The sequence below is a fragment of the Xiphias gladius genome, chromosome 7 (genome assembly GCF_016859285.1).
Source record: "Xiphias gladius isolate SHS-SW01 ecotype Sanya breed wild chromosome 7, ASM1685928v1, whole genome shotgun sequence".
NCBI lineage: Eukaryota > Metazoa > Chordata > Actinopteri > Istiophoriformes > Xiphiidae > Xiphias > Xiphias gladius.
In genome coordinates, this window is record NC_053406.1 from 25348936 (window position 1) to 25402457 (window position 53522).

Here is a 53522-nt window from a genome sequence, read left to right on the forward strand (position 1 = left end):
GGCCAGAAGGAAAGGAGAAAGAACTGAACAAGGGAAGAAAATTCTAGTTTAATATATAATTTTAATCTATAAACAAATTTGTAGAGAAAACTTCAGTTACGTAATTCAAAACTGAACTCTTTTCGTAAATTGTTATTTTCCACCTCTTGAGGCATGTTTCAGGTGTGGACCCGTATGGGAGGTGGACGCTCTTACAACGCAGCCCTACACACAGAGAAACTCCTCAGGTATCTTTTCTGATCAGAGTTCCCCTTAAAGGTGCTATATGTAAGTATTTGCAATCGCTACGTAGCCATCGTTAGCGTTAACAGCCGTTCACTTGCCAGTCTTGGAGAGACGTTGCGAGTTCAGCATCGACCTCATTCCTTTACTCGCCCAGAGCTGTCTGTAGCGGTGGAAAGCAACACCAATGTCACCTCTTGTTTTTATCAATTCTTTTTCTCTGCCAAAGTTAGCACGCTAACCAGCTGACCCTGGCCCAGCCGGCCTGTCCCGTCACTTTCTGATAGCGAGTCACTGTAGCGTCCAGGCTGTCCTGAAGATGTAGCTCTGCTCAGAGGGCGTATTATAACCTCTTACATTAAACGCAACGACGGCTGAAGCTCTTGGCAAGCGGCCATTATCACCACCATCACCTTCACCCGCTTCCGTCAGGAAACCACGTTCGGCTTCAGAGAAAACTTACATATAGCACCTTTAAAGTTCCCCTGTACTGTGTGTAACTGCCCTGAAACCACTGGGAGATTTGGTTTGTCTGCTTTGCCTCTCTCCCTCTTCTGGCCTTTCTGACAGCAGGGGTTGTGTTGTCATGAAAATAGACAATTCGTGGCTCAAAACAAATTATTCATGTGCCTGAGCGTTGGGAAAGTAGAGGAGTGCTGTCGACGAAATTTTTAAGCCTGGAGGTCTGAGCTGTGAGTGGGCATCAGGAGGAGAAAACCTGTGTGATCCCTGTGAGTCACTTTCTGTTAACCCCACAGGATTCTCAGGGCTTTAGCTCTGTGTGTGTGTGTGTGTGTGTGTGTGTGTGTGTGTGTGTGTGTGTGTGTGTGCGTGCGCGTGCGCGTGCGCGTGTGTGTACGCTGGCTCCGTCCTCGATGAGTCAGCTCTCAACTACTCTGCACTTTGTAGGGATTAACTGAGGCATGTGGCAGACAAACATTGCTTCTAATGAGAACAGAAACTACATTAATCACCCAGATGAAGCGTCACACTTTCTCTCTTCTCACTTTTAAAAATGATCAGTGGCACAAATTAAATTCAGATTCTGGTGCTTTTGAGGGAAATGCATTAGAAAAATCAGCTGTTAAAAAAAAAAAAGTTTGCCGAGAGATAAACACATTGACAGCCATTGAATCGACTGGGATGAAATAACCAACAACTAACAAGTTTGGCGAGCCGCTGATTTTTCATCTAGCACCACCACCAGGTCAAAACACCTGTAAAACCAAGGGCAAAATTCTAATCAGCCTCAAGTGTGCTTTTAAATTAATTTAGCGTGCTAACGTGGCTTTCGGATCACATTCAATGTTGACACTTCAAAACACTCAATGCCCATCATTAATTGTTCCTGAAAATGTTTGTACACGGGTCGTCTCTGTCCGAGTATCCCTGGGACTTATGTCCTTATGGGACACCTTACGATTTACGTCCATTGTCAGCATTCAGTGCCATCTTTATTGATAAGGGTGTGGAGGTTGGCATGGAGGACTTAACCGTACTGCAGTTGCCGTAAACATGTATTTTAGGAAGCAAGAATTTTTGAAACAATGGCATTGGACATCGTCATTCTTGTGTGGCAATAGGGTTGCTGAAAAAATACTATGGAACTACACCATCCCCGGGTCAGGTCTTGCTAAGGTCTCCACTCTTTATGTCAAAAAAATACTAAATTGACAATGGCCCCTAAGGACAGAGTACATACAAGAATGAAAGCACATACACTACGGGAAACGTGCTACAAATCCACAAATGCAGCAAATACCGAAACGCAGACAAATTGGGAAACATAAGCAAGAAGAACTGCCACACCAGAAGTGCTCCAGGACGCTGGGGGGAGTGATGGGCTCCATTTAGATATGCAGCAACGTTACAGATAGACTTATGTCTAAACAGAATGTTTTTTGGGGGAAAAAAAAAATCCAGTTGACAGTGAGTGTGGTGAAAGATACACCAGTTATCCAATCTGTAATATATATTAAAAAATCATGCGAATTTATTTTTCTTGAATTATGGTGACAGAAGTCCACAGATTGCAGTGCTGTTGGTAAAATTGACCAATAAGACATGTATTTATTATGTATTCAGCTCAACCTTCAGACACACTGGCAGCAACAAATATTATATTTCAACTCTGACAATTATATGAAATTTCAAAATGCTACAGACAACAGAGCCAAAGGTAAATTATTGGGGCTTGCCAAAATAAGACTGTTCTCCGTGGGACGACGGCGCACATTCACAGCTCCAAAAACGTTGGAACAAATTTCCAAACAGACATTATTTGGATAAACTGACCACATATTAGAAACATAAATAATTACGTTCCTGAAAATATATCAGAATTCAATAAAAAGCTACTTCATGTTAGGTACATAAGCAAAAGTATCCAAATCGAGCCCGTCCCTTCCCCTGGTGTCCTAACATTGATTTTAAGTTTCTGGCATGTAAATTCCCACTGCAAGCTCCAAACTCCTACTTTTTGTTACACAACATTGGCAATGGACATGAATCATGCGTGGCAGAACTGTCCAATATGAAAGCAATTCCACTTTATACTGGGCTGAACATACAGCACAGCCGTCAGTAGCTGGGTAAATACACAACACCTGCAAAACATACAGCACAAACTAACGGGTCTTTGCATGAAATGGAACTGTGCAACACCATTTAATTATTATATGATTACATTTATGTAGAAATGATCCTGACCGTACAGGGAACAAATGACTCCCTGGTTCTGTGCTCACGCTCTTCAGCTCAGGATGCAGCATCAACATGAATCCCCGGATGAGCCGGGCTACGTGACAGGGCTGCCGCTGAAGAGATGAAGAGGGCTCAGGCTGAGGGCAGTTCTTCCATCTGATTAGACTGAGGTCGGAGTCAGAGGTATTGACTTGGCCTGGAAACAGTGTTGGACTAACAGGCTCCACAGATGAGGAGTCATCACAGACAAACCCGTGGCATCAGTCTCACAGGTCAGATCAACAGATTTAACAGATAATAAATAATAATAAAGATGAATAAATAAATAAATCTGGGGGAATCAACTGTTGATCCAATAACTTGTCAGCAAATACTAGATTTAACAACATATTCTCACAACTGTCCACATAATATCCTATCAAAACCAATGCAGCTCACATATTTTTAGTAACACAACTACAAATCTCATGAGGTTTACTATAATTTTGCAGCAACAGCTGCTTGTTTATGTTTTTAATTGTTCCATTTTTTTCATCAAGGTTCAGTTAAATGACTTTAATTAATGTTATATTATTTTGGGTACAGTTATTGTATTGTTTTGTTTATGGTTTTGTTTTGTTGATTGTCATAGTTCACAGCATCAGCATTTGAGTTGTATACATCCTCCAGTCCGAAGATGTGCCTGTAGAAAAGTGTGATTTTTGCAGTTAGATCAGGCTCCTATGAATGATGTACCTCTCACAACTCGCTTCTGATTGGTCAGCGGGGCCGCCCATCCTACTCATTATCATGCCTGCTTCCAAGCATCATGTTTTGTTTTTGTTTTTTCTTACCAAAGCTAACTAATGAATGGTATAATTTAAACTTTATTTGTAATTAAAATTCATTGATAACAACAAAATCCAACAGGATGTATTTACATAAAACAGTTTAAAAAGAGATTTCAATTGTTTTAGCAACCTTTCCGGTTTTTGAAAACTTTAGAAAATTTAAATAAATAATTCCACTTTGGATAACACTGAATTATATTTATCTTGTATTTTATATTTTTCTTATTGTCAAAAAATCCCATGAAAACACCAAAGGTAACAATAAATGCATCCCAATAACAAGTATTGTGCGTGTATGCAACGCCTGATATAGATTATTCCTCGGTGCTATAGAGCTCCATTGTTGTCCAAAAACACATCACTGACCCACACTGTTGCACTGGGTGACATGTTCCTTCATTACCATAAACACGCACGTTTATTTTGACTCAGTCCTACATACGCTGCCCTACTGCCAGAACTAATCAATTGAACAACAAATGTGGATTTATCAACCCCAAAAAATAGTCCCCAAGCTATGTACCCTTCCCTCCTGTTGCTTCAATCTAAAGTGCCCAGTGGTTTTAGAAAATCACTGAACCTTTTTTAAAAAAAATTGAAACAATATATTAGTGAATCGTTTGTAAATCTTTCCGTCTTATAAGAACCGTTGGTCTTAGAACTGAGTGCCACAGACAGGGTATGGAAGCTGGAAAGTACTGAAAGACAGATGAATTGTTGCTTTTGGTCTTTTCAGATTTGTTGAAAATAAGAAAGGCACAAAATAACACCAGCCTCAACCTTTAAATTAATTTTCTGATCACTCGGTTGTAAACTGCCACAAGCAGAGGCTGTGTTTCCCCATTTGAGGTGTGGTTGTGTCTGACTGGTATCCAGTGTCCAGCCCCCCTAAGCCCAGTAACAAGGCCCCGCTGGGCCACAGCTAAAGCCTGCAGCACCACAAACAATGGAGCGGGGCTTTACAGAGGGTCAGAGCAAACTGCTGACTGTCCACTAGTGTTAATACACCCCTATTCTGTCCTGTCTCGTTACTGTCGCCTCTCCCTCACACACATACACACACATACACACACACACACACACACTCACACGTACTCAGTGTCTCCCACTCTGGTGGTCTGCAGAAGAAAAAGAAAGTTCAGTGGTCCATATGTTGATACGTACACACACTGATGAGACAGGCCCTCTCTTCTTCTGTTATTTTGTCTCTCTTTCTGTCAATCCATCCACCTCTCCTCCCATTGCTCTCCATCTCTCTTTGTCCCTCCATCCATCCATCCATCCCTCTCTCTCCCAACCCTGGGACCCCTCCACCCTCTCTCTCTCTCTCTCTCTCTCTCTCTCTCTCTCTCTCTCTCTTGCTTTCTTTCCATTTGTGATCCACACTGACAGTGTAGCTCGGTCTCCCGTGGGCCCAAACAGTCAAACCGACCCCCGGATCGCCTCCGACACCCACCTGCCTCCCCCAGCTCTGCTGCCTAGCTCTCCCAGTTCCACGGCCTGTGTGTGGGCTCCTTCATCAGTGTGTTTCCTCCATCGGCTCTCTGCTGCGGACCATGTGTGAGTGTCTGCGTGGAATATTCAGAGTCACCTGGACACCCTCCTCAAATGCAGGTCAGGATGAATAAATGTCTTACTCTTCTGTATGTGTGGAGCAACACGACCTCCCTAAAAGTAACATTTCTGTATAAAAACGGTAGCACATTTTTAGTCAACAAAAACTGGAAGAGATATATACTCATGGGATTATATGGCAAAAACATTCCCAGTTTTTCCTTATTGTCATATAGAAAGATTATCTACTGTAGTGGTTGAGCTTTGGGAACTTCTTTGGTTAAGATCAGGGTTAGATTTAAGTTACTCTGATTAATGTTAGACAGATAATGTATGGTTTAGTTCAGAATTAAATAACTAACTCTTTCTGTTTGACATGAGTGGATGTCCACATCCATCATCCACCACGATACCAGCACCTTTTCTTTTGACAGTTTCAGCCTCAAACTACTGCTATATTTGTTCCCACTCGTGGCTCCTTCATGTCATACGTTTGTGGTGAGAAAATGTTGGATCTTTACTTATTTTAAAATACGCCCACTGAATTATCTTTCGATGGACCACATTTGTTCGGATGTAGAGTAGCATTTATCTACAAGGTCTTTAGCTGATGCTAATACCCGGAGTGACTTACAGTGAGGAAGCAGGTAGAGACTAAGTCACATGAAACAAGACACGTCAGATGTGGTCCAACGCCCACCTGTTGGTAAAGCATATACCGTCTATACGCTCTAGTAGTTGCTCTTATGATACAGTTGGTTAGTGGTTACCAAAATATTGTGACGCCACTTCAGTTCTTACAATATTTTGGGTGGATTGCAAACTTTGATAATCCAGGGACTGAAGCTCAATCTACAGTTGATCCCGCACAGTCAGTGTAACACACTCCACACGCACACACACACACATATTGTATGAAAAAGAACAGCTTCAGTCTCCTCCCGTGTCTCCCAGAAATTCTGTTTTGTAGGACACATAATTAAGATCAGATTACTTTTTCTATCAGTGTAATGAGGATATGTTGTTAATTCATGTGTCTGTAGGTCCCAAACATGTTGATACTGAATGCATCAGTAACATGTTCACGGACAATGTATTTGTTTTCCACCAAGATTTCTGATTTTGCAGTAAAATATACACTTCTTTTTTGGTTATGTTTAGACTCTCACAGCACTTAGTTAAGCTTTGGGAAAGATTGTCTGATTTAATACAGAAAAAGTTCACAGTGACATCACACACAACATGTTCATTGACATTTAACAAAAACTACTTTCCCAAACCTTAACCAAGGTCTTGTTGCCTAAACTACAGACTGGACTCTGATTGAGAAGCCCCGATCTCATGAGCTGTGGACATCTTCCATCCACCCCAATCCTGGCAACTCTACTGCGATTAATAAATACAACACTTCATTTGTTCAAAAACCTTGTTGCCTCTGAACATAATCCATCGAGCGATGACGTTCCCTACAAAACGTATTTGCTGTTGCAGTCTAGTTGTATACAAACATAATTTCTTGGGGACAGGGTTTCCTTTGTGTGCACTGAATGTGCCGACTGATATTTTTTGGTTGGTAGGATCGGATGGTCATTTGTCACGTCCGCTGTCCTAGTATACAGAATGTCGAGTATTTGCTGACACTGTGGCTAATGCTTCGTCGCATCTGAATCTGCGCTACATCTTATTGTAAGCCCTAACGATAATAATGAAAATGATGTCGCTTGTGATAAGGTGCTCACATCAAAGTTTGATGAGGTTTGCCTAAAAAATCTAACTGAAAGGTTCGGTGACTGGCCAAGTCACTTGCAAACGCAAAATCCTGCTTCATGTAATTCTCTTTCAGGATTGCAACTCACGCTGCATCTCTTCTTTGCTCATTGTTACGCTAGAACATTGTTGTACAAATTGGATGAGTTGACACTGTTGACACGAGTAAGGGACGCCTCCACGTTGAGTTTCTCTCAGAGATCTACCTGGTAAAGCAGCCTTTCATTTAACCAGCTGCGGAAAGTCACACCTCACCGCTACACATGAACTCAACACTACCGATCATCAGATTTTTGATAAAGGTGGAGAATGATGCATCTCATTACTGCGTTTCCAAAATGAGACTTTTTGGAAGTGAAGTCTTGTCTTGTCTTTTCTTGTTTATGTCTGGTTTTTGTCTTGCTGTCTTCTATGTCTTGTTTTTTTAGCAACCTCTCAACCCCTGGTTTAAATGTATTTCCCAAGGGTGAATGATATATTAATCATATAAAAATAAGTGGCAAAAATTACAAAAATTACAAAATTTAAATATTTTTTAAAAGAAACTTCATAATAAACTAATTTGACTGGCTAAAGCCACACCAGGACACTTAAACATTTAGGACACCCAGTTAGCAAGAAAGAGATGCTTCATTGTTATACAATAACCAATATAAAATAAATAAGACAGTTGAACTGAGTGAAAATATAATTTACCATAAGTGACTTCTGAACTCCAACAAACTGGTTGTATACACGTCCACTGGACATACAGCAACGTGAGCATCACACCAGAACCACTGTCCTTTTAGCGTAGCGTCCACTCAGTGTGTCGGAGGTGAAAGAGGCTAAAAGCTGCAGAGTTTCTTCATCATTTCCAGTGACTTCAGCAGTATAGGCAACCAACAGCCCTTCCACGTTACACTTGATTCAGTGTTAATATCAAAAATTCGACTCACTGCAGGTATATATACCCAGAAAACATTTTCCGGTCTACAGTCAATCATGTTGTCCTTAAGCCCGTTACTGTTCTTTAGTTGCCATCAAGTAGAGAGATTAGCAGCACATTAAACCACAGTTTATGTTCCTGGGCCTCATGGACAACTGCTGTTCAATTAGAAATTTTCATACCTTTTTACTGTAAAGCAAGCCTATGTAACTTTTGCTGAGCCGCGCCAACAGCGGCTTCTGCAGCCACAAGTGGTTATTACAGGACAGTGGCGCATTAAATTCTGTTGGGCTCCGAATCCGAGCGGTTAAGGGTGCAGGAAGCACCTTACCCCTAGAAGCTAACAGCTAATGTACAGAAAACTAAACCCATCAATCCCTCAGGCAACAAACACAAAATCTTCATCTCAGTACGACCCTGGCAACCACGCTGTCCACTCACGCCACGTCAGCATTCGGCTGATCTGACTGACCGAACACATGCAAAAACCCACCGCGGCTGCGTGCTTAAACGTGAGAATACGGAGCTAGCTTTCTTTCTTATAGCCTGCTGAAGACCCATAGTTGGCGGGTGTGTGACGTAGTGCCGAAAAGCCTCACGCACTTTGTACCAGCACAACCCAGGTTACATAGCGCAGCAACAGGCGTTCGGGCCGCGGAGTGGGAATGAAGCGCCGTTCTCCCTATGAAAAGTCAGTGCACCATCAAAATGATTTTGAAGCTGTGGGTAAAATAGTTGCATAATGCTGCTTGAAGTTGCCCCCTCTCTACTGGAACATTTTATTCCAGACACCATGATTGACACTTGAGGCTAATTTTAACAAACAACACAAATCAACATTATCTCAAGTAGTGCAGATAAAACTGTTCTGTGTCACAGCCCCACTGCATTAACATGTAATAATCTTTGTTCAGTAAACCACAGGTATTCAAAAGACATTTGGAAAAGGGAACTACTTACATTCATCTCTATTAATACCCAGAGGTCAGGTCAGCACACAGAAAGGTCGTCAGATGCAGGTCAAGGCAAAGCCGAGGGAGGAAGAGAGCACTGTGTCACTGAAAACTGTTTTTAGTTACTGTTTAGTTTATCTGCTCAATGAGTTTGTGTGTGTGTGTGTGTGTGTGTGTGTGTGTGTGTGTGTGTGTGTGTGTGTGTGTGTGTGTGTGTGTGTGTGTGTGTGTGTGTGTGTGTGTGTGTGTGTGTGTGTGTGTGTGTGTGTGTGTGTGTGTGTAGTTTGTGACAGAGCTTAGAAGAGGCCATTAAGGCAGACGGCCTCTTCTGTGTCTGTGCGTGTGTTTGTACTTGCATCGGGGAAACGTGTGCAGGGCTCCATATACGGATACACACTCACACAAAGACAACATAAACTAACAAGTGCACAGCAACATTACTTGTATCTATATATTTATCTGTCAATAATTAATAATATTAATATAATAATAATAAATAAAACACTTGGTGGAGAACGTTTTTCACCTCTGCCTTAAGCCTTGAGAAGTTTTCGTGCAGTCGGTTTCTTCAGTTACCTTCAGTGCAATGGTTCTGCCAACCTGGGTCGTAATTATCTTGTTAAGCACAAGAGTTCCCCTGAACAACCAACTGATCTGGTAGTCATGACTTTGTAAATGGAAATTTACATAAAGATAAAGAGTTCATAAGCTGTGGTGCACTCCATTTGGACATTTCTTCAAAATGTCAGAGGCCATGGAGGTCACTCTCTAAATTTCTTTTTTTATTACATCTTTATTACATCTGTCGATGACCCTCTTCATGTTCCTAGTATAATGTTGAAATGCAGAAAACAAAAAAATCACTAACCCTTTTCTGAAAAGTGAACAAGGTAAATTTCGGTCACCCACCAAGAGTGTTTTCGTGACTTAATCTACATCAACGGCAAGTATATCTTAAGCTGCCATATTAGTCATATGTTTATATTTTTTATCTTTTTCTTAAGGATATATACGTGTCTACTTTTAACCTACTGGCTTGTGCATAAGAATCATATCTTAATTTATCTTTGTTCAGTGTTGTTGTCCTTGTTTTTGCTGCATGTCCATGTGTATCTCCCCGGACATTGTCATTGGTGCTTCGTTTAACTAGAAACCAGAATCAAAATTCCTTGCGTGAAGAAACGTACTCGGCCAATAAAGCTGATTCTGATTCTGACTTCGCAGAATCTTAGATTCTTTGAAGCTCTATTTGAAAGCAACACAATATAATGTATTCTGTGGTCTAGCTCAATATATTGGTGGTTAAACTGCATGTTGACATGTGGACTGTCCTGTTATATAATCAGAAACAAGTATTTTCCGTGCTGACAAGTAAAGAGATTATTTGAAGTTAATTGAACTTAATAACCTCTGGAGAACTGGTAGCTATCCTCCCTCTCTCAGAACAGAGTTGTTTTTCACTGTAACACACACACACTCGCACACACAGCCTGCTCCAGTTTCCTGGCCCATTTAAGCGCTGACGTGGGCATAGCTGTGAACTGGTGGGATCTTGTGCCCGATGCCAACCGAGCTGCACATCCTCCCTCAACGCTCGTCACCCATTTACACCCTCCACCCTCTACAACGCGCCCTTCCTCAGTCCTCCCTTTACAGTCCTCAGTCGTCCCCTGATCCGTCTAGGCTGGCTACCCTCACTCCCAAAAACACATTTTCCAAAAAATCATTTACAAATCTCTGCGTGTCTGCCCAGATTACAGTATCACAGAAGCAGCCAGGTGAAAACCTTGTACTTCTAAAATGTGTCTTTGAAAAGAAGTCTTGATTTTAGCTTGATTGTACTTTCTGGTTTTCATAACAGAGTGTGTAATCCTTCAGTCCAGGTGAAAACATGAAAATGGCCATTCCCCTCTCTCACCCTCCATCCCTCCCCTGTCTGGCCCAACCCCGGTTTCAGGGTCCCAGGCCTGCCCCATATCTAAATCCTGGCTTTGTGTGGGAGCTGGAATGCAACAATGACCATGTTAGCTGACACAGTGCTGGCTGCCGGGATCTGCGCCGACAGCATCTCTCCCCTGCCACCCCACCGCTGCCCGACGCACTGGCAAGGGACACATCCGTCGCTCATCTGTGGGGCTGTGGGCTGGACGGTGCTTTACTGGGTCTATGGGGAGGGGCGGGATTATGGATGGGGTGGCAGGGGCAGTGGTCTGCATTTGAATGTAGACCCTTTGCACTCATGCAGGTGTTTTCATTTATTGTGGCTAATCAGACCTCTGCTCAGGTTGCAGTTTGGTGGAGCTATGATGATGGGAAATATGTGAAGACACCAAACTTCATGAACTAATAAGAATGACAAGGTTGTCCATCCCTAACAGGGGCAACAAACTTAACAGGAGCGAGGGAGATGTCAGCCGAGTGCAGTTTGTGTGGACCCACAGTCCAGGGAAGTGCAATAAGGCAAAAATAAGTGACTCTACACCGGTGTAGGTGTAGACTGGGTGTGCAGGGGCTGCAATGTTCAAACTACAACGTGAACTTGAATCAGTCCAAACAATTATGATCATGATAGGTCATATTTTTCTACAGTCACAACCATTTTTATTTCACACTCAACGTCATCCCTCAGTGATTTCTTTTTAAATTAAATTTTTAAGCGTTTGCGCTATAAAATGTCCAAAAAGACCCTTTTAAATGCTTACTGCAAGTTCCCAGAGTCAAGCTGACATTAATTTGCTTATTTCGTCTTAACAGCAGTTTTATAAAGTAATTTAGTTCACACGAAATATATTAGAGAAGTTGCAAATTTTCACATTTGGGAAGTTCAAACCAGCTGACATTTGGCAAATTTTAATTTTAATTTATTTTGTTTTAGTTCATTTTAGTGCATAAACCTCTTCTCAGGCCTGTGCAGGTGTGTACAGGGATGTGATCGACAGACAGTTCCTGTTGCACCTGTCAGGCCCGGACAACTGACACCTTTATCAGTTTGATTACCATCATTATTCTTATCATCATTGTCCATCAATGTTGCTGCTTACTTGCCAGGTTGAATTCAAAAGAGGCAGGTCAAATTAAGACCCAAGGGGAATGGGGAGTGAAATCCGGTGCGCCTGTACCTTGAGCAGAGATGAACATCTTCTTCGGAGAGTTTAACTGCAGTCAGTAATAGTCTACAGAAAACATGTAAGAGACATTTTTCCCGCTGTCAACAACCGTTGAGGGGTAGAATCTGCAGGCTGCCAGGCCTGATGCAGTTGTGTTTGGGATTTACTTCACAGTGTCAGTTAAACTCCTGTTATCCCGCTAAATTACTTCCACTGGAGTGAGCGCCTCTCCACTTCATTTCACCTCGGTGAGCGTGAAGTTGTGCCAGTCTTGCTTTGTTGGCGTTAGTTTTCTCTGGATGGCAGGTGCTGAATATGAGCCTGGATACATGTATATAGGTCTAAAACCTGAGGATTAGCCCCCTCGTGTTGTCCAGCAGCCCCCCTGCTGAAGTGTCTTGAGCCAGATACTGAATCCCAACCATTTCATTGCGTGACCGCTGACCTCACTGTAGAGGAAAAGAGAATTTAGCTGCAGGTATAACCAAATTAATATTAGTGATATAAGTAGTAAGTAATGTTTTGGTTTGCAGGTGGAATTAGAGAGGACCCTGGCTCGCTGTCTGGCACGTCGAAACCTTCTCATATGTACTTTAGCTCTGCAGCCAGCTGGTTTATTACAAATCATCTGTAAATACCAGGAGGGAAACAAACAGAGACATGCACAGATATACAGACAGATACACACTGACATACAGAAAAGCAGACAGTAATACACAGAGACAAGTAGACAAACAAACACACACACACACACACACACACACATCGTTCAGCCCACGACAGCAGCTGCTTCCCTGAAAGGAAGAGTCAAACCTTCTTTAAAACCAGATCCAAGGCCTGCTGTTCCTATTTTCAGCCCATTGGGATAAAAATAATTTCCCAGCAACATCACTTGTTGGAAAGTTCATCCAGGCATTTAAAGACAGTCGGGATTTTATTGGAGTCTGTTTTCTGGTTTATTTTGGCTTCCAGGTTTGAAGTGAGCTCACTCAGCTGGGACATAGAGATATAAACGACCAACGGCTGATAACTTACTGGACAGAAAAACCCGTATATCTAACATCACACAACGTGTACCGGCTCATTTTTAATCACCGTGGACTGAGTGCACATAACATTTTTGGAAACTGTCCCATTGGCCAACCTGCATATTAAAGTCACGACAACTTAATAGCAGATCAATCACTCTGGCCCATCATGAAAACTCAGCAGTATACAGTCAGATAGTAGATAAGGAAGAGCATTATCCGAAGCAGAAAGACTGACCTCTGAGCTTTTATAGCCGGTAATCGATGCTGTAGAAATGATATATCATTAACTCAATATTGCTAATGGAGCCAAGTTTATTTGTAGAACTGTTTCATTACTACATCACTTTAAATTGCTACAGCAGACAGGGACAGGAGTCGTCATATTTCTTTTCCTGATCACTGTGCTGATCTCTTGTGTCAAATTAAAACCTTGGCCTCGGATAATTTAAGATCAATGTACCATTTAGTTTTAAAGCCCTAACACAGTCTCATTTTTTAGCTTTCGGATAGTACAAGTCGCCTGCTGGCATGGCTCCGTTTTGGTGTCTGTAGTGTCAAATTGAAAATCTCCTTTTGACACTGATGAAGATGGAGTTCATGAAACAAGTTTGACACAGTGCGAGAACGCTGCAGGAATCTGAGAGAGACAGAGAGAGAAACAGTCAGTAGCCCTGCAACTCAGACAGAGAGTCTACTATGTCACAAACTTTGTTATCTTCTTCTCCTCCCTCCTTTATCATAGTCATGCAGCACCACCCCTTGTTGCCCTAATATGGGGCATCTCTCTGCCCTCCGGCCAATCAGGCGGCTGGATGCATCCCTTCTGGAGATGCCATGGGCCCGGGCCAGGCCTGAGGTTTCAGTGAGGGGAGCAACAGGCTGGCTGGTGGCAAGGGGCAAAGGCTTTAGACAGAAACGAGGGAGGAAGACATTGAAAAAAAAAAATACCAACAACAAGAACAACAAGTGAAGGGAGAGCAGCTGACCACAGACAGCGGGTGAATGTGAGAGAGAGGGAGCCATAGGAGGATAAGAGAAGAGATAGAGGCTGAGATTGAAACTCTGCTGCTGCAGGTGGAGGTCTGTCACCTTTGAACCGCTGGAAGAGACGCGCTGAGGCTGAGAGTAGAGGTAGGCTGGATGGATGTGGTTTAATAAAGTCTCTGTGCTGATGATACACTGCGGTCTGCTGATACCTGAGGGCTTTCTGCTCTGGCTTTTGGAAAATGCACTGCCATAGGTTTATGGTTTATGGCTGGTAGGTGCAGAGAGGAAAGCAGGTGTTAGAAGTCACAGTTGACGGGGGGCTGACACCTCACTTTCTGGAGTGGCAGCAGTATGCGTGTCAGCAACCATAACTGGTATTTGTGTAATTCAGTTCTAAATCAGCCTGAAACTTGGTTTATGTCCTGAAAATGGCTTAAACGTTTGGCAGCTCAGGAGCTGCAGTGAGCTGTGCAGGATAGTTTATGTGGCAGCCTGCAGGCTCCACATTGCAAGTAACTGAGAGCATAACAATAGCACGCTGTTTAAATCCAAAGACAGTTTTAGTAAGACAGCTGCCGCTTGTATTTATTCCAGCATGCCAGTTGGTAGTTACAAGCACTTGAGTATTCAGAGGTATATGTTAACTATTTGCAGCGTGGCAAGTCACTGTGAATCCAAGTTTATGAGTGTTTTGTAATCAGACCTGGGTCAAATAACACTTGAAAATTACTCGTAACATATATTTAAGCCTTTAGGAGTGCCAGATGGGTGGGGCCTCCAACACTGGACAACACCATGGCTGCAACAGCGTTTCTCTAAACTCGAATTTTTCAAAATTATAGTCCCCTTAAATATGTATAAAAATAATTCTTAATCTCACTGTAATCCATATTAATTGAGTTTGCTACATGGAACAACACAGTGCGCACTTCAGAGTGGTTTTAAACAACTGTCAGTAAATATACCCATGTGATCCAATCAACAAACAACAACAATTTTTTATTTTTTATTTTTATTTTGGTCTGGTTGTAATGACATGGCTTTATGCCGCAGAGCAGAGCTGTCCGAGCCGGTGGTGGTAGTATGTCGTCATTTCAAATAGCCCCTGTCTTAATGTTACACACCAGCGACAGCTGCAGGGTGATGGTCACAGGATCTGTTTGCCCCCCCAAGTCCAGCTCCACCTCTGAGCTCGCCCACCAGCGTGGTATGTACGTTGGCCCAAAGTGGGTGCTGCTGGCACCAAAACACACCCGCACTGTGGTAGAGGACCACCAACACATGTGCGGCAGTGGGTTGCATAATGCATGTACGGGGTAATTTTGGGCAACAGATATTGGTGTTGATATTGGTTTTACCTTATATTAGCCTTTTTGACTTGATAACAATACCTAACTTAAATAAAGGCAGATTGTACTTTCCAGCAAATTTGGTCAAGAGCATTACTAGTTGGGTGTTTTTCTTGGCTTCGTTATCAAAATATATTCCCATTTAGCTCCATGAAACAGATTTCTCCACCACTTTAGGTGGAGAGGTTTGGACTGATTTACTGTTTTCAGCTGATTGTTTAGAGTCTAGCTGTTTCCAAGAGAGGGCACGGACAGGCTTCTTATACTTGTGTGAAATCACCGAGCCTAAGTTCAAACTTGAATTCAGTCTTTTGCATCGTCACTGAGGTAGAGCTGAAACTCCGGTGCACATGACAGCAACAGCACAGACAGTCAACAGGCACCAGTGAGCTCCATGGTCATAATCCGTTCAGATGGCAACAACATGGAATAAATACTATAAAACTATTCCAAGGCAACTCTGTGTGAGCAGTCAGATTCCACATGAAATTGGTCCAAAACAATTTTTTGCCTGACTCAAGATTTACAGCTGTAATATCTCGATTAATAATAAAGTGAAAGCGATGCATCTTACACGCAGGCCCTGGGGTCAAAGGTCAAGCATTCATTTGCTTAAAATCTTCTGATACAGTATTGTTATAGTTCATTTAACAACTATCATGATCTGTATCTTGAATGTACCTTTTATGTGACTTTAATGTATGTATGCACAGAAGCTTGGCTGCAGATATCATTTGCAGACTTTTCTAATCTTTCTGAGCTTTCACCATATTAGAGCATGTTTTAATATGTTTGACCATATTGTTTGTCAGCTGGACTTCATTAAATGTAACTGGACTCTCCTCTTATTCTGTTGGAACAGACTGTCACCGGGATCATAGGTCTGAGTCTGATGCTACAAATAAAGTCTTAGGTGTCAAACTCTTGTCAAACTCGGACGCTATAAGAAATCATAATCGGTGTTATTTTTAAGGTAACATGTTGCTCTGGAAGATGTGAGGAAAATAAAAAAGCAGCAGGTGTAATATGTGTGTGTATCCGTGAGCTGAGAGTAAATGGCGTCAGGAATGAAATGATGGATGATGATAGCCGTTTCCTGGCGACAGAGTTTGGGTGGTGTTTGTTGTGGGTGGGGTTAATTTTAGATCAGGAAGCAGGGTCAAGAGTTGATTGGGTGGTTCAGGGGGGAGACCTCATGAGGAAACACTGCTTGACGTACGTACCAGGGTGAACTTCCCGCAGCGTAGACAGAGAGCGGAGAGGATTTCACAGGAAAGAAGACTCATGTAAACAAATGACCTGGGAGCACATGTCATTTGATATTTGAGATACTGTTAAAATATATTTTTTCCCTAAACTGTAAAATACAGTTCTTAGCCTGTGGCAGAATTTTTATCCTGAAATGACCAGAGCTGTGTGTGTCTCTCACCATGTGCCAAGTATATCGGTCAAAAACATCTCTGTTTCCTGTTTACACGAAGACCTTTCCTGTCCAAAGGCTCATGCCTGCGGGTGTGTCTTGTTTTTGTCGATTTGATGTCTCAAATGGCCGGGAGACACGATGGGATCTATCTCACTAATCTTGAATGGTTTGGACATTATGCCCACAGCGACGACGCTACCTAACTTTTCAGCTCGGACGGCCCCAACGGGAGTCCAAACCTCTGGCAGTGTCAGTGCCCTGCTGTAGTGGTAGTTGTGGCGTCAATAACACTTTATAATACAGCCTACAATTTACAGTGTAAATCTGTTGTATGACTCAGGTACAAATAAAATACTGGCCAGCACCTACTGGTACTTAAATAAAGGTTCAGTGGAAGAAAACGTGACTATGGGGAGCAAATGAGTAACAGCAGGAGAAATAAATCATACCATATATTTTTGTAAATACTGGGTACATTGTGGGATACAAAACTTTATTCTTACTGTGTAATTAGTCAATACATTTTATTACAGCATCACATACTACAGCCACAATTTGGGATTTATAACCATGTCATGCACTTCATTTGTGATTTGGAATAAGGACCAGACAGGAATTTGCTCCTAGCAGGCATGATCGTCCAGCGCCGCAGCAGCTCATAAGATGTAGGCTGGAGTGGAAAAGAAACGTACCTTTGTCAGGTGCACGGCTATGGAAGGCTTCTGTTGTCACCCAAGGAGGGTAAAACTATAACAGAGTTTAATGTTTGAGGGGGAACACGTTAATTATTATTTAAATTCTTTTAAGAAAAGGGTATGCAGGCTATACTGTAATATAATGTGTGAATGCTCTCCTCTTTAAGAACAAGGTTGTGGACACCATTCTCCCCAAACCTCAGTCTTGTTTTCCAGTGCTGTGCCTTGTAGGTACCCAGTAATAACAAAAATACTTAGTGTATAATTTATTTCTCCTTTCCTCTAAAATGCCCAGCTGTTACTCCCTTGTTCCCCATAGTCTTGTTTTTTTCCCCACTGTACCTACATTTAAGTACCAGTAGGTGCTGGTCAGTATTTTATTGGTACCTGATTCATACAACAAAATTACACTGTAAATCGTAGGCTGTATTATAAACTGTTACTATATATCTAAACCTTTTTGCATTTACACTGTTGCTCTAGTCAGGGTCCAGACATGGGTAATCAATGTTTTTACTGATAATTCACTATTGTCATGTTTGAGAAAATTCAGTTTCTTTGGATTCAAACACAACATCCCAACACAAAGAGATGAACTTTAATGTTTTCTTTGGACCCCTGCCAGACCTGAATGATTTTTTGAATTTTTTTTTCACTGAGGATGGAGTGTGTAACCGCTAACAGCTCAATCAGTGAATAGAGAGAAACAGTGAGATCACGTTGGTTTTGGCTCTTGATCACAGTGACCTCAGTAGAGTAAGTTTGGATAATACACAGACCTCACTGTAAACAGTTCAATGTGTATAATTCTGCAGCAACTAACAAAAAGGCCCTTTAAACAAAAAGTGTTGATAGAGATTCATTACATTACATTACATTTACTCATTTGGCTGACGCCTTTATCCAAGGCGACTTACAAGAGAGGGACAGCAAAGCTTCAGTACAGTAGAAGACCTTGAAGTAAGTGGTAAGTGTTAAATGTATTCAAAAGATAAAGTGCAAGGAGATCAGGTAAAGAAATGCACCGAAAGTACTCAGGAAGTGCTCAGTAGGCATAATGGGGTGTTAGAGGTGAGGAGGTGCTCTCAGAAGAGATGAGTTTTCAAGAGATTTTTGAATATAGAGAGGGAAACCCCTGCTCTGATAACATTTGGTAGCTCGTTCCACAATCCGGGGAACCACCAACCAGAACAGTCTGGACTGTCATTGCCTTGTGTGCAGCGATGGCAATGCCAGAGGACGTTCCTTGGAGAAAAGCAGTGGCCGATAAGGAGCATAAGCCTGTATGACTGAGGTCAAATAGATGGGTGCAGACCCAGAAGTTTCACTGGAGGCAAGCACTGGCGACTTGGATTTGATTCGAGCTGCCATGGGTAGCCAGTGGAGGCCAGTGAGCAGTGGGATGACACCTTTTAGGCTGATCTAAAACCGGACATGCCGTTGCATTCTGGACCATTTCTAAGGGTTTCACTGTGCATGAGGGGAGGCCCACAAGAAGGGAAGCGCAATAGTTGAGGTCTGTACCAATAGTTGGGTGGAGTCAGGTAAGGCCTGTTTTTTCAGAAACAGATGCAACCTGGTCAGAGAAGGATAGCTGGTCGTCAAACATGACACCCAGATTTCTCACGACCTTGGCTGGGGTGAGACCCGAAGAGGCTATTTTGATGCCGATATTGTGATTGATATCGTAGATTGATCGACCAGGATGACTAATTGTTCAGTCTTAGAGAGATTTAGTTGAAGGTGGCATTCCCTCATCCATGCGGATATGTCTGAGAGGCAGGCTGAGATCCATGCCGAGACCATGGGGTCATCTGGTGGTAATGACAGGTATAGTTGAGTGTCGTCTGCATAGCAGTGATATGCAAAGCCATGCCTGAGGAGAATTGGACCTAAGGAGATGGTGTATATTGGAAAGAAGAGCGGCATCAGCACCGAGCCTTAGGGCACCCCTGTGGGGAGGGGATGGGGTAAGGACGTATGTGCAAAAACCTCAGAATTTCTGCAAATAAAACCACAACTATCAACGTGTCTTGGTACTGAAAATGGTTAAATGGGAAAGTGGGAAAAGATGTTGATTTTTATCGCAATTTGGGTGAACTGACCCTTTAACTGTAATCTCTCTTTGATATTGTACATTGATTATTCACTGTTCACTGCATACATGTTTGATATTTATTTATGTTGGAGTTCCCATGGAGACATTGTGACGATGCAATGACAACCAATCGACGGTGCCTCATTTGTCTCTGTGAAAAATGACAGAGAAAATCAGTGAAAGAGAAAGAGAGAAAAAGAGGAAGTCTCCCAGTAGTTTGAATCTTCGATGTTTTAAATCTACAAATTACATCCCTATACCTTTCAATCATATCCTTTTCAGGCTCTTTTTTTGTCACATTTTGCCTTTATTCCTTAGTTGGTGAATTTTTGCTGTTCCTTCTTCTTTTTTGTCACTTCTGCTTTCCCCACATTGTCCCACGAGTTCCTCTCATTTACAAATTCTTACATCATCATACCAATCCAATGGTCTTTGTGTCTGCTTTCCTAGAACCAATCGGTTGCCAGATGCTGCTCTTTAGGCGACTTAAAGCTCATGGTGATGCTGTCATTCTGTCTTTCAGACAGACAATACATATTGACGTGCATTTCCAATAAGCTTTTTTCTTAATGATTTTATTCTATAGGTATGTGTATGTGACTCCATGTTTCCGAGTGTTTGTGCTACAGTATGTTTGTTCAGCTTTGAATATTAATATGCATTAGTATGCATTAATTAATGCATTAGACCCACTGAAATTATCATATTCGTTAGACGCAGGTCAGTCCAAATGGCATGAACAGATTGTGTTCTGGCCACTTCTATACAATACACAAAATAAATGTACAAATAAATGCATAAACAGTTGTGTGGGAAAAACAACTTATGGTAAAGAGCAATATGCAGCTGTTTCATTTAGATACAGTATGTGTCCATGCATGTCTGGCCTACCAGAAACTTATGGTGCTGACTTCTAAATTTCAGTGGGTTTTTAAATTCTGTATTTGTTGTCAGTCTGGTGTCTGGAATAGAAACAGTTTCCCTCCTCTGGTCTTGTGATTGTCCTAAAATTAGATGCAATAATGTTTGTGTTCTGTACTCCGGCTGCCACCAATTGTGAAAAAGTGTTGCGGTATTTCCTGTGTGTGTGTGTGCTCTTATGTAGGTGTGTGAGGAGAGAGCCTATTTTTGTCGATATCTGGCCTCTGCTGATAAAACCTCCATCCATAAAAAAAACACAACCTCACATCCTCAGCTGTCTCTCATGTGCTGCATCACCGCTGCAGTGTTATGTCAAATAAATGTTATCAGCTTTTCACAGGGCAGATTGGCGGCTGTTTTCTTTGGGCAGATGCCTGATGCTCGAGTCCTGACATTACTGAGCCGACTACATCATCATTAACTTGTCCATCTCTCATAGGCTCCGAGCAGCCCCCTGAAAAGGATTAGAGCTGCAGGGTCAGTTTCACAAGTCTACTGCTGTTAAGTTAGAGCAGGATGACAAAAACTATTCAGCTCACATCACACCATCACATTCACTGACAGATGCCTGGACCAGTGCGAGGGATCACAGTTACCAGTCATGCTTTCAAAGGGACTGTCCTCACCCGAAAAAGGACGTTGGTTACGATCATTTTTTTCCTTTTGTGCGAATGATGACAAAGTAATGTACCAATTTTGCAGTGCCAGAAAAACAGATCAGATGGTTGTGTGGACAAAGTGTGGCCTCGCACACACAAAGCTTTTGGGTAACACCTGCAGTTTGGTTGATTTGGTCCTTGCCCATGAAAAAATTATGCATCGTTGCAATTTAGTTCTGGCCTGGTTTTTGTTCACACTGACTTTTTACAAACAAGAGGCGTAAACATGAAGTGAAACTGACTGACAGGTAACTCGTTGATTAGACAGCTTTGGTGATGTCGAAGCACTGACTGACAGCAGGTTATGCAGCACTTTAATATCTCTCATGTTGTTCGACTGTAAATAGACCACATGAAAAAAAAAGAGGAGTCCTGTACAGTGATATAACGGGAAGTATTACTGTCGGAAGGCTAGGGCCAGTCTTTTTAATGGACTTTACTAGCTGGCAGAGTGAACAGAATAGGACACAAGCATAGCAGACTACAGTTGTAACTGCTTTCGAGTCAGGTGATCGAGGAAAATCCCCACACTCACATGTTGCCAATGGTTAAAAATGATTTACAGAAATATGTACATCACTTTTACAAATTGATTATAGGACCACCTCCTACACAGTTCATAATCAGCAGATGATTTATCAGCAATTCAACTTCCGAAATCATATTGAAATGACTATAATTACAATTACTACTAAGAATCCTGTGATTGGTCCATTTACTTCCAAATCATTGACAAACTACAGCAGACCGAGGCCCTCCTTTTAAAGCTGCCTCGGTCCGGTTGTTCGGTCCACAACAAGTTTTTATTGACTGCCTTAACCATACCAACGCACCTGGGTTTGTTGTAACCAAACCAAACAGCTTAGGAGTGAGAGCACCCTCAGTGTAATTTATTACAACAGTGCACATTTCAGTTTGGTGGTGTGGCTCTGCTCACGTGACGCTCTGGAAGAAATGCGAGCTAGCAGAACACAGACTGTCCCTGAGATCACAAACCTGCGATACATTTGAACGTTTAAATAAACACACAATAAAGAAAAAATTAAAAAATGAAAGAACCACTACATAGGAGGAGAAAGCGGGCAGCAGTGTTTGGAGAAACACCGGGGGATCGTGCCGTTAGTGCAGCATGGTAGACAGTGAACACGTCCCTGTTCAGGGAAGGTTTCTGCAGTTTGACACCTACATACACTCCGGTGTTGGAAACCTTTAACAAGGCATCCAGCTCCTGATATCTGGACCGGCACTGCTCAGTAACCTACGCCAAGAGAGAGAAGTTACAGCGAACAAGCTTCTTATTGTGAGAATGTGAATTTACTCAATTCCAGCACACTTTCATTAAAAAAAAAAAAAAAATCACAGAATGATTAAACTGGCAAAGAAGCTTTTTGCACAAACTCAGTGCATAAACTGTCTTTTTCCACTCAATGAACTCAGTAACCCCCCCTCAAATCTACTCGAGACAACTGAATCCAGCCCCTGTTAGACAAACTGCAGAGTGGCCGACAGCACCAATACTCTCTTTAGCTTTCTGGTTTGTCCACTTGTCTTCAAATTCAGAGCTCGGTGTGAGAGCAGTCAGGCAGCAAGAACACAGAATAAGCTGCCTTGGATCATATTAGCAGGGTGCTCTGCCTTCCGCCCTGTACATTATTAGGAATTTCAACTTTTTGAAATAATTGGACAGATGATTATTCATTTACTTTTGTGAAAAGAATCTCTAGGAAATACTGTGATTGAATTTGTTTGAAAGCGGTCTAAGGGCATGTAGCGTTCCAGACTGGAAGCAGACATACATTTGCTTGTTTGTGCCTTTTTGATTTGGGCCCCCTGGATATTTTTTCCTGTCATTCTGGCTCAGTACAAAGCACTCTGATCACATTTGAGGTATGTGCGTTCAGTCATCAGCGCTGGCACAGTCTGTGGTTGGGTCTGTCAGAATGTAAACACAGGATCGGCCCCCGGTGAGACTAAACAGTGCTCAGCCTGGCTGTGCAACGAAATAACACAAACAACCTGGCAAGCTAAATATGCATCAACACACCTGTTTTTTGGGGTTTTTTTTTTTTTTTTGGTTTTGGTTTTTTTGGTTTTTATTCACAGATGACATTGTGTTTTTCCAAGGCTCTTGGATGTGTTTTTTCATGGCACAGCTACTGTATGTTGGTGTACCTGCTGAAGGCTACCGCGACCTGCACATGCTCACTGCTAAGATGGAAAGTCCCGCTATCACATAATCGATCGCACAGTCGTACTGCATTCACCTTCAGGTGTTATACCGTGGATTCAGTGGGAAACGGGTTCGAGCAAATGATAATTAAAGAAGACAGCGAATACAGACGACCCAGAAACAAATGAAACGCTGGATACTCTGATGAGGTAAATTTCTTATTTACTATTGCAGGTACAGTAAGTAAGGATGAGTCAAGTTACAGCACTGCTATTTTCTGACTAATACATACTTTTCCTGCCCACACCTCTAATGGCCTGAGAGATTACAAGCTGTGACACATTCAGGAGTTCTTTATGAATCTTGGCTCCATCAATTCACCAACTCTGGCACTTTTTTTTACCGTGAGGCTCGTGGGTACTGTAGTATTTAGGGTCATTTGTGACATATAACTGGAGGGAGGAAAAAAATGTAATTCCCTTGAAATCAAGTTTTAATATTTGTAATTGATCATGGTAACATATAGTAAATCATAAATGCAATTTCATCCAGGAGACTCTGTGTTATTTTGCTGAAAATCATTAAATCATTTTTTTTTTTTTCAACAGTGGGTAAAAATATTTGTGGAACCCACAGGCTCCTCTCACTTCACTACTCTACACCTACATATGCAGGAGGCTGATGGTTCATGTTGACTGGGGCGGGCGTGTGCAGGCCTGTGGAGGTCTGCAGATGTGACTCTGATCTATAATTAGACTGGGCTGAGAGGCATTTCAAATCTTCACCTCCTCCTCCTCCTCCTCTGCCAGGCCTCCATTCCTTCGCTCCGTCCAGGGAGTGCCACTCCCTCCACCTGCTGCTGTCCGTCTGTCCCACAGAGCTGCACTTTAAAGCTGCGGTCAGGTTGTAGTTTATAATCCTATTTTTACTCTAACTGAAATATTCAGGTTTCCTCTAAAAGTGTGGCTACGGTTTATAAACTCGCAGCTCAGGAACCTTTTCATTTTGTTAAATAAAAGTCATGGTTTTTAATTGAAAAATCTACCACGTAGATTGATGAAACACAGCGGTGATAACTGCTCATTCATTCACTCTGATTGCCTCTTACCTGCCATTAGTACCGCAGAGTAGTGCTTGCAGCTGGTGTTGCTGCTGTACCTGATAAAATGTTTGTCACTCAGCACATGAATAATAGAAGCCTGGATCTCAACACAGAAACGTGAATGTCTCTGTTTGACCGAAACTGAATCTGCTGGTCGAACATCGTTTTTCAGTTGGAATAGCTCAACTATGTAAGATTTAGTTTTTCAGATGAGTCAAACGACCTGCACTTTTTTTTTTTAAATGCACAAGAGTCGGATCTTTATTTTCATTATATAGCACAAACACCATCAGATCACATCATTTTTCATTTAGTGGATGTCTGATTTTGATTTTTCGTTATTTGTCTAACAATAATGATTATCAGCAAAAATTCACAGAACAAATGAGTGATTATAGTCTCAACAATCGATCATCCTGTCATGTGTAATTATCTCTCATTATCACTGCAGGAGCACCAGAGTGAATGGTTCGGTGTCTTCGTTCTCATCACTAAAGGGTGTATCCCTTCATGTACAAAGCGTCTCCAGCTCCAAAACTTGTTTTATTCCATTAATGCCTGAGTCTGCTCTTCTATGACTGATACAGTGAAGGCTGGGTAGCCGTGAATGTGTGGTACGTGTTCCTGTTCCTTGCTAGACACCAGATACCTCCAACCCACCCAAATAGGCACGACATCCACGCTGACACTCTACGCATCCTATAAAACACACAACCACGCACAAAGTTACACAAACAGATGGGCTTTCCTCTGTGCGTATACAGAAATACAAACACACACACGCGCACACAGATAACCCAAGGCAATTGTTTGCAAAGTCCCCAACCAAGTACAGTGAACATTTTGCACGTGTTAAAGTTGCTGTTTAGTTCTCATCGAATTCTTTGGTAATTTAACACACACACCTCAGTGTTCGTAAGAGCAGTTGAGGAGTTATGCAAACTTTAATCCACCAAAACTGTTTAAGCATGCTTCTTCTAATGCACAGTTTGCTCGAGCTTTCTGAACATGCACTGAACTTGAAGCTTCATCATCTGTATTCTATAGTTGGTGCTACAAACAGTTAGGTTCACTGGCTCCTGCTGGCGTCGTTTCTGCTTTCATAGTCTGGATCTCCCCGTGGTGACGGAGGTTGCTCTATATCAGCGTTGATTGAAACAGTTGCCGGGCTGGCAACCTAAAATGTCTGCATTGAAGCATTGGGCAAAGCAAACCATGGAATCTGGTCTGCGATCTACTGGTAGCGCAGTCTATAGTCATCAGCAGTGACCCTCCGTGTTTGACTACTGAGGTTCTGGTTGACTGGAATTCGGTTCAAGAAAGGTGGACTGGTTGCTGCTCTTTGCAGCTGTTTGACTTTTGAATTTTAGACTAGACATGTACCTGATCTTTCACATTACCATTGTATTTTGTGAAAATATTAAATGCTTACAAAACCACATTTTGGTATTCATATAGCACAAGATTGTTGGTTATTGTTATACTGCTGTCATGAATGTATTGCTTGTCGGGGCCTCTTTGGGTAGTATCATTTGGTTTCCTGTAAGTGTGCGAGCGCAGCTTGTTTGGGCTCGGTTAGCCGGTGCAGAGGCACGGCCAAGACCACGGAAAGAATCTCAAGACCGCCGTCCCAGAAGCCTCAGACTGACGGCCATGTCACTATATCAGACGCTAAAACTCCATATGCACAGGCCTGACATGAACACCTGATGCCACAGTTTCTGAGGCACGCTACTGGAGCTAATTTGCTGTTATACAGTAATATGATAGAGTCCTCTTCTCATGGCATGTCAGCGGTGGCTGGTGTCATCCTGCGTATGGACAGTGCTTTAAGCAATCAAATGTCCACTGAAAGTTTTACTTTTGCAGGACAAAATTTAAAAAAAAAAAAAAAAAAAGTGTGTCAGGGGTCCTCCCATGAGTCATACGTTTTCATTTCTAATTTTGTATGTGTGCACGTATGCAGCGTGAGCTGCCGATGCCATTTCAAACTGACCCCACAGTGAAAAGTCTGAAGCTAAAGTGGAAAACACCTTATACATTTTGAATTAGTTTCAAAAGTGATATCAATCACTCTAATATTTAAAGGTCTGAAAAATGTGTGGTCCGGCCCTGCCGCCTACATTATGTCCTAAAGGTTTAGAAACTAGTCACTGAGATACAGTGTTATGGGACAGACTAAGCAATGGAAAAAAATGTGAAAATGAACACCCTCTGCAGAGGAAAAAAGATAAAACCCCAAAAGAGATTCATCTACAACTTGAGACAAAGAGTCTTTTGGCATAGTTTACTTTATTTCTTTTTCTGTCTTTAATATGTTTCTTGTTTAAGGAACTTAAGGTCATTAGACTGGTGTTAGTTGATGACAAACCTAAGAAATAATGCTCTTTGTAATTGCAGTCTCAGATGTGCAATCAGTATTGTAACACGGAAACAGTCAAAATAACCGGCGTTGTTATTTCTGTTTCAGACTCTGACATAGACCAAGAGGACAGCCATGTTTTCAGTCAGACCAGAGATCCAGCCGTAAGTAAACACAGACCTCCTCCTCATGTTTCCAGAATGTGTGAAAATAAAAAATAAAAAAAACAAGCCATGGTAATACATAAGCTAAAGCCTTAGTAAGACCCAGAGCAAGCAGGCGTCGTGTTAGAAACGAAAGATCAGAGGCATTAAAAAAACATAGTAGTGACGAGATGATCAACATGACAAACCACAACAACAACTTACATCAGTATTCACCAAGAAAGAGATGGTACGTGTTTTATTTCCGTCTTCTCAATCCCTTTTAAAGGCACCATTTCTCCTGCACACAGTAATAACACGCTGCACATAAACTCAGCGGTGCCAATTCTTTTATTGGATGCAGTTTAATGACTGAAAGGAGTGTCAACAGATCTTACTGTTTGTTTTGCTGCACAACAACATACTTTGCTGAGGCCGTTATGGTGCCCTGATCTCATATGTTTAAGAGAAGCGCATTATTACACTTTATGAAGAGAGCTGTGTGTTATTTTTGATGGCGTACCTGTGATTCATCAACAGGGAATCAAATCATCCCAGCCTTATGTTTTCGTGTGTATGTGTGCAAATGGGCGTGTTTGCATGTAACTGTGACCAAGCAAGTGAGATTATCACAGTGTGCATATTTTTATTCATTTACACACAGCGACTGATACGACCACCGTGTGTAAGAAAGGACTAAAAACAGGAAGAGATATTTGGCAAGAAAAACAAAACAATCTTAATGGGTAACTTTCTGTTTCAAAATGGAATAATTATAGCATATATTTTAGGAACTGAGCTCGCAATCTGCACCGGAAATCTGTTGTTGGTGCTGTTGTCGGAGGTCACAGCAGTCTGACAACAGGTGAAGTGTTAGAACAGGATGTTTTTACAAGATTAACTGTGAGAGTTTATGAAGCAAGTAGAGGGACGAGATATGGGAGGATGGGTCATGATATTTTTCCTCCAGAAAGAAGGTAAGAGGTAAAAGAACCTGAAGCTGGTTTGGTTTGATTTAGTCCAACCACATTATTCCAGTGGAGAATAAAACATAAATATTACGCATAAAAACACACGATAATACTGGAACAACAGGTAAGGTTATGGAGGATCTATATTCAGATTTAAAGAAATAAACATTTAATCAGGAGACAAATGCCAAATTTCCCCCCAGTTTCCCATGTTACTGCCTCTGTGTTCTGACTGAAGTTCAGTTGTCAATAACGGTTTTAGATATTTTTTTTTTAGATTTGCCATGATCACATCCTCAAGTTAAGCGGAGGGTAGTAGCAACACATGAGCAGCATTCAGAGCAGCTCAGAGTCTGACAAACCCACAGCTTGTATTTCCTTTTTTTTGTAATCCTGCAGAGAAAGCTGCCTGAGCCTCACATGCACACTGAATATAAAACCTGCGCGCCCATGGCTTCCCAGTACAACCAGTTTTCCTCTGCTGAGCAGCTTTACTGGAGCAGTCGAGAATGTCAGTAGTTGGCAAATTAAACTGAGAAAATTCATATCACAAACCTCGTGTTTCTTAGATTTATCTCCCACAGGAGTCTCCCACAGGCTGCAGTGCACATATAACCTTATAGTTGAGTTAAAGGGTAAAACCGCACTACAAGCTGCTGCTGCATGGACCTTTTCAAAGTGACTTAACACTGTCTTCCACTCTGTGGGCAGGTAAAAGACAAGAGGCGGTCGCCCCCCTCTAACAGGTCCCCCACCGCCCCACAACGCAACCCTCACCACAGCGGCTCCACAGACGAACAGGAGAGCCCCGAGAGAGTGGTGAGACACACACACTCACACACACACGCGCACACACACACACACACACACTGCAATGCATACACAACCTACCTGCATTAACATACTGCTAGTACACAAAAAACACATACATGAGGAACTTATTTGTACATTTTAATATTTTATACTTACAGGCCTCGCCAGGGATGTTACAGTGTCTGGATAAAGGTGTTTAGAAATACAGTGGTGAAGAAAAAGAATAAAATGAGCCCACAAAATTTAAGGCATCGTGATTTTTTTTTTTTAAAAAGGGGAATTAACAGTGCTGCTGATTGTTAAAGTTAAAAGTCTTAGCTATAAACCAAAACACAGAAGCTACACTAAATCAAGAGTGCACATTTTTCTTGGTTATGCTGTAAATCCTTTTTGTTGTTCTTCTCTATTTTAGCCACGCTGGTGTGGCTGTATAGATAGTAACAATGCTCAGTCCACCCGTTTGGTCAAGCTTGAGATATCTTAGCAACTCTGAGATGGATTGACATCAAACTTAGTACATACATTCATGGAACGCAGAGGATGACCCCTACTGAGTTTGGTGATCCCCTGATTTTTGATCTAGTGCCATCATCAAGTCAAAATTTCAACTTGTCCAGTAGTTTGGTTTGTGACTAAATATCGGTAAAACAAATGACATCCCCATCGGCCTCAGCTTTGCTTTGTGCTTAGGACTAGTCATCAAATGTTAGCACGCTAACACACTTAACTCAGATTGTGAAAATGGTAAAAATGATACCTATATACGATACCTGCATCAGGATGTTGACTATGTCATTTTGGGCATGTTAGCATGCTGACGGTACCTTCGAGCTCAAAGCGCCGCTGTGCCTAAGTACAGCCTCACGGAGCTGCTGGCATGGCTGCACGTTCTTAGGCCGCATTCAAACTGAAAAAAGCCGTGTTTTAAACAGCCAAGGGGGGTGCAGTTAAGGGGCCATGTTGTTTTATGGTGAGACATGAAATATGATCCAGGAAACCCAGTTGGATGAATGAGTTTATGAGTTTATGTGACGCCGAAACACAGCACCGTGGCTTGTCTCAATATTCTCATCTAACTCTCTGCTAGAAGGCAAATATGCGTATTTCCTAAAATGTTGAACTGCTCCTTAAACTGGGAGAAAACAAACCAACAAGAATTTTTCAGTTAGGTTTACCTCACAGGTATCTGCACCATCCTTGTGTTTATTTTAACCGAGGAAAGTCCCTGCAACACTGACCTCAGGGCCCCTTGAAGCTCCAGTCACAGACAGAAAAGACCATAATGTTGCCTTTTTTTATGTTACTCAGATATATTTGGAAAAAAGGACGCAGCATTGTGACTGACCTCCTGACTCAAGCAGCCACCAGGCCCATACAAACCGGATCACAATGGTCCAGGCCTGATCTGCTGAGGTCATTGTCCGCCACATAAACAACCTTTCATTTTTCCCAGCTCAGCACAGATGCCAGTCGTGGCCTTTTCATGCTGCAGCAGCAGGTGACCACCAGCTGCTGGACGCGAAGTGGACAATAAAAAACATCTGAATGTGGCAGAACTAAAACCCAGCCGCAGGTGTCAGGGACTCTGTAAACCCTGACCCACATTTGTGGACTAAAAAGTAGCACGTTAGCAACTTTAAGAGTTTTAGTGAAAAACAAACGGTGAGATCTGCTGGTTTCAAAGAGGTGCGTCAGCTAACATGCTGTATGGAGGTTAACTGGTTTCCATGCTGGAAGAACAACAGCTGAAGGCTTCACTCAACAGCAAGAAAGACCACAGTTACACAAAAACATTACAATGACGCATCTTTGGAAAAACTAACAATTTACAAACTCCCCAAATATATATCCGCCTACACACATAAAGAATCTGCAGTTAATACTGTGAAACTATTGAATATATAGTTGCCTGAATGTCATAACTTCTTCTGTTAGCTTCAAATTATATGTTATGAATATTAAATATATTTAATTTAAAAAATGCAAAAGGTTTACAGAGAATACTGATTAACCTTTTTTAACTGTTGTAGCACCACGTTGTAAATTGACTTTTGACAATTCAGTTGTCAGATTTTAGCTTTCTCTTTTGTGTAATCTTCAAATTAAAAGTAAACAAGTCATTACGTTAACATAGGTATCTTACAACGGTGGGAAATTCATCAACTTAATGAACATTGCACTTTTAAGTGAAAATTGTAATTACATTAATGTGTTTTCCACGGAAAGTCAAATTTAATTAATCAAAAGTTTAATTTAATTAGTTAAAGGTTAATAATAATAATAACCATAATGAGGGCAAACCAACGTCCCTCGGTGAGAATTAAGTTAATTAGTCAGTCAATCAAATCACAAAAGAAAAGAGCAGACAGTTAAAATATTTAAAACACATTTAAAAAGAGGACGGAAGTCAAATAATAAACACTAGCAATTTAAAATATAATAATATAAAAGTGATATTAACTTGAACTACAACAGGAATTATAATTACAATAACCACTTTCATCATCGTAATTCTTAAAATTATAATCCTCTAAGATTTAGCAGTAGTGTACATAACCGAGAAATAGCAGCAGAGTTGTGATAACAGGTTCTAGGTTAAAGCAACAGACCCCACATGTATTATTGGTAATACCATTTAAACAGCACATAGTTTGGTTGTGTTGTTCTTCCCGCATCACGAGATCCACCCGCAGCGCAGACCATGTCATCTTGTGTTATCTGTGTTGTCTCCAGGTGCAGAAGGAGAAGCTTCATGCAGAGCTGAAACAGGTGTTGAGTCAGAAGAGAAGTCACCTGAGAGAGTCGACCTGCCAACTGGCCCAACCAGAGATGGACTCAGATCCCACAGAGGAACAGCCAGTAAGACGGAGTCTGGATTAACACTGTTCGTGTGACTTTACAGGCTGAAATTACCTTTGTTTGCACCTGTGGTTATATATTTATTCACCACAGGACATTCATGTTAAAAGGATATAAATGAGAGTGCACACTTGAACACAAAGTCACCCCAATGGTTGATAAAGTACATGATTCACTTTTTCTTTTATGACTCATCTACAAGTTATTTCCTTTGTGCTTTGAAAAGTGGATGTAGTCCAAGAACAGTGCGACCTTTCATCCATGACAGTTTAATGGATAAAATGGATTTAGAAGTGAAGTGTGAAGTGACAAATAACTGTACAGTAAATTCCGCACTCACTGAAGCAAGTGAAACAAGATATAAAACAGCACCAACCCCCTTGTGCATTGAAAACTATTTTCAGTCTACTCTCTGTTGTTCTGACAGTGGCAAAATGTCACTTTGCAGGCTGGTGGCTCCAAATGTTACTGATTTCAGCAGCCGCAGAATCACTGCTTTTTCTCCCGTGTTTTAAATTCAGCACTTATTATTTAGACAAGCAGGGTTAAATCTCCAGTGCAGTGTTCCTGTTGTTTTAGATCGGGCCCTCTTTTCTATCATAGCTCTGCTTTGTAATGCAGATTAATGAGACCAGTGAATTTATACGTTAGAATATGGCCTAAAAGTTTTAATCTGTCATTTAAAACAATGCGCGTTTGGAGACGACATGTTCTGCAACATGGAAATGCTGTCCGAGTTGTCTGGTAACATTTATCCTTGACTGATAATACCATTAAATTACATAATATATTTTGTTCAAGTTATACTGGTCAGCTGATGACTTGTTAGTCTGCTACAACATGTGGAAAATTAAGGGTTTTACCTTTAACTAATGAATGGTCATAGCTACAGCTATGACCATTTCTGTAACTCAGCCTGAGATAAAAGTAAACACAATTAATAATGAGGCCAAAACCACACGGCCAAATCTTGTTCTTGGTATTAAAAGTTGTCTGTGTGTGTTTCAGAGTGTGGAGGAAGCCTCTAAGTCCGTGGAAATCGTGGTGGAGACGGAGGCGGAGGCTGGAGCCAGCGGCTACAGTGTGACTGGTGGAGGAGAACGAGGGATCTTTGTTAAAGACGTCCTCAAAGACTCTCCAGCTGCCAAACATCTCAGTCTGCAGCAAGGTGCCTGCAATCACATCTGATTCATTTAGGGAACATGCTCCTCACAAAATGCTTTTAGATGAACATATTCGAAAGAGGAAATCAAATTTAAACGTGCACTGCAAACTCTAAGCTATAGTGAGTGTGTCTCCCGGGTTTGTTCATCAGTATAGTATTGTTGGATATTCAGTACCATTTTTAACCCTAAAAAACATCTCAAGAATTATATTAAGGAAGGACAAACCTTAAAATTGGAACATTAAAATTGGAAATAAAAAATGTTTTTTGGAAATTTACATTCACTCATTTGACAGACACTTTTATCCAAAGCGACTTTCAAGTGGGGCAACTTTAGGGGTTAGTGTCTTGCCCAAAGAAACTTCGGCATGCGGAAAGCAGGAGTGGGGGATCCAACCACCAAACATGCGAGCAGGGGACAACCCGCTCGAGCCACCTGAGCCACCGCCACCCAAATTTGAAGCTATTGAATAGAAAAACAGAAGCTTCTCTCATATTTCACGCTACCACTTTATGATAAGGCACCATTTATAAAGGTTTTGTAAGCTGTAATTAAGGGCTTTATTAAAGAGTTAATAAATAATTTATAATTGCTTTATATATCAGTTATAAGCTTTCAACAAGAACAACTTTTGGGTCGTCATGTTGTGAAAAATCCTGCCATCATCACCTGCACTTATATATGTTAAGACATCATTTAAAAAACAAAAAGATAATCCTCACGATAATCCATCAAGTCTCCAGTTGTAAATGTTAATAAGCTGTTTAAAAATCTATTTTGGTCCGGATATCCTGTAACACTCTACCTGAAGGTATGTGGTCAAAATGTAAACAAATTTAGGCTTTGAAAAGCTTAAGTTGTAGCCCACAGCGTCACTCACCGAATCCGTGCCAGCATTAAACTTCATGTTTCTTGTTTTGGCGTTAGATCTTTTCAGACAGTTCATTACAACTTTACAAGTGAAGACTTTTAACCTTTAATGTAACATTATCCGACAGACTGTGTGGAAAATTCCTTTAATGATACAGACATTCAAACTCCCATCTCCTAAATAAAAATTAATAATTGGGCTGTCCTTACGACGGGCAGGTTCTAGGCTCTGTGATTGGGCTACTTTCTGTCAGTCAGATCTGGCAACACTAATTGGCGCTAGCAGCTAATGCTAACAGTCCATCTACATACAGTGTATCATGCATCAAAATGTTAGGTCACTCCTGCTTTAAGTATCCAGACGCTGATGCTACCAGTGTGCGTCTGTGCTGCCATATGAACCATTAATTATGTGCCATTTTATAGACTCTGATAAAGAGAGAGATACAAAAGAAAATATGCAGGGGGGAAGGAAAAATGTGTGAAAAAAGACTCACACACACACACTACTTTTATTTTGTGAACACTACGGACAACATTTCAACAACAACAGGGCCCCCCAGGTAAAGGTGAAGATGTGAAGTGGTTCTTACACTGGACTCATTACCTCATAATGTTTTCTGTGTGAAGGTGACCAGCTGCTGAGTGCCAAGGTCTACTTCGACAATGTCAAGTATGAAGATGCTCTGAAGATCCTTCAGTGTGCGGAGCCGTATAAGGTCAGCTTCCAACTGAAGAGGACCATCCCTGGAGCAGAGGTCAGCGTGCGGCCTCGAGTTCCCAGTGTAGAGGTCAAAGGTCCCAGAGCAAAGATGGCCAAAATGGTAATCAATTATATATTGTATATATGTGTTATCGCTCACCTAAATTGTGCAGTTTTAAATAAAGTAGCACTTTCAATTATAATCCGACTTTGGTAAATACCTAGCCCAAACACTTTTATAGGGGTTTTGTTACAACTTTCAAATTAACTTGTAACTTAAATTATGGGTCCAATGTTTATAAATAATGTAAAAATTGGGTAAAATCTTATAGAGCCTCAAATTAGATTTAAAACTCATTTGTAGTTTCCATACACTTTCAGCTGTTAAATTGTTCAACAACAGATAGTACCATACTCAAATTGCAAACATCAAACATCATTGGATGACCCTCTTGTTTATCATGTGTGTCTGTGTATATTTTAGAGTGTAAAAGGCAGCAAGCCGTTCAAGGCCAAGAAGAAAAGAGGTGGTCGTTTTGGTCTGAAGAGGCTGAAAGAAAAGCGGAGAGAGGAGCTGGTGATAGAGGGAACACCCCCCAGGCTGGAGATGAGTGACGTGGACGTGGAGTTTTCTCTCCCAAAATTCAAACAGAGGAGGAGTGCGAAGGTCGAAGCAGAAGGAGCTGGAGGAGCAGCAGCCGCAGCAAAGGCGAAGAGGAGGATCAGGTTGGCCTTGTTTGTGTTCTTTTGTGTTTCTTTTTCCAATTTGAAATGGTCACATTTACAGCATGTGAAGAGATTTGTTGAGGAACACTACGACAGTAGTTCTGAGGAACAGTGTAATACAATACTGTTACAGGCTGTATTTTTGAGACATCAAATGATTAAAGTAAACATTACTTTTTTGGCTATTTTACAAGGTTGTTTTCTTTTTCTGTCTTTCCTTTCTATACAATTTTCTCCCAGGTTCCCCCATATGAAAGCAAAGGGAGGAAAAGTGGAAACAGGACAACTTGAGGGACAGGTGAATATTTCTCCATCTGAGATACCTGGAGCTAAAGTGAAAACCAAACAGAAAGGACACACGTTTGGACTCACCTTTCCTAAGACCAAACACACAAAGTCAGGCACAGCTTTGGAAACTGGATCTGTGGAGCTCAAGCCGCCAGGTGTGAACATCCAGCCGCCATCAGTGGAGTTCAGTTTGTCTGGTGATAAAGACATGGATGTGGAGAAGGGAGGGCTCAAGTTTAACGCACCTGATGTGGAGTTTGCACTCCCTTCGGGAAAAGCTGAGGCATCTTTACCCACTGTGAAGGGAAAGGCAGAAATGAAAGCTCCTAAAATTGACATCAAAGGAGGAGTTGATGCAGCTGAGGGAAAAGCTGATGTAGACATAGGCAAAGGAGATGTAAAGCTCAGAATACCAAAGATGAAACTACCAAAAGTTAGACTCTCACGCCATTCAGATGAAATAGATGGTGACATCAAGGTAAAAGCTGAAGGGGTGAAACTGCCTCATGCTAACATAACACCTCCAAAAGTAGAAATCAAAGGAGGTGGGGAAATTGGTCTCCCCGAAGCAAATATGAGAAAACCAAAGATGGAGGGAGCTCTCTCAGGAAAAGCTGCATCTCTTCAAATGCCCTCTGTTGATATTTCTTTACCAAAACCGAAGGGAAAGTCTAGCGTGGACATCTCACTCCCAGAGTCTGAAGGAGCCGGGAAGACCACAATCAAAATGCCTGTCATTGACATCTCAATACCTGATGTTGATTTGGAATTGGATACCGGACGGAAAATTCCTGATGAGGTGGAAGGCACTTTTAAAGGGCCCAAAATCTCCATGCCAAAGGTTGATGTCTCATTACCAAAGATAGGATCACCCAATGTGGATATTGAATGTCCAGACGGTGGAGGGAAAATTAGTCTACCTTCCGTTGATATCTCTCTCCCGAAGGTGAAAACAGAGGGTGGGGATGTGGATATGGACTATTATGTTGGTGGTGATGGGAAATTCATTATGCCTGATTTTGACATATCTCTGCCAAAAATTACATCACCTGAAGGAGAAGTAAATATAAAAGGACAAGAGGTAGTGGAAGGCATCAAGTTGCCCAAAGTAGACTTGACCCTTCCTAAAGGCAAAGCAGGAATGACTGATATTGAAGGAGAAGGAAAATTTAAGTTACCATCACTTGACATCTCCCTCCCTAAAATGAACACAGGTGAGGTGGAAGTCGACCTGGAAGGCCATGAATGGAAAGGAGGTAAATCTGAAATGGCCATACCTGACGTTTCTCTGCCCAAAGGCAAAATGCAGGGAGACATTGAAGTAGAAGGGCATGTTGGGAAAGGAGGAAAATTCAAAGTGCCTACCTTTGATGTGTCTTTACCAAAACTAAAAAAACCAGAGGGTCATGTGAACATAGAGGGGCCAGAGTTTGAGGGTGGAGGTAAGACCCAGATACCCTCTTTTGATATATCTCTGCCAAAAGTAAAGATGGGGGGTGACACTGGAGAGAAGCTCAAAATGCCCTCACTGGATGTGACACTCCCTAAGATGGGGACACCCGGGGCTGAGGTTGACTTGCAAGGACCTGATATTAAAGGAGGGAAAGTGGAAGTGCCCTCAGTAGACATTTCTTTACCAAAAGGTAAATTCAAGGGTGAGGTTGATGTAGAGGGAAAAGGAGGCAAGTTTAAAATGCCTTCATATAATATAACTCTTCCAAAAATGAAGTCATCTGAGGGAGAGGTTGTTTTGGAAGGACCTAAAATCAAAGGTGGAAAGGACAAGATGCCTACTGCTGATATACCCGTTCCCCAAGGAAACCTAGAGGGAGATTTGAACATTGATGGTGGTGAAGTAAAAGGAGGCAAATCCAGCATGCCCTCTGTAGACATTTCTCTCCCAAAAATGAAGCTACCTGAAGGAGATGTGAAGCTAGAATGCCCTGAACTTCCAAATGTTGACTTTTCACTGCCCAAGGCAAACTTAGAGGGCAACATGGAGCTCGAGGGTAGTGGTGGTAGCGGAGCCAAGTTCAAGATGCCAACTTTTGACATCTCACTCCCAAAGATAAAAACCAAGGAGGTAGATCTTGAACTTGAGGGACCTGAGGTCAAAGGAGGAGTAAAGTTCAACATGCCATCACCGGACATCTCTCTTCCTACAATGAAATCAGCAGAGGGGGAGGTAAAAATCGAAGGTCCTGAAACCACAGGAGGAAAGTTCCCGATGACTTCTTTACATGTGTCACTACCAAAGATCAAATCACAGGGAAGTGACATTGAAGGTCCTGAGTTTAAGGTTAAGTCACCAAAGGCAGATGTAGACCTAAAGGGAAGTGAGATTAAAGGAGGGAAAATTAACATGCCTACAACTGATATCTCTCTTCCAAAAGGAAAAGCAGAAGGTAAGATAGATATTGAAGGACCCTCAGGAATAGGAGGCAAGTTTAAAATGCCTACATTTGATGTATCCCTACCAAAGATGAAGATGCCTGAGGGAAATATTGGCCTTGAGGGACCCTCAGTTGATATCTCTATTCCAAAAGGAAAATCAGAGGGTGGCATTGAGGCTAAAAGTAAAGGAGGACATTTTCATATGCCCTCAATTGATCTTTCTCTCCCTAAAATAAAATCAAAGCGAGGTGACATCAACATGGAGGGATCAAAAATCAAACGTGGGGATATTAAAACGCCAACTATTGATATCTCACCCCCTCAAGGAACATTAGAGGGTGATATCACTGTCGAAGGTGAAGGAAAAGGAGGCAAATTCAGCCTGCCTTCTGTAAACATCACCCTCCCTGCAGTAAAATTCCCTGAAGGAGATGTGAATGTTCAAGGTCCGAAAGTCAGAGGTGGGAAGTTTGAAATGCCAAAATTCAACATCTTGCTTCCTAAAGGTAAAGCAAAGGGGGACATTGATATTGACATTCGCTCGGGAAAAGATGGGAATATTGAAATACCGTCCTATGATATTGGAGTTTCTAAAGGAAAAGTCAAAGGTGACATAAATGTTGAAGGTCCTGAAGGAAAAGGGGGGAAGATAAAAATGCCAAAATTTGACATTTCATTACCAAAGGTAAATTTTCCTGAAGGTGATGTCAAACTAAAAGGGTCTGACATCAAGGGCAGGAAGATTGAGATGCCAGACATTGATATTTCCCTCCCCAAAGGGAAAGCAGAAGGAGAAATTGAAGGACATGCTGGAAAAGGAGACAAGTTCCATATGCCCTCTATTGATATCTCTCTACCTAAAATGAAAGCTAAGGGACCAGAGATCAACATAGAAGGTCCTGAACTTAAGGGAGGAAAAATCAACATGCCAGACATCGACCTTTCACTTCCAAAAGGAAAGGCTGACGCTGACCTCAGTATTGAGGGTCCTGAGGTAAAGGGAGGCAAATTGAAAATGCCCAAATTTGACGTTTCACTGCCAAAGATGAACATGCCAGAGGGAAATTTGGAAATGACAACAGCTGATATTTCACTCCCAAAAGGAACAGCAGAGGCAGATGATGACATTGAGGGACATGGTGGTAAAGGAGCCAAGTTTCACATGCCCTCAATTGATATCCATCTTCCTAAAATAAAAACAAAGGGAGTTGATGTTGATATTGAAGGACCTGAACTTAAAGGTGACTTTTCACTTCCAGAGGGAAAATTTGAGAGTGACCTAAATGTTGAAGGCCCTGAGGTAAAAGGGGGTAAAATTAAAATGCCAAAATTTGATGTCTCATTGCCAAAAGTCAATCTCCCAGAGGGTGATGTCAAGATAAAGGGCCCAGACATCAAGGGAGGGAAGATTGAGATGCCAGACATTGATATTTCACTTCCCAAGGGAAAAGCAGGAGGAGAAATTGAAATTGAAGGACATGCTGGCAAAGGGGGCAAGTTCCATATGCCCTCTATTGATATCTCTCTTCCTAAAATGAAAGCTAAGGGACCAGATATAAATGTTAAAGGCCCTGAAGTTAAAGGAGGAAAGCTAAACATGCCATCACTTGATGTTTCTGTGCCCAAAATAAAATCTCCTGATGTAGATGTCAGCCTTGACAGTCCTGATCTTAAAGGAGGAAAGGTCAGCATCCCAACTATTGACATTTCACTTCCCAAAGGAAAAGTTGAGGGTGACATGAATGTTGAAGCCCATGAGGTGAAAGGGGGGAAATTCAAAATGCCCAAATTTGATGTTTCTTTACCAAAAGTGAGTCTCCCAAAGGTTGATGCCAATGTGGAAGGACCAGACATGAAAGGAACAATTGAAATGCCAACTGTTGATATTTCACTTCCAAAAGGAAAAGTTGAGGGTGACATAAATGTTGAAGGCCCTGAGGTGAAAGGGGGGAAATTCAAAATGCCCAAATTTGATGTTTCTTTACCAAAAGTGAGTCTCCCAAAGGTCGATGCCAATGTGGAAGGACCAGACATGAAAGGAACAATCGAAATGCCATCTGTTGATATTTCACTTCCAAAAGGAAAAGTTGAGGGTGACATGAATGTTGAAGGCCCTGAGGTGAAAGGGGGGAAATTCAAGATGCCCAAATTTGATGTTTCTTTACCAAAAGTGAGTCTCCCAAAGATTGATGCCAATGTGGAAGCACCAGACATGAAAGGAAAAATTGAAATGCCAACTGTTGATATTTCAATTCCCAAAGGGAAGCCAGATGTGGATATTGACATTGATGGGCAAAGTGGAAAACGAGGCAAGTTTCACATGCCCTCAGTTAATATATCTCTTCCTAAAATTAAAGCAAAGGGAGTTGATGTTGATATTCAAGGACCTGAAGTCAAAAGTGACATGTCAATCCCTAAAATTAAGTCTCCAGAGGTAGATATCAGCCTTGAGGGTCCTGATGTTAAAGGAGGAAAGTTTAACATGCCAACTGTTGACATTTCACTCCCCAAAGGAAAAGTTGAGGGTGGCCTTGATGTCAAGGGCCCTGAGGTGAAGGGGGGTAAGTTTAAAATGCCAAAATTTGATGTGTCTCTACCAAAAGTGAGTCTTCCAGAAGGTGATGTCAAACTAAAAGGCCCAGACATCAAGGGAGGGAAGATTGAGATGCCAGACATTGATATTTCACTTCCCAAAGGGAAAGCAGAAGGAGAATTTGAAGGACATGCTGGAAAAGGAGGAAAGTTCCATATGCCCTCTATTGATATCTCTCTTCCTAAAATGAAAGCTAAGGGACCAGAGATCAACATAGAAGGTCCTGAACTTAAGGGAGGAAAAATCAACATGCCAGACATCGACCTTTCACTTCCAAAAGGAAAGGCTGACGCTGACCTCAGTATTGAGGGTCCTGAGGTAAAAGGAGGCAAATTGAAAATGCCCAAATTTGACGTTTCACTTCCAAAGATGAACATGCCAGAGGGAAATTTGGAAATGACAACAGCTGATATTTCACTCCCAAAAGGAACAGTAAAGGCCGATGTTGACATTGAGGGACATGGTGGTAGAGGAGCTAAGTTTCACATGCCCTCAGTTAATATCCATCTTCCCAAAATAAAAACAAAAGTAGTTGATGTTGAACTTGAAGGACCTGAACTTAAAGGTGACTTTTCACTTCCAGAAGGAAAATTTGAGAGTGACCTAAATGTTGAAGGCTATGAGGTAAAAGGGGGAAAAATTAAAATGCCAAAATTTGATGTCTCATTGCCAAAAGTCAATCTCCCAGAGGGTGATGTAAAAATAAAAGGCCCAGACATCAAGGGAGGGAAGATTGAGATGCCAGACATTGATATTTCACTTCCCAAGGGAAAAGCAGGAGGAGAAATTGAAATTGAAGGACATGCTGGCAAAGGGGGCAAGTTCCACATGCCCTCTATTGATATCTCTCTTCCTAAAATGAAAGCTAAGGGACCAGATATAAATGTTAAAGGCCCTGAAGTTAAAGGAAGAAAGCTAAACATGCCATCACTTGATGTTTCTGTGCCCAAAATAAAATCTCCTGATGTAGATGTCAGCCTTGACAGTCCTGATCTTAAAGGAGGAAAGGTCAGCATCCCAACTATTGACATTTCACTTCCCAAAGGAAAAGTTGAGGGTGACATGAATGTTGAAGCCCATGAGGTGAAAGGGGGGAAATTCAAAATGCCCAAATTTGATGTTTCTTTACCAAAAGTGAGTCTCCCGAAGGTCGATGCCAATGTGGAAGGACCAGACATGAAAGGAACAATTGAAATGCCAACTGTTGATATTTCACTTCCGAAAGGAAAAGTTGAGGGTGACATAAATGTTGAAGGCCCTGAGGTGAAAGGGGGGAAATTCAAAATGCCCAAATTTGATGTTTCTTTACCAAAAGTGAGTCTCCCAAAGGTCGATGCCAATGTGGAAGGACCAGACATGAAAGGAACAATTGAAATGCCATCTGTTGATATTTCACTTCCAAAAGGAAAAGTTGAGGGTGACATGAATGTTGAAGGCCCTGAGGTCAAAGGGGGGAAATTCAAGATGCCCAAATTTGATGTTTCTTTACCAAAAGTGAGTCTCCCAAAGATTGATGCCAATGTGGAAGCACCAGACATGAAAGGAAAAATTGAAATGCCAACTGTTGATATTTCAATTCCCAAAGGAAAGGCAGATGTAGATATTGACATTGATGGGCAAAGTGGTAAAGGAGGCAAGTTTCACATGCCCTCAGTTAATATATCTCTTCCTAAAATTAAAGCAAAGGGAGTTGATGTTGATATTCAAGGACCTGAAGTCAAAAGTGACATGTCAATCCCTAAAATTAAGTCTCCAGAGGTAGATATCAGCCTTGAGGGTCCTGATGTTAAAGGAGGAAAGTTTAACATACCAACTGCTGACATTTCACTCCCCAAAGGAAAAGTTGAGGGTGGCCTTGATGTCAAGGGCCCTGAGGTGAAGGGGGGTAAGTTTAAAATGCCAAAATTTGATGTGTCTCTACCAAAAGTGAGTCTTCCAGAAGGTGATGTCAAACTAAAAGGCCCAGACATCGAGGGAGGGAAGATTGAGATGCCAGACATTGATATATCACTTCCCAAAGGGAAAGCAGAAGGAGAAATTGAAGGACATGCTGGAAAAGGAGGCAAGTTCCATATGCCCTCTATTGATATCTCTCTACCTAAAATGAAAGCTAAGGGACCAGAGATCAACATAGAAGGTCCTGAACTTAAGGGAGGAAAAATCAACATGCCAGACATCGACCTTTCACTTCCAAAAGGAAAGGCTGACGCTGACCTCAGTATTGAGGGTCCTGAGGTAAAAGGAGGCAAATTGAAAATGCCCAAATTTGACGTTTCACTTCCAAAGATGAACATGCCAGAGGGCAGTGTCAAAGTGGAGGGGCCGGAGATGAAAGGAGGAAATATGCCAGCAATGCCAACTGTTGACATATCAGTTCCAGTGGGGAAAGTGGAGGGAGATATCAATATTGAAGGACCATCTGGAAAGGGAAAGTTTGAAGTACCAAAAGTTGACTTATATGGTAAGAAAGGTGGTGGGCTCCACATGCCTACTCTTGACATAAATCTCCCCAAATTTGACCTCAGCTTCTCCTCTGGTCTAAAAGACAAAAGCCTCAAAGTGGACAGCAGTTGTCCTGATGCATCAGGGGATTTGGAGATGTTTGGTCTCAAAGGAGATATTAAACCAGCCAAGTTGAAAGTTAAAGTTCCAGACACTGAAATAGGTGGTGTAGAAGGTCCAGGTGCATCCCTCAAACTTCCTTCGGTCAAACTACCTACAGTTGACATTGCAGCTCCAAAGGTGGATTTAGACTTTGGCCTCACAAAACCTAAAGGTGACGATGTGGAAGTGGAGCTTCTGAAAGCAGAGGGAGGCAGGCCTTCTTCGGGGGGCAGCTTTGATTTACCTGATGTCTCCCTCAAAGTCCCCAGTTTTTCTTTTCCCAGGTTTGGTGGAAAGTCCAAGAGTGGTGATTTGGAGATATCAGGACAAGCCCCCAAGGGAGATGTTTCCCTCAGCCCACCACATGTGGAAGGAGAGATTAGGGAACCATCAGTAGAGTTTGACCGGGATGGAAAAGTCAAGATGAAAAAACCTAAAATCAAAATGCCCTCATTTGGAATATCCAAAAAGGATTCAGATGCATCCGTGTCTTGTCCTGATGTAGATGTTAAAGTGAAAAAGGGAAAAATTGACATTCCAAAACCAGAAATTGATGTTGAGAGACCAGACAATAAATCAAAGTACAAAGTGAAATTCCCCAAGTTTAAGATATCGTCACCAAAAGGTCAACTGCCAGAGGGAGAGTTTGATGCTAAACTGGAGGCAGATGTGGAAGGGAAAGGTGGCTTCCATGCACCTGACATCACTATCAAACTACCAAAGTTCTCCATGCCAGGATTTGGATCAAAAGAAAAAGATTTAGGTAAGACAAAGGGTGAGCTTGAAGCTAAGGCCAAGGTCAAGATGCCCTCTGTTGAGCTGTCACTACCAGCAGCTAAAACACCAGAGACTGAAGTTCTTCTCCCCAAAGCAGAAGTTGATGTCTCAGAGGCTGATATCAAAGGTTATGAGGGAAACCTTAAAATTCCCAAAATGCCAACTATTGATGTTTCCATTCCCAAAATAGATCTGGATGTATCCCTGCCGAAAAGAAAGTTCCAAAAGATTGAAGGACCAGAGGTGGAAATAAAAGGAACTAATGGAAAATTTGAAATGCCTCACATGACAATGCCATCAATAGATGTGTCCCTTCCCAAAGGGAAATTTGGAGATCTTGATGCACCAGACATTGAAATAGATGGCGATGGTAAATTTAAGATTCCTGATCTCAAAATGCCCAGTGTTGACATGACGTTGCCAAAAACAAAAACTGGACAAATTGACACTCCGGATCTTGATGTAGAAAGGGGGGGGGGCAAATTCAGAATGCCTGGTATGAAAATGCCGAACTTTGACATATCTCTGCCCAAAGGAAAGACCGGTAAATTAGAAGGACCAGATCTTGAAATTGAGGGAGGGGGAAAGTTGAAGATGACACACGTCAAAATGCCACATGTTGACATTAACCTGCCAAAAGTGAAAACTGCCGAGGTTGATACACCAGATTTGGATGTGGGTGAGGGAGGAGGAGCGAAATTCACAATCCCCCATTTTAATATGCCTTCAGTTGATATTTCACTCCCAAAAGCAAAGATTGACAGCCCAGAAGATGAAATTGCGGGAGGTACAGAAGGAAAGTTCAAAATGCCTCACATGAAAATGCCCAATATCAACATCTCTCTTCCAAAGGGAAAACTCAAAGGCATTGAAACACCTGGAATAGAAAGGGAGGGACAAGGAGAAGGAAAATTCAAATTTACTCACATGAAAAGGCCAGATGTTGATATCTCATTGTCCAAAGGAAAGATTGAAGGCCCAGATGTTGAAATGAGAGGAGATGGAGAAGGAGGAAAATTCAAAATGCCTCACATGAAAATGCCAGATTTTGACATCTCTCTGCCCAAAGGAAAGATTGAAGGTCCAGAGGTGGAGCTAAAAGGGGAAGGTGGAAAATTCCAGATGCCAACTCTGAGCATGCCCTCTGTTGATATTTCACTTCCTAAAGGAAAGGTTGAAGGTCCAGATGTTGAGATGGAGAGAGGAACAGGGGGAAGGTTCAATAGACCTCATTGGAAAATGCCAAATGTTAGTATCTCTCTGCCCAAAGGACAAATTGAAGGTCCAGATGTTGAAGTGAAGGGAGATGGTGGAGGAAAATTCAAGATGCCTCATATGAAAATGCCAGATGTTGACATCTCTCTGCCTAAAGGAAAAGTAGAAGGTCCAGAGATGGAGTTTAAAGGAGAAGGTGGGAAATTTAAGATACCTCACATCAGTATGCCCTCTTTCGATATTCCACTGTCTAAGGGAAAATTCGAAGGTCCAGAAGTTGAGATCGAGGGAGATGGAGGAGGAAAATTCAAAACACCTCATGTGAAAATGCCAGATGTTGATGTCTCTTTGCCCAAAGGAAAGATTGAAGGTCCAGAAGTGGAGATGAAAGGGGAGTGTGGAAAATTCAAGATGCCACATCTAAGCATGCCCTCTGTTGATATTTCACTGCCTAAAGGAAAAATCCATGGTCCAGAAGTTGAGATCGAGGGAGATGGAGGAGGAAAATTCAAAACTCCTGATGTGAAAATGCCAGATGTTGATATCTCACTGCCCAAAGGGAAGATTGAAGGACCAGAAGTGGAGATGAAAGCGGAAGGTGGAAAATTCAAGATGCCACATCTCAGCATGCCCTCTGTTGATATTTCACTGCCTAAAGGAAAACTCCAAGGTCCAGAAGTTGAGATTGAGGGAGATGCAGGTGGAAAATTCAAAATGCCTCATGTAAAAATGCCAGATGTTGACATCTCGCTGCACAAAGGAAAAAGTGGTAAAATTGAAGGAGCAGAGCTTGAGATTGAGGGAGGGGGAGGCAAATCTATAATGCCACAAATGACAATGCCCTCAGTAAACATTTCACAGCCAAAAGGAAAGACTGAAGGTACCAAACTTGAAATTAAAAGTGAGGCGGGAAAGTTCAAGATGCCAAAAGTTGACATATCTCTTCCCAAAGGAAAATCTTCAATTGAAGGTCCAGAGATGGAGATTAAGGGAGATGGAGGACAGTTCAAGATGGCTAATGTGAACATATCTTTCCCTAAAGGAAAAGCAAATATTGACACACCAGAGGAGAGAGTGGAGGCAGAAGGGGGTACCATCAAGCTTCCACATATCAAGATGCCAAAAGTTGATATTTCACTTCCTAAAGGTAAAAGTAAAGATACTGAGGCATTTGCTGTAGAAAGTGAAGTCACAGGAGGAAAGTTCAAGGGTCCAGATGTTAAACTTCCAAAGGGGGATATATCAGTGCCGAAAGGTACATCATGTGAAGCGGAGATCAACTTACCAACCATTGAGGCAGGAGGAAAAATTAAAGTGCCAATAGTCACATCGCCAGATCTAGATATCAGTGTGACACCTAGTAAACCTAAACAAGAAACAGAGGCTCATGGGGAAGCTGATTTGCATATTGAGGGAGAGCACAAAGGTCTGAAACTTAAGATGCCAACAATAGATATTAAAGGTCCAAAAGGTGACTTGGAGCTTGATATAGGACTTCATAGAGGAGAGGGCAAGAAGGACAGGAAAAAAGTTGAACTACCTGACTTGGATCTCAACACAGCAGGAACCAGCAGCAAAGTAAAGGGGCCTAAAGTCAAAGGTACAAAATTCAAGATTGGAATGCCAAAAAAGAAAACTGGGAGAGATGTAACAGCAGAAGCGCAAACATGCAAAAACGGTGACGATGAGGAGCTAGGTGGTCAAGTCAAACACAGTTGCAAGGTTAAAGAAAGATTTGAGTATGAAGTTGAAGTTGAAACTCACAATGGACATAAAGAGGACAAAGATTGTATTAACATGACAGCGCAAGAGGTTACATTACCAGGTGTTAGTCTGAAAACCAAACTAGGCTCAGCCAACCTAAAAGCAGGCCCCAGGATCCCCGATATAGAGTTTGATATTGGAACATCACAATATGAAGATGATGTTAAAACAGAAAAAGGCAAGAAGATCAAAATCCCTAAGTTTGGTGTCCCATTACCCTCCATTTCCTCTCCCGAGGGAAGAATCTATGGGCCAGAAATTCAGTATGAGGGCCCTAAAATGCCCAAAGTAAAGAAAGCTGTTTTTGTCTTGGTAGATCCTCCCCAAATAGATGAACCTGTTCCATGCACAGGTCTCCTAGAAGAGGAGACAACAGCTGAGGCTGAAACAGGAGACATCAAAGTGAAATTGCCCAAAATCAAAATGAAGCCAAACTTTGGTAAGTCCAAAGATAAATCAGCTCCTGTGAGCACAGAGAGAGCGGGGGAGGGAGAGCACAAGTCAAAGGGAGGGAAGATTAAAATGCCCAAAGTGTCATTTTCTCCTGGCAAATCGGGGTCATTTGATGTCACTCTCAAGGGAGAAGGTTCAAGTTCAAGTCTCAACGGTGAAAAAGATGCAAGTCCTCAGAAGGGCTCCAAGGACGATAAAGGGACATACAGTAGTAAAATCAAACTTCCAAAGGTGGAGGTCACCAGTCCATATGGCAAGATGGCTGCTGGGGCAGACACAGAAACGAGTGTGAAACTGGGAAAGGGTGCATCAACAGCAGAAGCGGAGGGAGATGCTAAAGGGCTTGAAGAAATTTCAGGCAAGATGTCCTTCGCAGGTTTCAGTGAGGAGTCTTCAAAAGATGTGGTGTCATCTCATGCCAGAACAGATATGCTGGACAGGGACAGCTCAGAGTCTCCTGCTGGTTCTACCATGGAGTTCAACTCAACAAAGGTCCAGGCTTGGAGTGAGGTGGAGAGCAAAAGCAAAGAGTCTGAAGAAAGAGAGTCTTCCCCCTGGTTCAAGGTCCCTAAGTTGACCCTGAAGCCACACTCCACAGGTAAGGATAAAGGAAACTTCAAACTGTGATAACAGGATATTTGAAAAATTAGACACGGATGCTGATAGTATCCAAGTCAAACATGTATTATCAAGCACTCGAGGACTAAATGACTTGGTTCCTTTTTTACAAAGAATATTCTGAACTCTCGTTATCCATAGTATAGGTTTATTTTAATCTTTTTTTTTTAAAGGAAAGTCATATAAAAGTCACTTTACTAGTCATGATTAGTATTACTCACCCTGTGTTATGTTTTCTTTGGCTCTGGTGGAGCTTTGTCAAGTACCAAAATAATAACCAGGGTTATCTCTGCTTAGGCTCAGAGAATACAGATTCTTAACAGTGCACTACATTACAAACTAGGAGAGTAGAGTTTGAAAGATGTGGACATTCCCTGCCTGGCAAACACCTGCTATTCAGTTGCATTATAAGAAGTGTGGGGTCCATATTAAGGACTAATAGTTAATATATCTCTGCAAAATTGATTTATTCCTTTGTGGAAGTGCCCCCCCAACATAAGAAAGTAAGAAAACATTAGAAAAAGAAAAGTAAGAAAACGAGCTCCGCTGTCTCTGCAGTGTGTCATGGAGGGGATGGGATGATAAGCGGCATAGTTAAAGGATGAGGTGAACTGTTGTACAGTGTAATGACAGCAGAGCTTAGCAGTTAGTAAGAAAACGAGCTCCGCTGTCTCTGCAGTGTGTCATGGAGGGGATGGGATGGATTATCCATGATGGAGAGCAGTTTATTCAGTGACCTCCTGCTCCTCACTGACTCAAACGTCTCCAGGTTCTGACCAATGATGGTCCCAGCCTTGTGGTTGAGTTTATTGATACTGCAGGTGTCTCTGGCACAGATGCTGCTCCCCTCAGCAGACCTCAGCACAGTAGATGGCACTCACTACCACAGACTGGTAAATGGTCTCCAGTATCTTGATGCATACATTTAAAGATCTGGGCTTCCTCAGAAAGTAGAGTCTGCTCATCCCCTTCGTGTAAACAGTGTTTGTCCTCCAGTCCAGTCTGCTGTTCAAATGGACACCCAAGTACTTGTAGTTGTATATATTATAGTCACTGGAGTACTCCTTTTAAAAAAGAAAGTAAATGATTGTACAAATCTTCCAGATTTAGCAGTAATGTTCATATTATGTATAAACTTTGTATGTGTTGTACTTTTCTACCAGCATTCTATCATTATTTCACTAGACTGCCATAAAATCTAGTGTAATATGCATTGCATTATAGATAATTTACTTCATTATAGATAAAGGCTATTACCTTTAATGGTTTTGTTTTTATTCTATAAATTATTAATAGATCATCTCCTGTTTTGTCTCTTCTACAAAAGACTAAGTTTCTTTCCCTTTTCCTCTCTTGCATGCCTCTGTCTTGATTTCTCCACCTATCCCACTCTTCCTGCTTTCTTTCCTCTACTTTTCTGTCCTTGTTTCCTCTCCTCCTCCACCAGGCTTCCTCCAGATAACCCCAGAGGGTTCCCCTCAGGCCCAGCGGAAGGGAGAGGTGGGAGGTGAGGTTGACGTCTTGGGATCCTTCTGCCTCCACACCTCAGGGCTTGACTTCACCACCCAGGAACTGTCGGAAGAGCACCAAGTCTCCTCAACCGAGGAGGGAACTGTCACCTTGGTGACCAAGACCACCAGAATCACCCAGCGCATGGTTACCACGGAAACGCGAACAGGTGAATCTTCGACAACCCCGACAACAACTCCACAGGTGTCAAACTTCAACTACTGAGGATGCTGAATTGATATCTTAAATGTCTTTTAATTTTTTTGTTTTTCTTTGGTGAGGTTGCAGTGTTCTTGTAAGCTAAGCCTGCAACATGGCAAACCTCTCTTAAGGAAAAGTCTTTATTTTATATTTTAATAGGTAAAGTATGAATGTGATGAAAAGCAATGACATTTCATCAACCACCAATATCGTCATTATTACAGTAACAGAGTAATATATACTTCCTTTTTTTTCATTTTAAATGTGACTATTTTTCGTTACTGTTCTTTGAGTTTTGTTAGTTTAGTCCTAATTATCTATCAGAATTTGTTTGGTTTTAAAGGTTTCACTCTAAATGTAAACATGTCAGATTGCTTCATTATTTATTGTTGTTTGTGTGTACAAAATGTGCTGGAATGAGTCATTCACTCACATCAGCATCATGGATTTGACCATGAGTTTCTGATTAGTTCAAAATAATTCATTTTGAACCACTACAGTACAGGCCAGAGTAATATTTATGTAAATACAACTATATAATTGCTTTTTTGAAGCAGTAGCCCTTCAATCCGAAATGTAATTATTTTCATATTCACCAGAGTCAGGAGTAGAAATTATATTTTTTTGACCTTATAACCTATTTTGTTTGTCTTGAAGGAAAAGTGTGAGCTTTTTGAGATTATGGCCAATTCTCATTTTCTGCCATAGTTTTATATTTTGAGCATTTAGCTGGTGCTGTTACCCAGAGATAGTCACAGTGAGTGAGCTGGACACTCTGGACTCTATCTGCTGTGGGGATCTAACCTGTGACCACTTGGTTACAGGTTGTTCTCAAACATTTAGGCCAAACCTGCTGCTAATATATCTTATATTGTGTTTTTATTGTTCACTGCCACAAAAAGACACCACTGTATATCTTGTGACTGAGGCTTTGGCTTCAAGATACACCCGACTGATGCTGATGTTTTGAAACTCAGCTATTAACTGTGTTGAGGTGCAAAACATCGACAGCAAGCCGGAAGGAAATTTGGTGATTTATGGGTGCTGTTGGGCGCTTTAACAAAATAACTGAGAGGAGTTTTAAAGGTAAAACCGTAACCCCGTTTTCTCTCGACCAGTGAATAATCGCCGTCTGGGATGGGGTTCAAGGCATGTTTTCCTTTTGATTAAAATGTCTTCAGTAACCTGACATTCTTCTGTTTCTTATATGAATATTTCTGAAGATGTTACAGAATAACTTACAGATGTTAAAATGATTAATGAGAGATAAGAGAGAGAGAGAAAGTTTAATTTAATTTTATTAAGTGCCTTTACCCCTTAATTTTCAAAAAGTGTTTCCTCCATTTAAAATATAAATTGTTTTGAAATGCAGGGAGAAAAGCCTTGTGCTGTCTTTTATTTTATATTTCATAAGGTTCATTCCCAAATGCAGTACTTACCATTTAAAAAAAAAAAAAAAAAACAGCTACTGTAATGTACAGTTAAAACTTACTTTTGATAAGCGATGATTTTATACACTACTCATAGCCATTTACTTGCAAAATAAGATGCAAAAATCAGATTTTTAAAAAAACATTTAGCTATTATTCAAGTGGATGTGAAGCATTTGAGAATGAACACTTTTCACTTTACTTGGTTTACTTTACTTGGTTGGTAGAAGGAATGAAATGGTGTGATAAAATGCATGAAGAAGTGACAAACTGACAAATCCACTCCCACATTTTTTTACATTAACAACTTTTAACACTATGCCTGTTTTGCAGGTGAGAAATAGATTTTTAAAAGCTGGGGCGAGAGTAGTGACATTTCAAGGTAACACGCACTGAGTAGTATCTATGTGTATAGAGATTTTTACTTTTCTGGTTTAATCAAGTCTTCAAATTTCTTTTAGACTATAAGGGTTTCAATGCCAAGTGTTTTTGTCAAAGCTGCATTGGAAAGAATGTTGGTTAAGATGTTATATCAATAAAATAAAATTCACATAAAATGGTTTAAATGATTGTTCAGTGGTGTCCTGATCCTCACAGTGAATTACTTGTAAAAGCTGTCAGCTTATTGGTGTTCCCTTAAGTTTTCCGTGTAAGTCCACCCAAAGTCTATCAGCCTGAATGTTCATCCACCTATCATCTACCCACATATCCATTGCAGGGAGCTGGAGCCTGTAGCAACTCACGCAGGGAAAAAGCGTACATCCACCGATGAATTCACATTTAGTAGAAAACACACAGTGGTATGGAAACACTTTTACGCCAGGAAAAGAAAGAAATGTGTTTGATTTAAATAAAAATACTGATGGTAACTCAGAAGTATCAAATTAAAATTTGTCATCATTTATTTTTAAAATCTCGTACCTGTTAGTTACTATCATAATTTTGACTCAACTCAACTGTCTCATAATTGCCTTAAGGGTTTTTAGTTTTTAGTTTTTTTTAATCATGTGTAACGTTTCATCTTTTTATCTTTTCCTGGCAGAAATGGGCTTTCATACGGTGGCCTTAGTGAATGGGGCCCACGTTAGAGGCCTGTTTGTGTACCATTTATCCAGTTGTCTTCTCTGAGCAGAGTGTGATAAACAACATGCTCATGTCCACCATCAAACATTTACTTTGTCATTGTGAAACGCCACCGGGCAGAGCCAGAGATCAAATGAATGGTTCAGCGAAAACAAATATCGTGCCAAACATTACACTGCTTTTTGTAATTAATTGGTTATCTGGAAAGGTCAACGGGCTTGTTACAGCTTAAATATACAGCTATATGTTAGTTTGAAACACTGGCTGGATTTAAAAGCCACTGTCAAACTACTATACACTACATTCCTGCAAGAAAAAAACCCAACTTTTATCCACATACAAAAGTCTCAGTCCATTTTAATGTTTTTCCTCATCAAATTGGGATCATACTGTTTCTTTAGTTTACACATGTCACATGGTGGCAATTTTAAAAAAAAGGAAAAAAGGAATTATAAAATGCCATATATTATATGGCCTTTTAAAATTTAACTGTCAAAATCACTGTCAACTGTTGTAATTTTTGCATCTATAAATTGTGGAGCCATGCAATGACGGATTGTTAGCAGAAAGTAGTGTACATGCCATGGACATGACATTTTTCTCGTGGGATTTTCACGCACAACAGTCTCTAGAATTTACTCAGATTGAAAAGCCAAAAAAAATCCAGCGGGCAGCAGTTCTGTGGATGGAAACGTCTTGCTGATGACAGAGGTCAGAGGAAAATGGCCAGACTGGTTGGAGCTGACAGAAAGGTCACGGTAACTCGGTTGAGCACCCTTTACAACTGTGCGGAGCAGAAAAGCTTCTCTGAATGCAAAGTGCTTCCAAGAAGCTGAGGCGGATGGGCCACAACAGCAAGACACCACGTCAGGTTCCGCTCCTGTCGACCAAGAACAGAAATCTAAGGCTGCAGTGGACACAGGCTCACCAGAACTGGACAGCTGAGGACTGGAAATACGCAGCCTGGTCTGATGAATCTTGATTTCTGCTGAGGCAGCAGATGGTAGGGTCAGAATGTGGCATCAACAGCATGAATCGATGGACCCAACCTGCCTTGTGTCTACAGTCCAGGCTGGCGGTGGTTGTGTACTGGTGTGGAGAATGTTTTCTTGGCTCACAGTAGGCCCCTTAACACCAATCAATCATCGTTTGAATGCTACAGCCCATCTGGGTGGTGTCGCTGCAAAATGTGCATCCCTTTATGGCCACAAATTACCATCTTCTAATGGCTACTTCCAGCATGATAATTCACCGTGTCACAAAGCAAAAGTCGTCTCAAACTGGTTTCACGAACATGACAGTGAGTTTAGTGAACTTGCCCCCCCCCGGCACCAAATCTGGATCCAGTGAAACACATTTGGGAGGTGGTAGCACAGGAAATTGGGAGGACGAATGTGCAGCTGACAAATCTGCAAAAATGATGTGATGCAATCATGTCAACATGGAGCAGAATCTCAAAGGAAAGTTTCCAATATCTTCTG

At 41.6% G+C, this 53522-nt stretch overlaps 1 protein-coding gene across 5 annotated transcripts; it reads left to right on the forward strand.

The window, feature by feature from the left end:
* The first annotated feature begins 5300 nt into the window (after window positions 1–5300).
* Window positions 5301–51006, forward strand: prx (periaxin). Of its 5 annotated transcripts, XM_040129959.1 has the most exons (11): window positions 24027–24121; window positions 24207–24300; window positions 26970–27025; window positions 28687–28794; window positions 31522–31647; window positions 32656–32815; window positions 34314–34507; window positions 34871–35112; window positions 35353–40762; window positions 42680–47798; window positions 49266–51006. In XM_040129959.1, exons 1-11 carry the CDS (start codon window positions 24086–24088, stop codon window positions 49550–49552), a joined length of 11832 nt encoding a protein of 3943 aa, XP_039985893.1. In that variant the 5' UTR covers window positions 24027–24085; the 3' UTR covers window positions 49553–51006. The 5 variants fall into 5 exon arrangements, with proteins under 5 accessions (XP_039985890.1, XP_039985892.1, XP_039985893.1 ...); XM_040129955.1 differs by having other exon boundaries at window positions 35353–47798; XM_040129956.1 differs by lacking the exons at window positions 24027–24121; window positions 24207–24300 and adding an exon at window positions 5301–5369 and having other exon boundaries at window positions 35353–47798.
* Window positions 51007–53522: the final 2516 nt, after the last annotated feature.

What these genes read in the sequence shown, in the direction of transcription:
- prx (XM_040129955.1), top strand. Translation starts at nt 24,086, where the DNA reads ATGTTGACTGGGGCGGGCGTGTGCAGGCCTGTGGAG. An exon ending in CACTTTAAAGCTGCGGTCAG is followed by an intron (nt 24,301 to 26,969) that starts GTTGTAGTTTAT and finishes TTTCTGTTTCAG; the next exon opens with ACTCTGACATAGACCAAGAG. An exon ending in GTCAGACCAGAGATCCAGCC is followed by an intron (nt 27,026 to 28,686) that starts GTAAGTAAACAC and finishes CTCTGTGGGCAG; the next exon opens with GTAAAAGACAAGAGGCGGTC.